This window comes from Netta rufina (genome assembly GCF_964035555.1).
Source record: "Netta rufina genome assembly, chromosome: 3".
Classification (NCBI taxonomy): Eukaryota; Metazoa; Chordata; class Aves; order Anseriformes; family Anatidae; genus Netta; species Netta rufina.
The window spans coordinates 31,589,042-31,659,895 of record NC_140125.1 but is presented as its reverse complement, the minus strand read 5'-3'; the positions used below and the strand labels follow the sequence as shown (position 1 = coordinate 31,659,895).

The following is a 70,854-nucleotide window of genomic DNA, read 5'->3' as shown; positions in this document are numbered from 1 at the left end:
GCCCAAAGAGTCGTGGTGAATGGAGCCAAGTCCAGTTGGAGGCCAGTCACTAGTGGCGTCCCCCAGGGCTCGGTGCTGGGGCCGGTCCTCTTTAATATCTTTATCAATGATCTGGACGAGGGCATCGAGTGCACCCTCAGTAAGTTTGCAGATGACACCAAGTTAGGTGCGTGTGTCGATCTGCTCGAGGGTAGGAAAGCTCTGCAGGAGGATCTGGATAGGCTGCACCGATGGGCTGAGGTCAACTGCATGAAGTTCAACAAGGCCAAGTGCCGGGTCCTGCACCTGGGATGCAATAACCCCAAGCAGAGCTACAGGCTGGGAGATGAGTGATTGGAAAGCTGCCTGGCGGAGAAGGACCTGGGAGTGATGGTTGATAGTCGGCTGAATATGAGCCAGCAGTGTGCTCAGGTGGCCAAGAAGGCCAACAGCATCCTGGCTGAACTTCTGAAGGAAGAACTTCTTTACCGAAAGGGTTGTTAGACATTGGAACAGGCTGCCCAGGGAAGTGGTGGAGTAACCATTCCTGGAGGCCTTTAAAAGACGTTTAGATGTAGAGCTTAGGGATATGGTTTAGTGGAGGACTGTTAGTGTTAGGTCAGAGGTTGGACTTGATGATCTTGAGGTCTCTTCCAACCTAGAAATTCTGTGATTCTGTGTTCATCCTAATCCACAACTTAGCACCCTACCAGCTCCTAGGAGGAAAATTAACTCTATCCTAGCTGAAACCAGGACAGCTGTTTACTGGCAGGTCACGGGGAGAAGATTGGCTGGCTTGGGGGAGCTTCCGTACACATGGCTTTTAGGCTGCAGCCAGCGTGTTCCTCTAGATCTGGAAGTTTGAAGATGGCTGAGTGGTTGGAAAGCTGCCTGGCAGAGAAGGACCTGGGAGTATTGGTGGATAGTCGGCTGAATATGAGCCAGCCCACTCAGGTTCTCAGGTGGCCAAGAAGGCCAACGGCATCCTGGCTCGCATAAGAAGCAGTGTGGCCAGCAGGGCTAGGGAGGTGATTGTCCCCCTGTACTCGGCTCTGGTGAGGCCGCACCTCGAGTAATGTGTTCAGTTTTGGGCCCCTCGCTACAAGAAGGACATCGTGTTGCTTGAGCGGGTCCAGAGAAGGGCGACAAAGCTGGTGAGGGGCCTGGAGAACAAGTCCTACGAGGAGCGGCTGAGGGAGCTGGGCTTGTTCAGCCTGGAGAAGAGGAGGCTCAGGGGCGACCTTATCGCTCTCTATAGGTACCTTAAAGGAAGCTGTAGCGAGGTGGGGGTTGGTCTATTTTCCCATGTGCCTGGTGACCGGATGAGGAGAAATGGCCTAAAGTTGTGCCAGGGGAGGTTTAGGTTGGATATTAGTGTTATATATGGAGTGGTAATTCATGTCGAGAAAATGGTTGATATTAATAAAGAAGGGGGAGATTTGGGAATGGGGCTATGGGGGTTGGAGAGCCCCGTGGCTGAGATAACATTAGACTCTTAACGACGAGGCCATCAGGAATATAAAAGAGTTTAGAGGGAACAAAGAAGGGTGATTCAGGAGACTCCATGCAGTCTCCGGTTTCTTGTTCTCCAGCTGGTTCTCTTGTTTTCCAGCCGTTAAGGCATGGATGTTTCTGGGTGTTTGCTGTTGTTGTTACATTCCAAGTTGTTTGAGCAATGAAAAGTTGTTTTGAAAAGAACTGCTGTGGAGAGAAGGATATAAGAGCGGAGCCTGCCCTCAAGATTAAAAAAAGGCAACACGATGAAGTTACATCAATAAAGAAGCAGGAAAAGGAAGTGAAGAGGAACAGGCTGGCAGAATGGAGACCAGGACGGGAACAGGCATTTTGATTGCCTTATGAAGATAGGTTCGGCCAGACTCAGCAAACTGCTCAGAGAAGCTCGTACAGAAAGTCGCTGGGAATAGGTGCACTGGAGCTGGAGAGAAGCTCGAGCTGAGAGAAGCGGACCTGTGCACACAACTGCCTCTTGCTGGTAAGCAGTTGCACATTATGGGGAATCATACGTCCTTAGGAACAAAGGCTGTCCTGGTAACCTTACAGCTCATTCTCCTTATTAACAATCGGACAGTATATTAGCCTGAAATATGGGACCAAACTGAGGTCAAGGTGTGGGACTCTGCAACTAAAAATGGCAAGGTTGCAGTGGGATTGCTCGGCACCTGGTGAGCAATCTCTGAGGCATTAAAGAGCCCTCTGTAGCCACAGTCAGAAACGTGTGGTTTGCCAGACAGTGAGGGAGCTGCGGGCTCCTTTACTGATCCGACTGCTACGCCATGGGCCCCTCTGCTGCTACAGCCATCGAAGGCTTTTGCTGTTCCGCCCCCTGGTGACCTGAACGTGCCTTTTGACCCAGGCCTATTGGCCTTCACAAGGAGATGGATATGCTTTTCTTCGGTCTGGGAAGAACGGGATACATAAGGCCTGAAGACCAAGTTGCTTGACAACTTAAAGCGAGACATGTTGTTCAAAGGGAATGGAAAATGGAGACTTGTATGTAATCAAGAAAACGAGTCGAAAATGGAGACTGTTGAGTCGTGGAACTTGGAGGATTGTTTGTTACCTTTCCTGATTGTATGTGTGTATAGGCATACTAGCGTTTAGTATGTAAAGCAGCGTTCTGTATGTTTAGAATGTTTGATGTTCGTGTGTGCGTGTTGGTGGAGCATAGACTGCCTGCATATCCAGCACTGTTTACTTGCCTTTTATACCTTTTATAGCTTTTATACCTTTTATAAATATTTGTTTTATAAATATTACAAAATTCAGATTGAGTTGAGACCTCATTTATAACATTAGGAAGAACTTCTTTACTGAGAGGGCTGCTAGGCATTGGAAGGGGCTGCCCAGGGAAGTGGTGGAGTCACCATCCCTGGAGGTCTTTAAAAGACGTTTAGATGTAGAGCTGCGTGATACGGTTTAGTGGGGACTGGTTAGTGTTAGGTCAGAGGTTGGACTGGGTGATCTTGGAGGTCTCTTCCAACCAGGTGATTCCGTGATTCATCACCATGAAGCACCATTAGATCGTGAGTGACCGCGCGCGCGTGGCTCCCCTCATTGCCGGTGCCCGTTAGGGTCAGCGGGCAGCTCCCTCACGGGGGGGCTGTGAGGGGAGCAGACCCCGCCCAAGGCCACGCCCCTCGCAGCGCCCGCTGGGGGTGGGCGGGGCTGAGCCTTGCGCATGCGCGCGGCGGTGGCGGCGCGGCGGTTTCCGTGAGGCCGAAAGGAGCCGAGGCGGGCGGGGACCGGGCCCGGCGGTGCGGGCGGGCGGGACGGGGCCGTGCTGGGTTGGGGCGGCCGCGGCTCCGTGTGAGCCCCCTGGCCGCGTGTGCTGCCTCCCGGGGTGCCCGCGCTTCGAGCAGCGCCCGCGTTTGCAGCCATGGAGGCGGAGCAGATGATGGAGGGGCAGCCGCAGGTATTGCGCGGGGAGGGGAGGGGCGGGGCGGGTGGGGCCGGCCCGTGCGCCCCGCGCGCCCCGCTGAGCCCCGCCGTGTCTTACAGGTGCCGGAAAACCCCCACGCCGAGTACGGCCTGACCGAAAACGTGGAGGTAAGGGGGGAGCGGGAGGCGGAATCCTGATCGCCAGTGAGGCTGCTGGAGCTCAACTTAAAGCGTCATGGCCCTCAGGGGGAGGTGGAAGCTGCGCCAGGAGGCGGCAGGTTCCTTCGTGGTAAATGCTGCCGAGGTAGTGCCTGAGCCTTTCCGTGAGGTTTCTGTAGGAGCTCTCCTGTGATGGTTGTCTGTTCCATAAACATGTGATGCCACAAAAAGCCAGACAGGCTTTTACGACAGGGAGGGGAGCAGGGGGAGTTGATGGCATTTCTAAGAAATTATCAAAGGGAGGAGTTCCTTTAGTCCTGCTGTAAATAAGGATGTTGGATCTGAATAGTTCAGGCTAGCTTTAATTACTTACCCTGAGAGTAGGCCCAATCCAGTGTGGCTGCTCCTGGTAGCCGCGTGGGTTAGGTGTTTATTTACTCTGTGATGTTTGTTTCTTGCTCACTAGGGAAATGCCTCCTGTCTTTCTCCATTATAACCTCATACCGTATGCTAAGATCATGCAGAAACTTTTTACACATCCTTTTTACTGATCTCCCTGAGAACTGTTTGCCTTGATACCTCAGTTTCCATTACCGAATTGTAACCTTATCCATTGGTTGCACTGGTTGTTGTGTTGAAAACATTTGGTTCACTGGCAGTGGTAGGGTGTCCTTTCTTGAGCTACAGTTACCAGTTTCAAGATAATTCAGTGGCTTTTGACCAAAAGACTTGGAAGCATTTTGTGTATCTTAAAGTATCCATCTGTGCTTCAATAGAGTGGGGTCTCTTCCATCAGACTACACCTACATTTCTGATGCTTTTAGCATTTGTGTTGGAAGTGCGTGTGTGCAGGAAATACTCGACTGGGACTGCTTATAGGAAACTTAGGACTTCCTAACACTTTCTCAAAATGTAAGAATTAAGCAGAAGGCTCCTCTGGTTTAGGTTTGTCCAAGGAAAACTGCACACTTAAAATCATTTCTTTACATCTTTTTTAAAACTTAAGTGAACTTGCTGAGAAATGTGTATTATTTGCACTTGTGCTTCAAAGTAGATCTTGCCACTGTTACCAATGTTCATTTACTTCTTACTCCTCCAGAGGATAGTAGAAAATGAAAAAATAAACGCAGAAAAAACATCAAAGCAGAAGGTGGATCTCCAGTCGTTACCCACGCGTGCCTACTTGGATCAGACGGTTGTACCGATCTTGCTACAGGGACTTGCTGTTCTTGCAAAAGAGAGGTAAGATTCTGAAGTCTTCCGTCTGTTCTTAGGAAGAAGGTAGGTCTCAGACTTATGCAGTATGTAACTTTTTCTGATCTCATACACCAGATATGGTCTTGTTAGCATCATGGTTGTAAGAGATGATTTACAACAGGTTCATAAATACTGTGGGTGAACACAGCAGGATGTGCTTCTCACTTAACAGAAGAGTTGTTCAGTGAATTTCTCATCTTCCAATGAGGTGTGCTACTGCAAAGTTTTTGGAGGGAGAAGAGTATTTCTCATTTATCTTGTCATGTAATTCACCTTATAAGGGAAGAAGTTGTTCTAGTTGTGAACGAGATTTCAATAGTGTTTGATGGAAAAAGAGTTCAATTTGCCATTCAAAAGAAAGAAACAAAGACGAATGTGGCCTGACGTGCATCTTAGTAAGATTTAAAACACTTTTTAATGGATGAGGTTGACCCTACTGTGTCTGTAACACAATAAGAAGCAAACTGATGATTAATCTTTTCAGTAAAGGCTCTTCTGTGAGGTGCCCCATATTTCTCATCAGTCAGTGGAGAGGTGAATTCTTCAAATGTAACAAACAGGTGTTCACCTTATCCAAATGAACTTGTCTGAACTATTGGTAAGTCCCATGGCATATGAACCATTTCTCCATTTTGCTGAAATACCATCAAAACCTGGTGCGATGACCACAACCACCTCACTGTACCTATAGCCAGAAGAACAACCAGTAGTGTCTTACCCTCAGAAGGAGTTGTGAATTTGAACTAATTGTGCAGGCTGCAAAATAGGCAAAAGAGCATTTAGGAAGGTACACCCTGCCCCAGAGGCAGAATGCCCATCTTCAGTTGCCAGCTGTGGGAGTTGTCCTGCAGACTGAAAGCCATTTGGGAGGTATCAGCACCACTTATATGAGTCTCTTGGTGTTCACTAAAGGAGTGAAAAGGCACCTGTAAGCAGGAGTCCAAATGACAGTCTATGTAAATTTCCAAAAGTCTTCTGGCACAGTCTGTCACGAAAGGCTTTTAAAGAGAGTAAATTGTTGTGGGACTAAAGAAAAAGCCTTTATATGGATGAGGAACTCGCTGTGCTATACAAGACCTAGGGTAGAAGTAAACGATGCATTTCCATGGTGAACAAAGCTCAGCACTACAGTCATGGAAAGGATCATTTGTAAAAATTTGAAAAAGTGGCTGATGCCAAAACTTGCTAATGATGCTGGTGGAGTTTTTACAGAACGTGCTGTTCTGTTCTTCTTCGGAGTTGATCAATTTGTAAATAATTGTCTGTGAACTTTATAAAGTGACCACTATGCTTGTGAAAAATATCTTTAAATTGTTATTTATGTCAGTGCATTGCTTAGTCAAAGCAAATTCTGAATGCTATGATTTAGAAATCGAACGGGTACAAACAAGCATGTTGCTATTTAAATACATATTTTTCTTAATTTTGAATATTAAGTGTAATTGCAAGTCTCCTGTATTCTAGTACAGTGTGAAAAAGTAAGAGAAAGGAGTGACAAGGTGGTGAGAAGTATGGAATGCCAGCTGTGTACAGAGTGGCTGGACAGACAGTGCTGGAACCTGGCAAAGAGACTTCTGAGTGACAATATATTAGGAATCTGTTAAATCATGAATAGCATGGAGGCAATGGATTGCAGTGGATTATTACTGTTATGTAATCTCTTCTATACGGTAATCAGATTAAGCTACCAGGTAGCAAATCCAAAATGAACAAAAGGAGGTGATTCTTCACAGATCACATAATTAAGCTACATAACTTTTTGCTTCAGGTTGAGGACTTACAGAATTTCATAAGGAACCAGCAGTTCTTTCTTAAAAACCTACTGACCAGATGTAAACTGGAAACTTACTGGGTTTGTCTAGGTAGTTGGCCATCCCTGAGTCAGTGCTTCCAAGTGTTGGAGAGGAGTTAACGTTGCTTTTCACAGAAGGTAATTAGTTCTTCAGCTACCTAGTTTCATATAACAAAAAAAAATAATTACTTCTTTACTTTTCTTTACAGACCGCCAAATCCTATTGAATTTCTAGCAGCGTATCTTTTAAAAAACAAGTCACAATTTGAGGACCGAAATTAACTCCACTAAAGTGAGGACAATGTGGCTGCTAGACTGAAATGCTTATTGGTCGCAATTTGTTTTCTGCTGTAAAAATCCTTTAGAAACATGATGTCTTTTTTAATCGCACAATTTGCTTTACCTTCTGAGTTATTTAATAAAGAACACTTTACATTTCATTTGTTCACTTGTTTTAAACTAGCTGGTAAAAGACTTTGAAAATAAAGTATTGAAACTGCACTATTGGATGAATGTCTGAATAATTCCCGGGGCATACATCACCCGAATGCATGAAACAGAAAGCAACAATTGGTTATGGGAATCATGCTGGTGATCTTGTCTATAACTTAATTTGGTTTTATTTAGCACCCTTCCTGTGCAAGGTACCTAAACAGAATGCAAACTAATTAAAAATAGAAGTGATTTTGAGGATGGATTGATTAAGTAGAGAGGAGGGAACTTGCAGATCACTTGCCGTGTCCATCATTTTAGATGCTTCTATTAATGAGGTTTGCTGTACAGCATTTGTCACAGATCTCCCATGCGTGGTGTGCTGGATTTAACCGTTTAATATAGAAAAAAGTCTGAAGGGACTTAAGATTCTGTAATTTGGTTCTGTAATTCAATTATCTGTACTGCTGATCCGAGTTGGTGCATTCTTTCTTTGTCAAATATAATCCTGATCTAACCCAGTAAAATACTGAATCTCCTGGGTTGTTTTTTTTTCTTTAGGTTTACTAATGTGATTTTCTTTGTTTCCCATTCTTAACTTATCTTCTGAGATAGAAGTAGAGATCTTAAGAGATTGAAAAAAAAAAAAATGGGACAAATACCCTGAAAGCTATGGAAATAGGAATATTGTAGCTGGCAAACAGGCTCACAAGGTTGTTGGCAATGTGTGCAGGGACTAGACAGCCCTCAGAATTCCTAGTTCTCTTTTCTGAAATATGTAACAAGGAGCATATGTTCATTAGTATTTGGTATTAGACTCCAGAAATAGATTAGTATAGGCCAGCTTTTCATAGACCACAATGCCCATAATTTGTCTGACGGTCATCAGAATGGTACTTGGTTTCTGTGAGTTGTTTATTTAATCAAAATCCTGATTTTTATTCAAATAAACTTCAACATTGACATTTTACCATTCATTGTTTCTTACTTAATTGATTTAATGTAGCAAACATAAAACCTTGTAAATTAAATTACTGCTGCAACAGTTAGAGGTTTTCCTGTGTAAGATTAAAGACTGCATAATTTGTTTAGTAATCTATGCATAAATTGACAAAAGAGAAGCTTAGAACTCACATTGGGCCTGTGACAAGTTACAGATATGTACTGTATTTGCAGCACTAGTTGCAGAATTAGTGTAGTCCAAGAGGAGTAAAATTGGGAAACAAAAAAAATGGAAAGAACTGTAAACCCAAACCCATTCCTATTTTGGAAAACACATAAAAACTCTGGAACGAGGTTACTAATTCTATCGTGTTATGGTGAACATAGTCTCTGTCAAACACTGACACTTAAAGACACTGAAAGAAAGGATTTTAACAGTGTTTTGACTTACTGGAATAAATACTACCATTTAAGTGAAGACGAGGAGACACCATAAAGGCTTGATACTGCTATTTTTATTGCTAAAGCAGCATTCCAGAGTTTGATCTGTTGGTAACAACTTCTCAAGACTGTAAGACTTGTCAAATCTGGAAAAAAAAATCTATGCTGATAGCAAATTTCTATGTTGAGAATTTATGCAAGGCCTTACAAAAAGAAGGAGCTCAATCATTAGTTTTCCGCACACAGAGCAATTTGCTTAGAACATCCAGCCTTGCCTGAATTCAGAACACAAATAGATTTCTCAGCTTGCGTTAATATCCTCTAGGAGTTGCACAAAAGCTTGAAAACACTCTGGCTTGCTGTACAGCTCTGGGATGGACCTAAAATCCCTAAGCATTAGTGCAAGTCTTCAGGTGAGCTGTTCCTGACAGCAGTGCACCAGCTATTCAGCTGTCACCAGCACTGTTGAGTACACTGCTGTTGTCACCTGCTGTTGGTGTACCTGTTGTCTGGTGCACTGGTTGTCACCTGCTGTTGTTTTCCCATCTAGGCTAGCTCAAGAGAATCAGAAAGCCAGGCTCGCAAGGTGATGACGTTAAAAGATTTACTGATCGCAGGGTTCTGTTCTCGAATCCTGAAACATGTTGTCACTGGAAAATGCAATTTGACTTGCCAAATACTTTTTCATCTCCAAAATCAGTACAGCTTTTAGAGCTATCTATTTAGTTTTCTGAAGTTGTGTAGCTATTGCGAATGCAGTTTGATCAAAAGACTATCCAAGGCTCTCTCCCCATCAGACTTTCTAGAAATAAAGAACTGCTTTCAAACAAATGAAAAATCGGAAAAATTCTGACAGTTGCAAGCAACTGAAAATGGTAGGTTGGAAAAGAAACACGAGAACAATCCCTACGTGTAACAAACTTGATAGAATACAGGTTCTGATTTACTCATGTCATTGTGCTAATTATGTAACAAATAATTCCTAGCCAAGCCTTAGCTTGTGTTCCCCGTTCAATTTAATGTAGTCAAGATTCATCTGAAGAGTGACTACGTAGCCTAGATCACAGGAGTACAGAATGCCAGACGTTATAGCAAGAGGCATTTTACTATGATGAAAAGAGCATCAGCACAGTGTCTGCTACTCTTTGCTATTCAATTAAAGTTTTAAGTGAGGACTTAAAATATAAATGGTGCGTGAGTAGCTAGAGGGAAGCTTACAGCAGTACCACTGTGACGTTGACCTGGAATGTGCCAAACCCCTCTTCCCAATGTGCTTTTGTCTCTCTTCCTGGAGCTGGCTTTGCAATTGAGTGTGATAAACCAGTCTCTGTGAGGAACCTAAAATGTTCAAAGTCTATTGGATCGTTGTGAAGTTTCTGCTGGAGAGCATGTGGCCTTCCTTTTTCTCTGGTGTACATAGAGGCATCTGTAAGATGGATATTATCCTCTTACACGAGCTGAGATGCTATTGCTTACATGGGAAATGGTAATGTTTCCCTTGTAAGGGGTATGAAGTTTGGGGGGCCTGCTTTTAACACCTGAAGGAAGGATTGCTAGGAACAGCAGGTTCCTTGGGTGGAGAATGACAGCTGGAAATGACAGTTTGGAAAGAGGAAAAATAAAATAGAGTAGCAATGACAGGTTCCTGAGAAGGGAGACAGGAAGTAAACGTTGTGAAAAGCATGACAGGAAAGAACACAAAATGAAGCATGTGCAATGGGACAATGAGAGCAAGGAACACGACAGCAACAGACACAGAAAGCTGGGCCAGTTGAAACCCTGTTGTGCCTGCCACCCGCGCTGAGCACAGGATGCTACTCCAGGAAACCCTGCATGCTAAGGGCACTCTAAATGGTAAGCTGTTCTTGCAGCAACTGCCTTCAGGCTTTTCTTCCAGGTAAGGAAAAAGTTGCCAACAGAAATACATGTGAGGCGGTTGTCTGTGCTCAAAGGGTGTGCTGACCTGAGGGATCTTCCTGTGCACTGCGTCTGCTCTGCCCTGCACATCAGAGAAAAATGATTGAAACTGATCTAACAGGCAAGTGCTTCTGTTACCTCTCCTACAAATGGCGCTCAAAATAATTGCAGACAAAGCAGGAGTATCTCTCAACCTAACTCGTGCTCCAACAGCATTCCCTGAAAGCTGAGTTTTCAGTTTCTCAGCCTGTGGCTAGAACATTTTCCATACCTCTGAGTACTGAGCAGGTGGAAGCCGAGCGCTGCCTTCTTCTTTTTACCTGAAGAGCTGCCTGCTTGTCTGTTTCTGCCTCTTTACGAGCTGTTAAACAAACAGTTCATGATCAGGACGTGATCGTTAAAAGCTTATGAAGAAACAACAAATCGGAACACTAACCACTGAATGCTGCTTATGCCCACCTGTGATAGGGAATGATGGAAAAAATAATCCTCCTTTCAGCCTTGCCAGTGGAAACTGGAATTTCCTCCTGTGGTACTACAGATGACAAGCTTTGGCAGGCAAAAGTACAAATTGAGGAGGATGTCCTCCAGTTTCACTGGGCTTTGAATGGACAGCCCCAGTTGGTAATAGAGGACAAATATTCACCAGAAAACAGGCTACTGTAGTGTTTGTGGCATGTGCCACAAGCAAAGTATTAGTAAAGTAGCCTTTGTTTTCTATGACCTGCTAACACTGAGCTGCACTTATTCCTCTGCATCCACAATGATATTATGTTCATGTTATGTAAAGATTTCATCCTAGTCTACACCTCATCTACACTGAAGGAAGTAAAGGTTTATGAGAAAAGCAAGGGAGAAGGAAACTTAAAAAGAAAGCATAAAGAGGAATCCATCCCAAGGTGATGGACAACAATAAAACCAAGAATTATTTAAAAAGGCAAGCTGAAGAAGAAAATAGACAAAACAAAACAACAACAAAAAAAAAAACACTACATAAAGAAATGCAGTAAAAACAGAAAAAAGTCACTTAGAAAAACTAGTATGCTTGTAACCCAAAACAAACTCAGAAGGCTGTGAGAAGGGTGTTTACTTACCAAAATTGTAATATGACTGTAAAAATGGCACAGAAAAAGGCAGCAGAGCTCTGATAGATGATCCATGACCTACAGTAAAGAAAAGGCAAATAATTTGCTTACTGTGATTACATTAATGGTGTCTCTCAAGAGTGCATGTGGGTGTATTTGAATGTCTAGAAATACACAAGGCGCTTGATTATGTGGCATTGGTGCTTGCCTCTTCTTATACAGAAATTGTAATCTGATAGCAATGTTTTTACTCATTACGCGCTCTAGATTACCACTTGGAAATTCTTATCTTTTAATTTTAAAGGAGAGGAATTGCTTAGGGAGGTGGAAGCTCTTCCTCTAAATGGTAGAAAGAAATACCAGATAATTAAAAAAATAATAACCTCTAATTCCTCTGAAATAGAATTCCTCCTAGCAGCCTCCTCAAGCTGTTCTTGGGGGACTGTGGGACAACAGTGCATCGAAAACTTGAATTATACCCCGGCACGGCCTTTTGGTAGGTATATAATCACAACTCTTACTTTTCCCCCACAGAGTAAAGATTATACTTTAGTTTATTGAGGTTTTAGTAGTCTGGTCAGGAAATACTGTCGGTGCTGAAGTTTGTGTAAAAGATTTGAGAATTAACTCCCGTTTATAAAAATGGGAATGGTAACTGCCAAAATAGTTTTATGTTACATCAGTAAGGCAGGATAATGCTGCTGGTCTTGGCAGCGGTTATAATTCGCATTAACCTCTCTCAAAGCACTATTTCTAAAATAACAGCCGAGTAATGAAAGGACAGGCAGAGCAGTGAAGGCCACTGCAACCGTTCAGCGTTTGCTGGGCTGTTCAGTCCCCGTTTCCTCGCGACACCCCGTCACGCACGCTGCTCGTGGGACACCGGTTGTTATCGCCCCCCCGTTGCGCTGCGAGGCCCGTGTCACGGCTGGATCCTCCCTCACCAGGCGCTGCCCTGCAGCACCAGCCGTTCTGCTGTCAGGACGGTGCCTTTGTCCCCGCATTTCCTTTGTTCCGCTTTCTGAAAGACAGCAGCAGCTCTGCGTTTCGCACGCGTGTATGGCCTCGGCTGGAAGGCTTTCCGAGGCCATGCGGCGGCACATGGGATGGCAGAGGGGGAGGACGCGTTGCCTAAAATCGCCTTTCCCCTTCCCCCTGTGGAGCCGGCCACGCTGCCCTCTCCAATTCCGCCTTGTTAGCTATTTGGGGCTGAGCTTGGCGTCTCCATGGCAGCGCTCCATTCACCGGGCTAACGCAACATGGAGGGGCTGGGGCAGGAAGGATGAAGCAGGGGACAGTCAGAGGCGCAGATCTCCACAGATGCACCCCCGCAGCCCGCCGCAGCAGCTCGGGCACGGGGAGCTCCGGGGCGCCGAACAAAGGCAGGGGGCTGGCTCCAGCTGCGGTGATGGGAAACACAGGGGAGTGAAGGGGACGGGGGGGCAGGGGCGGGGCACTGCGATAACGGTGACGGTAACGGTAACGGTAACGGTGACGGTAACGGTAACGGTAACGGTCGGCGCGCGTGCACAGCGCGGGGTGGGGTGTGTGGGGGGGGGGGGGCAGGGGGCGGGGCTTCCCCTCAGCCCCCGCCCGGCCTCCCCTCAGCTGACCCCCGCCCGGAATCTTCCCCTGCCGCTCGGAGACACGGCCCGGCCAATCAGCGCGGCAGAAGCGGCAAGCACGGCCAGGGGCCCAGCCAATCCGAGCGCGGCTCTCCCTTCCGGACCCCGCCTCCTTCCCCCGCCCCCCCCCTCTCCCCCGCGCGTCGCCGCCGCTCCATCCCGGCTCCGTCACGGCGCTGGGCGGGCCCTCCGCGGCGCGGCGAGCCAATGGGGGCGCTCCTTGAGCTGCGGCGCCCAATGGGGGCGCGGCGGCCGCGCGGCCCCTAGCGCACGGCAGCCGAGCGGGGCCAAACCCAGCGGCGGCCGCGGCCTCCTTCGCTGCGCGTCCCCCACCCGCCCGGCGCGGAGTTGGCGGCGGCGGCGGCGGCCCCGGGCTTCGTCCCCGCGCCCCCCCCCCCCGGGCCCGCGCGGGCCCCGCTCCGCCCCTCCCTCCCCTCCCTCCCCTCCCCTCGCCCTCCGCCCGCCGCCCCCGGGCGCCTCCTCCTCCGCCCGCCGGGCCCGGGCCGCTCCGGGGGAGGACGGGGAGCAGCAGCGCCGCCGCCGCCGCTGCCGCCGCCGCCGCGGCCGGGCCCGTCCCCCTGCGCCTCCCCCGAGCACCATAGGCGGCTCCGGCAGCAAGATGTCCAACCGCGTGCTCTGCCGGGAGGCCAGCCACGCCGGCAGCTGGTACACAGCCTCAGGTAACGGGGACGGGGGGGGTTGGGGTGTCGGGGCAGGGGCAGGGCTGTGGCCGTGGAGCTGAGCGCTGCCGGGGCCCGAAGGGACGCCTCGGGGTGAGGAGTCGCTACCCGGCTGCAGGAGTCGCAGCGATGAACGAGGTGCGGAGGAAGATAAAACAACGGGAAATAAATGGTAAAGGCCAGCAAAGGAACCCGCAGGGAGTGCTCGTCCTGCCGCGGGGGGATGCGGGCCGCGAGGTGAGCGCCTGGGGAGCCGGGGGAGGCTCTGCAGGCTCTGAGACAACAATGGAGGGGGCCTGCGGGGCCTGGCGGGGGGAGCGGAGCTGCGCTGCTCCCCGCACAGCCGGCGCCGGGGCCCCGTCGCTACAGGGCTTGCAGCCGTCCAGAAAGGTAGGCAGTGCTCCGTACGGCAAGCAGACAAAGCCGTGTCAAAGGTGTGTTTAAACGTATGCAAGGGTATGTCAAAACGTGAAGGCTTTGTGGTAGAACTTCCAAGCTCCTTTGTGCTGTTTGTATCTTCGTTTATTCATATGGCAGACAAATGCCGTGCACAGTGGAACAGCTGAATGACCTTACATACACTTTTGTGTTTTTTTTGCTACTGGACTTCATACCAAGATACTGCAAATGAAACAAGATCTTTAGTTTCTTCATAATTCATTTACAAAGCATAGGCACTGTGCTTTCTTCTTTTTTTTCTTTTTTTTTTCTTTTTTTTTTTTCTCCCCCATACCAATTCAGTGCACAGCTCCGTGAGGCTGCCCCATGGTAGAGTGTGCGTGACCTGTTTGGCCAGTACGACCTGTCTGTGATGGGGCAGCCAGAAGCACGTTGCTCTGGTTGCTTTTGGGCTGCCTTCTGGTTACTGCTCGTCAAGGAGGTGTGAGGTGGCTGCCCAGGCACCTCCAATGCAGGAAAACAGGAAAAAAAAACAAAACAAAACAAAACACAATATTAAACTGAATCATGTTGTAACAAGTTCTGGTGACTGTACTTGTAACAAGGTAAATGGTAACTGTAGGGTGTGTGTGGTTGGGGTGGGTGGTTAACGTTGCATAGGCTGGAGCTTTGGGAGGTGTTATTTTCCTGTGTAGGGCTTTCCTTAAACAAGAAAACAGCTCTACAGGAAGAGACATCATAAAGCTATCACGTGCCATCTACACAGGGTATGTGAGAGCAGGAGCCCTCCCTGCTCGGCGAGGGGACTGCCCGGTGTGTGCTGCTGGTGGACTCGTTTTTCAGTGCCATTTAGGGAGGGTCCATAAAAACTGAAGAGGGAACGAATGAGGACCAAGAGGGTATGTGTTCACCATGGACGTGATGTAGCATCCTGTGTTTTAGCCCAACATGGGCTTGTTTCCTCAACTCTGCTGCCTGGGGAAAGTCTGCATTCTGCCATGTGGTTTCAACCTACGTAGCTCCAGGGATGCAGCTGAGGCGGGGATTCGAGTTGGAGCTGTAATAGTTCTTGGGTGCATTCCTGTGATTCTTCAGGGACTATCTTGTCAAGTCTTCCTACCTACTCTCTTTGTGCTTACCATCTAGGCCCAGAAGTGATTTATGGGTTTTATATATAAACCAGTTAGCATTTAAGCTTCCCGTTTGCAGCAAACTGTTCTATTTCTATAGAGCTGAGCTTGCTTACACAGGGCAAGCAGATGCTCTGGAAACCCTCATCCTGCTGCATAGCTAAGATGACTGTATTAGTGTTCTCTGCCTGCCCAGAAGGGCAATGAGAAATGTGATTCCTGAAGCACGTGTTCAAAATCATTACATCTGAAAGCATTTTGAAGAGGCTGTGTGAGGATGACCTCAGTTACATGGCAGCTCATCCGGAGGTGCCTGGTACCTGAGGGTGGAACTTCAAGCATCACCCTGGACGTTTTGTTGGAGTCCTGGAGTGTTTTTTTTCTTGTTGTTTCCTTGTAGAAGGGTTTACAAGAAATACCGTCCCTTGTCTTTAGAGACTGATCGTTTTTGTGGGGCAGCAATTGCTTCTGCTGAAAGGAGGCTCTCGTTCCCCTTTCTATTTTCTCCAGCTATGGGATAGGCACTGCCGAGCTGTTCTGCACTGGAAAACATAAAGATGCGCTGTGCTCTAGTGAGAATACATCACCTAATTACATGATGCTAATAAACTTCTCGGAGCCAGTGAGACTGGCTGCGTAATTATGCACACCCAGGCACATCTGCATGTTAGCATGTCATGACTTACTGCAAGTAAACAACTTTTGTTACGTGAGGGAAAGTGATGGCCCAGGTAGAAAGCACTCCCGACTTGTGTTCGTTGCTGGAGTTGCTTTGCAGCGGTGGTATCACTTGGCTTCCTGCGTGTTCTTCATCCAGAACGCCTTGTTGTAAAGGAGAACTTGCTTTGGAAGGTTCTGCAGTTGAGGATGTTGGCAGTCTTGGCTGAATTTTTCAGACCTTCTCTTGTAGAAAGAATTCTTGGTGTGGGCAAGTGCGTGTTGATGCCACAGCAGTCTGTGTAGCGTGTCAGTGGGCTTCAGATGTGGCCCTGCGGAGGTCAGCTCGGTCAGACAGGTAGAGGTGCTGCTCCTCCTCCTCCTCCGCAGCAGCAGCGGTGAGAATGGGAAGCTCTACAGGTAAGCTTCCAGACTGAAATAGTGATATGACTGTTGCCGATAGTAGGCCACTGGTCTAAATAACCTATTTTCTCACTTGCAGGCTTTGAGCCATGTGTCTGCTTTTAAAAAAAAGGTTTAAAATGGTATGTGGCAGGCCACTGCTTCTCTGGCACAGCAACCTGGTGTATGGCAGCTGCTGAAAACACTTGCAGAAATGAGAGAGAGGCATACTCTGGAAATGATCAACCTGTTGCACTGATCTCACGTAGACTTTTTTCTGAAAATATCATCGCTCTGTGGTGAAAAATATTACACTGATTTATTTTTGGAAGAGAATCCTGCTGGGGTAATTCAACCACCTATCATCCAGACCTCTTGAGAAATTGATTTTGACCAGCAGGGGGAAGGAGAAGATTAAGGACAACACGAAACAAAAATGGTATAATTTCCCATGGCTTCAAATTCGGGACAGATGCATTCCTAGATACAAAAGGAGCAGCTAAAGTGTAACAGGCATGGCACGCTGTCCTGAATATGGGCTATTTGCAGGATGGTGTGGATGCTCTCTCTCAACTTACTCCTTCCTGCGAGTAGGTGCTGTAAGCATTGAGCCAGTTCTGTGTGGAACCGATCCACGCATTGAAGAAACAACAACAAATATTAGCGTGTGTGTATCCACCTAGCTTTTCTCCTTACTCCGTGCACAGCATGCCATTACAAGTGAGGTATCACAGTTAGGGCACTTAACGTGCTCGGTTAAGTGCTCAAGGCAGCTGGCTTGCCTTGCCTGCCTCCTGGAGGCGCTGACCAAGCACTGTAGCGCTGCTTAATGGTGTTTGGGAAGCCCTGTCTCAGCCTTTCCCCTGTCAGTGGCGTGCTGATACAGACAAACACCAAGGGTTTTAGCAAGCATTTGCAAATCACACAAGCAAAATCCAACTGAGTGTGTGAATAGCAATACTGCACGAGCTGAAATTGGTCCTGGAAAACGAGTTTGTCATTGCGTTAGGTATGGTTTATTTCTCCGATCTCCGTGACTAAGCCTTAGTGGTCAGAAGTGTGCTTTCTGGTAGCCTTTGACCTCAGAGAAAGTCAATTTCCATATGCTTATCAATGCAAACGTCAGTTGTCAGAGTAATTGCTGTACTGGCTTGAAAGGCCATTGCATTTACTGTCTTCCAGAGTGTTTGGTGTGATGAGCCAAGCCAATATTCTGCCTCCACACAGATCATGTTTGAAGAGAGGTTAAACCTCACGGTAGTCATTACTGCTGCCTTGGCATATGTGCCCCAGAGGAAGCTGAATGCACAATATACAGTAGGTGTATAACACCTCCTGCTCTGGTACAGTCGCTGTCCTCTCACCAGGCTTGCTGCCCACAATTTCAGGGGGAATGCTGCTGCTGGGATGTCTTCTGCTGACCCTCAGAGTTGCGGCATCCTACCTCAGCTCAGCACAGAGGCGCTCCTTTGTAGCGTGTTGGGTCTGAGTCTACACAGATGTAGGAAGGGCGTTGAGGAAGATGGACACTATTTCATGCAAGTTTTTTGGAAGTCCTTACCTCTGGTGTGCCAGGAGCCCTGGCACATTCCCACAAATTGGAATAACTCATCAAGGCTCATTCATAAACATAATGTAGGAGTAATTCATCACCGTGGTGTTTGTGAATGGTCTCGAAAGATTGGATCCAGAAAAATAAATACAAAATGCACGTGAGGGTCACTGAAATGAGAGGGAGCAGTGACCTGTTGTGAGAACTAGTGAAAGGAGCTTTGTGCAGGAGCAAGGCTGTTAATTCACTGATCACAAAATTGTAATGTTGTGATACTAGCTGGAGCGTTTCAAATGCAGCCAAGCACAAGTGTTCTTACCTTGCAACAACTAACTGCACTGTCTTGCAAATATATAAATTATTTGCTTTGCAAGGTTAAGTAATAAGCATTATGGCTCCATATAGGCTCCACTTGTCCTTCTGTTTTTTTTTTTTTTTTTTTTTTTGAAATCCTGTGGAAAGTGCGTCATTGCTTTATCTTTCACAAATTGATCAAGAAACACAACGTTAATATGCAGACTGTATTATTCAACATTGTATACTGCGAAAGTATACCAAAATAATTTAAAATACAATTTCCGGGCTATTGTTTCTGGATGAGTCACTTAAATACACTTGGAAGCAAGACACTCCAAGTAAAGAATGTGGATTCAATTTTTGCAGTACAGCTGAAAGTGAAAAAGAGCTTCACGTTTGGCGTGCTCCCAATGGTGTTAAACTAGGCCTGCAAGTATCACCTAGCGAATGCTTTGACAAATCCAGATTACATTTAGCACCTAAGCATTTTCTCATTAGAGCCCAAATTGCTTTGATGGAGCTACAAAGCAGAAGGGCATTGGTTTGGATCTCGGAATGGCCTAACTGGGAAGGAAGGAAGGTATTTCATAAAGCTGTGGAGGTGCGTGTTGGCCGATGCTCATAGCAGATGGGAGGTAGTGTTGGACTTTATTTCCCAATAGCTTTCAGCAAAGGCAATTGAAGAGCTGGTGGAATACAGGAAAACTGGGACAGGCTAGTGGGAACTGCCACCAAAGCAGGTTTCAGTGCTTTGTTACAGCTTCAGCTTTATTTTCCCTCATTCAAGCATTACCTGCTGTTTTATGTTCTTCTTGCAGTGTGTGTAATAGGAGTTTGTGTAGCCTGAGTATAATCTTCGCTTGTATCTTAATGTTTTCTTTTTCAGTTCTGTAGTTTGCGTAAGTAAGCTTCTGCTTTGCTTTTAGCCTGATAGCACTGTTTCATCAGCATTCAGTATTGGAAGAGCCTATATGGTAGCAGCAGAGAATGTGCTCATCAACAGGAATCTTTGAAAATCATTTTCTATTCCTGACAAATCCTAGTCTTTGTACATACAAAGCTTGCTCTTTATTCAAGGATTTGGCCTTTGTTGCAGTTTAGAAACTGCAACAGTTTTTTTTTTTCTTAAAAAGTGCTTTTTTTTCAAGTGGGGCCTTTGTTTTCTAAAACTACCATTGTATTTTCTTCAGTTTTAACTATGATGATAAACTTGTTAGCCTTCTGTCATGTTTCAGATTGCAGTTTGCCTGCCAAGTCGATCAAATGTTATGTATTCCTCTTCAAAGTTGAGGAGCCAGCAGTTACCTTAATTCCAGTGATGAAAGTAATGTGTGCTCGCCCCGCAAGGTTTTGCTATTACTTACCTTGCTTTTTCTAACACCCCACAATTCTGAAGACTTAACAAGTGTATCTGCTGTGATATTTATTATAAATACTTCTAAGCTGTAGACTTCCTCATCTATGGGTAAAGGTAAAGCAAAGATATAAGGACTAAGGTGCAGAAAAAACTGTTGGTTCCTGTACAGTAGCAGCTAATTAGATGAGGAACAGCTGGAAGTGTGTAAGCTGGGGACAGGCTCTGCGTTTTGGTTATTCGCCATTTTCTGAAAACAAAACACAGAACACTTTAAAAAAAAAAAAGTCATTACTATCGTCGTGTTCCACCACTGCTTGCCTTGCTGCAAGTGCTGTGTACGTGCAACTGAGAGACTCTGAGCAGGTTTCCCAGGTGCTGCTCAGAATTTTGGTTGAGCTTTATGCTCGTCCAACAAAAGCAGCGTTCACTGAGAACGATGGTTCAGAGCAAGCACCGCATCTGGCCCAGCAGCCTGGACAGGTTTTGCATTGCTCTGGCCACAGCAGCCACCGTTACCGAGCTTCCAGCGTCCTGCATTGCCACGTGGCACAGGAGCGCTTCGGTCTCATCCCACAAGGTGAGCTTGGCTGTGGGGAAGATGTGCTAGGTTGGCTTAGCCACAAAGCCTGTACTCTGACAGCTGTAAATTGAGGTGATGAACCGAAGTGCCTGACTGCCAGGTGTCTCTGATTCATCGGATAACATTGGCGTGTATTTAACATGGAAGGATTCCTTCTTGCTTACTGTAGTGGATGATGCTGATTGTAAAAACAACGTCTTTTTGCCAGGAGATTTGTACAGAATCTGTCTGTAGCTGTCTCCATAAATCTGTCTGGTGAAAACTTGGTCTGTACTTGCAATAATTCTTGATTTGGCATAACTTCTGCTAGCTTCCTAAACAAAACAGGATGTGAAATATCCGCAGATAACTCAGCATTCTATAGTTTACAAGCCTGTATTTATAGCTGATGTCATAGGATTGAAATCAGGTCACAATGTTATGTTTCAGTGAAGCTTGTGTTTTGTTGCCTCATCTATCGTACATCAATGGAACATCTTCTATTACTGCATTAATGCTGAAGCTGTAGCATAAATGCCAGTGCCTAAAAGTTGACTGAGCATGGAAGTTGCATCCATTTAAAGCTTTCTGTCCTACTAGCCTTTAAAACAAACAAACAACAAAAAAAAAGTGGTGCTCAGTCTGCTGGTTTCCTCAAGCTGGGCTTTCCACCTGCTGCTGAAGAGGCAGGGACCTCTCCTGTGTCCCACCGCTGCCATAGCTTCAGTAGGCAGCACTATTCCCCCTCCCTGCTCCTCAGCTTAGGAGCTAACTTACTTCACTTGTCTCAAGGACTATTTGTCAAGGCTTTATTCTAGTTCAACCTAAATCTGCACATGAACAAAACTTAGTGCTCTTCTTGAAGAAGCTCTTCATCTCCTTTAATGTAATTCCATATGGCAGAGCATACCTACTGTGGTGATGTGGGTTTGTTTATATTGTATACATTTAATTAAAATATTTTGACTTATGCCTTAAGCACTGTCATGTTTGATAAATTAGAAGAAGAGCCTCTCCAAACACTTGAAGTTGATGCTACCAGTTGCTTTTTGTCCTTAGGTAACTTGGTAACAAGAAAATGCCAGTGTTAGGCTGTCCCTCATGAAGTATTTGCAAGAACAGGAAGCTGCAGGTAGGCTGGGGGGCTGGGAGCTCTTGGGTTGGGTTTAGCTAAAAAGTCACACAGATGTGTTGTACTCTCTGCTCTGCCTCTGGGTTACTCTTTTGGAGAAAGTAATCAAATCTCTTATTTCTGCTAACTGAAAAATGAACTAATAAAAAAACACTGAACAAAAAAAGTGTATCTGCTCATATGGAAACTTGCATTAGGGATCTGAAAAGGCACCACAAAGTTGCAGCGAAGGGGAAGAAATCTGAAAGCAGATTTATCTGGTCTTTAAGGAAATCCTGACAGAAGTTTCATCCCTTGGGTTATACAGATCGGTTAGGTATTTTATTGCCTCTAGGAAAAAAATGTTAATTTGTCAGTCTGTCTGTGCTCACAGACTAAGCAAGCCCGGGCATCATGCTCTCCTACATGGCCTTACTCCGCTGCAACATCACAAGCTTGGAACACTCATGTGCAATTTTAGAAAATTACAGGAATTCTGCACTCGGTCTTTAAACTATTCACAGAGTTACCTGATTCGTCCTAAAGATAAATCGCCTTAACAGCTTTCTTAATCAAAAATAGCTGCTCGAGAAGGAGCAGAGGAAGCCACGTACCCTGCCTGGCTCAGGGAGTGTCCTGGGGCGCTCTGGGGCTGTCCCAAAGGTTCTGGCATTTCTGCTCTTGGGCTGCCACTGGGCCTCTTTCAGGGAGAAGGGGGAAGATGGGGCAGTTGAAGTTTCTGGTTAATGGATATTTGGAAAAGTTGTCTCCCAAAGAGCTTTTTTCAGAAAGTACTAGTGTGTATTTTGGGAGAATTAGAAAGTCATACTTTTTGCAAAGTCATTAGTGTCTTCCCTGTTAGATGTATAACAACAGTGCTGACTGGAGTAGAGTACTGCATTGTTAGTCTCCTAGTAGCTTGGAAAGAAGATGGAAATACATCTATTTATTTTTCATTAGCTTCCCCAACAGCTTCCATTTTCTAAGTTGTCTCTGTCCTTATCTCCATTGCGTGTCTTTGCTGCTTGTAATTTCCCCAGGCAACAGGAGCAGTAGAACAAAATTGAATTTTTTTTTTTTTTTTATTTCCACTGTTTCACAAAGTTACTGCATCACAGCAGTGACAATGGCTACTCCATGCTGTTTTTTTTTTTTTGACCTGTGTATTGGGTTTATATGGTAAAGTTTTGGTAGCAGAGGGCTGTAGGGGTGGCCTCTGTGAGAAGAGTCCAGCAGGTGCCCCCTGTTAGATAAGGGCCAGCTCCAAAAGGGACCTGCCGCTGGCCAGGGCCAAGCCAATAAATGATGTTCATCATTCTACATCAAACCCTCATTCTTTGCAACCAGAAAGGAGGGTCCCACCCTTCCCCATGAAATGGGGAAAACTTGATAGAAAAAACAAATTGGTGGCTTTGATTTCTTCCTCCCCTCCATCCCTCAGCTTCATCCCTGAGGAGTGACTGGCTGGCTCCTGCAGAAGCTGCCATCTCTGCTAAGTTCTGTGCAGCTATGGGCAGCTGTTTAGACAGCTGTCAACTGGAGATCTGGTCAGTTTGGAACATGGCTGCAAAATAGTTTCAGGAATTTAATTTGATTTTTTTTTTTTTCCTGGCAGTTGGTGGCCTAACACCTGCGTGGGGAAGATGCATGTGGTGCACAGTGGAGGAAAAGCAGCTTACTGTGTCATAAATTACACACAAGCTCTGCTGACATCCAGTTCTGCCAAAAGCACAGAGTGAACTGAAAAAAGTGTATTTTTCTTCCCTCCTTGCTAATAATAGCCTGTAACAATAGTAGGTTAATGATTTTTACTTGGAGATTTTTGTATTCTTCATATTAAAGAAAGTTGTGCTGTACTTACCAGACTTGCTTCTTCAGAAGTAGTTTATGTCAAAGCTTTCTTTGTAATGAAAAATACTAAAAATGTGCCTTGTAATGTATTTCTAGAAGGCCTTTTTATTCTCTGTTCAGTTAGCTGACAAATGATACTGCCGTTTGTTGAGGGACAGAATTTAGGAAACGAAATGTTGAATGCTGGGTTGACTGATTACCCAAGCTAATGTTGCCAGGAATATAGGTACTTGTAGTATATGTTGAGTGATCAGAAGTGGTTAGGGAATTAGTATTAGCATGGTGTTTCCTCACTTTAACTGTCTGCTGTGCATTTACAGTTTTCCAGGTGACAGTATGTAAGTATGCCATCTTGCCATATTGGCTTCTCTTGGCAAATGTTGTTTCGACTTTTTACTTCTACTTCGACTACCAGAAGAATAAATCATCTCTTAGCCTCCCTTTTGAGATCAGTAGGCAACCTTTCTAGATGTGCATCTATCCAGACAGCATGAAACAATGAGGATTTGTTATGGATGTGCAATAAATGATCTTCAAGGCCTAGGAGGTTGAAGCTTTTCTAGTATGAACTTAAGCATTATGTGCATGTTGGTTTTTACCCTTTTTTTTGTTCATTTTTAAGGTTGAAATACGGGGTTTGAAGTTTAAGATGACTTTAAATCAGTTGGACTGTATTTGTTAATTTTGGAGGTATTCTAGTTTTTTTTATGGCTTCAGTATTTCCTTGTGTCTTCACAGGACCCCAGCTGAATGCACAACTAGAAGGCTGGCTTTCTCAAGTACAGTCCACAAAGAGACCTGCTAGAGCCATTATTGCACCGTAAGTTTGAACTTTATTTTTGGTGTATATGTATGAGTTGAGTTGTTAAACAGTTGCTTATTCAGAGTGTTGGTTGAGAATGGGTGAAGACTTGCCTGTAACTGAAAAGAATGTTGTGTGGTTCCTAAATATTTCAAATTTGCAGTGGAAGTGGCATAAATCTATGCATGTTTTGGTATATGATTAATTTCCTCTTACAGGTGCTTGGAAGACATACTATTTCCCTAGTGACCCACTAAGACAGGTGGAATGGCAGCCTTAGATGACAGCTCTTTCAATGCACTTGTAGTACAGAACTGCTATGCGTGTTAAAAAATAAAAAAAAACAAAAAGAAGACAACTTTGCAAAGCTTATCAGCTGTAGTGAAACATTTTTCAGCAATCCAAAATGGCTTGCTTTTGTGTTGGAGTTTTTTTTAAGTTTTTGTTTATTTTGGTCCACAGGAGAAACAGGGCCAGTCTGAATTATTTAGATGTCATTAAATTTAATTCTAGTAGTAGAGATGTATAGGAAAAGTACGTTGGTTATTCCAGTTCATTATGAGTAGGAAGGAAATGCTGGAAAAAGTACCTTAATTAACTTCCTGTTTTTCCTGTCGTAACACAGTGTTAACATAATGGCAGAACTATTCCATACTAGTATTAAATCTGTGGAAGGCATTGTCCCAAGTCTGCCTTAGTCTGTCATAGGAATATCTGTAAAGAGCCCTTTCAGCTGTGGGTTAGGTAACTTGGGTTCTTTTTCTAGAACTGCTGGATGTCTTTCTATGGTCTTGCCACAGTGCTTCATTCACCCATGCCTTTCTTGTGAAGTGGGATAGAGCTAATAATGTTTTGTGAAAGACTTAAAAATTTTGCAACAGAGGGAGCCTTTCAGAAGACTCTGTTGGCATTGTCAAATAATTTACCTCGCTGATTCACTTGATCTCAGTTGCTGGTTTTGTACCTAGTGTGTACAATAGTACTGTTCTGGAGTAAAATCCAGGAGTAATTTTGAGGATGATTTGCTCCAGGTATCATCCGTGTATGTGAATGTGCACATGCATACAAATACAAAATCCTCCAGCAATGCCAATGGGGAGTGTGCATCTTCAAACATCCTGCATGTTCCAGGACTTGTGGTACACATCACTTTCAGTGTCATTCTCTAAAAACATTGTTTGGAAAGCTCAAGTTGAGCTGTTGCAAGGTGCTGCTGAGCGATAATTAGCTGTTTTCTACCACCTGGTCTGGGACCTTGGACAGTGGATGTTCTCTGGAATTAATGCTTTTAGCAGCTCAGCTGGATTTTTTTTTTTTCTTCCTGTTTTTAACAGCCTTAAGAAAGATCTTAAGTTTTGGATGTTGAGTTTGAAACAAGTAGTCAGAATAATTACAGGTGTTTCTGGAGCAGAGTTGTAACATGAGGCAAAATCTGTAGGTGAGAACGATAGGAAATAAGAGCATGTCCTGTTCTCTGCTGTAGAAGCTGCAGTGCTGCATTCCACTCCTTCCCATGTGCCCGTTTATTCTGTTGCTGAGGTGCTCTTCGTTGACAAAACCGTTTCTGTACTCCATTTGCCTGTTGTAACATGTGGTTTGTTTTTGCCAGACTCTTCTGTCCTTATTCAGTCAACAGAGCGTGGTCAGGAGAGCTTTCTCCAACAGCTTGCTGTTACCATGTCTTATGGTTGTGCTTTTAGGGTTCCCATGAGTTTCTGGTAGTATGCGGTTGGATAGTCTGCCCGCTAGTATCTTTTACAATTAAGGACGGGTACTTCGATCAGGAAGCTGACATACCAATCACTGCCAGTTATTTGACGAATATATCCCATGTAGAAGACTGTACCAGTGCTTTCCAGCTCTTCCATGAATTGCTTTTTCGATCATTCTTGTTATTTTTAGTTGTTTGGGCATAAAGATATTAACATTTAACAATAGTTAAAACATCATATATGTTGTACAAAATGTTAACGCATTAAATATTGATTTGCAGCCATGCAGGATATACCTATTGTGGATCTTGTGCAGCCCATGCTTACAAACAAGTGGATCCTAATATTACGTAAGTATTGAATTCTTTCTTTAGACAGCTTGAGATGATTCTTAATGCAATTCTTCTTGTTCTTTGTTTTTATACCTTGAAGTACTGATTTTTTTTATTCTTTTTAGTCTTTTATACATCTATTACTCCTTTTCCACCTTGTAAATGCTCAGTTTGATTGGATCTTACAAAAGAAAAAAATGTGCAGTATTTTTGAAGAAGAAAATGTAAAGCGATATTTTCAAAAATTCTTCAGAATTGTTGACAACTACTTTGGAAGGGAGGGGCCAAAGGTGTTCTTCTAGCAAATAACACACAATTTACTTTGATGTTCCAATGCTTTTATAAAAGCCTGAGCCTTGTTTATTTAACTGGTTGCAGGGTGTCTTTGTTTCAATTTTGTGGTTTGTTTGTTTGTTTTTGTGGGAGGTTTGTTTGTTTTTAAGTATAACAATATTTGATCACAATTCTGCATTGGTTTTTCAGTGCAGGATTATGGGCTGAATGCTACCAGGATTCTCTTCTGCTGTGGAGAAAAAGTGACCATTGTGTGTATATAATATTTGAAGTCAGTGAAAGTTATTTGTTGTAATAATTTTAAATGGACTTCTGTTACTAATAGCACCACAGTTTAAAAATCTCCAAATTAAAACAAAACAAAACCCCTCTGTAGTCTGTGCCTGCCTCTGAAAATACCAAGTCATTTATTCTAGAAAGAATTAAAATTCTTACATATTTGGACTGCAACATTTCTTTAAAAACGTCTCCAGTATTTACTTGGAGCGTGTGTTTGGCAGTGCTATCATAAAAGCTGTGTTTATCAGTTGTTTATGAGAAAACGTAGTACTCCCCAAAGACAGTGTTTTGTATACATTCTAAGCTATTGTAAACAAAGTGAAGATAACTTACACTGTGACAGAGAACTGGTTTCTCTAAAGCTTTCAGACCGAGTTGCATTCCCCAGGTTCAGTGACACAGTGAGTTGACTGAACTTTCTGGATCGTTTGCTGGTTTACTGCTTTGAATGTTTAGAATTTGGCAGAGTATAATTAATCTTTCAGCCAAAGTTTTGAACACTTGAATTTTTTGTTTGTGTGAGCACTGTCAACAGCTTTAGTATTTTAATATTGATTGCTATAACATTCCACATGCAAGGGGAAAAAAAAATATCTTTCCATGCATCCCATTGCTTTAGCTGAGTGCAGAAATATCTTAGGATCTTGATTTGGAAGAAGTTCAATTTCCTATAGATCTTCTCAAGTCTTGTGGCAGGAGAACTCTAACATCTAATCAAGAGCCTTGAACTGATGACTTGATGAAATGATACGATGATGGTGATGGGTGAATGCTTCCAGTATCAGCTAATGCTATGAAAGTGTGGGTCCAAATCCCTGTCGTTAAGGCAACAGCTGGGTAAATACAGCCTTTGGGAATAGCCTTACTTCAAGTTTTACCAAATTCCGATTTAAGCCAATCAAATAAGTGAAAGGCTCTATAAAGATGCTAAATCGATAATCCTCAGTTTGGGGGTACATGCCTGTAGTTGTTGACAGTGATGTGTAACTGCAGGTTGAGATGGTCCATGGCAAGAAACCAAAAATCTATTGTAAGGGGCTACAATTCAGCCTGCAAATGAGTCTTCTCAGTGGCTAATGGATTAGTGCCCTCTGATATGTAACCTGTGTAAGAGGCTTAAGGCTACGTGACACATTATTGAACTGATTGAATCATTTCTCAGATACTGAGCAAGGCTGGGTCATTGATTGATCCGTGGTCTCATGCACAGTAGAGACAAACACTACCATTAACCACCGGGTAACTGCTGAAAGTATCACTTTGTACGTCAGCGTTTTTCTGAAATTTGTTGCTCTGAACCAGGTCTCTGTGCAATTGCTGTTGTCTAAATTCTGGGCTTTTTTGTTAATCGTTGTAGCCGAAAAATTTTCATTCTTGGGCCTTCCCATCACGTGCCCCTTTCCCGATGTGCACTTTCCAGTGTGGACATTTATAGAACACCTCTGTATGATCTCCGAATTGACCAAAAGAGTAAGTGCCTAATAAAGCTTACGTGTTGTAGACTGCTGAGGCTTTAGTACTAACCGTGGCAGTGCAGTGCTGAGGACCCTCGCATTGTTGGGCACGTCATGGCTTTTTTGTGGCATACAAATGTAAAACTTTTTACTCCAATGAAAGCTAACTTCTGGAAGATCCTGGTGGTTGCAGGCATCGCTATATTAAAATCTGAATGTGTCTTTTGCTCCTGCATGTAAAGAACTCTCAGTCTCTGCTTATCTTTCCCGTTACGAGTGTGCGCCTGATGGCAAATGATCTTTAAAAGGGATCTCAATTAAAAAGTGTTACATTTGAGTAATAGCCCCCTACACGCCTCTTCAACCGTTCTGTACAGTATTCTGTCTGCAAAGAAGATAGCACTTGAGTTGGTTCGAGTTTATTTCTAATGATGGAACAACAAGCTAGCTGTGCTTGGATGCACTATTGCACGTGACTCTTTCAAAGTAGTGAAGTACTTAGAGAACTAAAACCTTTAGTCCATGAAACACCAATCTTTCAGACTAAGCTTAAAACTGCAGTGAAGATGATCTTGATGTTTTAATATTCATGTATTTCAAGGCATACTTAAATAATACACTAGCGTTTTCAGAAGAGCTAATTAGCCAAATTTGTGTTGCTATTTCATTATGGCTGTGACGAATCAAGCTAGTTCAGGCTTTCTGCACAGTGCCTGCAGACATTACCGTAGGTAACAAATGTTTCAGTTTTTGTAGAACTTCTTCATGGAATGGAGAACAAAGCAGAGCCCTACATCAAACTGTTCAGCAAGCGGACTGTTCTCCAATGCAGAGATCACTCTGTTTGCATTTCACCAAGTGTACTTCAGAGGAGGAAAGATAACCTATAGGTGTGGATTACTTAGTCAGTTTTTGCTGTCTCTAGACCTCATAGTTCAGTTAATGGTAAATTCGATTAAAGAGCAATATGTCCAGCAATGACTCAGCTAATCAACTCTTTTTGAAACATTATGATGTAGTTTGGGAAAATAAGAATTCAATGATTAGACCCATGCATGCGTATCTTCAAATGTTTTATTCTGCTGGTTAGATTTTGTATCATAACTGAAAATCTTTCTGTATACTAACTAGGCCACTGATTTAACACACTTATTTGTGAATTGAGTAAGCTATGTTTGTGTCTCTGACTTTAATGTAATTTTAATCCAAAACTGAATTAAAAAAACACAAGTGGTTTATGTTGACAACTCTTGGAGGCAGGTAACTTGATTTAATGGACTTGGTTTTGATAATGATGCACTGTATTTTGCTTTTATGTTTGGGGGTAAAAATAACTATTTTGATTCATTTCAGTTTATGGAGAATTGTGGAAGACTGGAATGTTTGAGCGTATGTCTCTACAGACAGATGAAGATGAACACAGTATTGAAATGCATTTGCCTTATACTGCTAAAGCCATGGAAAGGTACTAGGGCTAATTACTACTTGTCCAAGAGTGAGCACTAGGCGCATTAAACTGCAGTTGAAACATTGAAGGTACAGTAGGAAGAACTAATGCCCTTTATAGGGATTTTCTTACTGCAGTCCCTCATCTCCCAGTAAAAAAATTGGGGAGGAAGGCTCGGAGATGAAGATTTCGTGCAGTAATAGAAACTGTGAGTGGAACAAACTCCTGAATAATGAAATTGGAACACCCGTTATTAAAGGGTTTATACATTTATATTGATTTAATAGAGTTAGTATTTGACTTTCTTACAGGACTTTTCCTGAATAGCTGATTTTTTTTGCCTTTTTGCAAGGCGTTTCTGAAAATTTTAAATACTTATGGGTGTTCCCTGTGCAAGTTTAAATTTGTTTGGATCGTTGACATCAGGGGTCTGTCTACAACTGCTATTTCAGATGAGTACTTCAGAAAAAAAAATATGATTATTAAAAGTAGAGTTCTTTTGTCAATCTTTTCGTTTCCTGTCTTATTTTACTTTTCCTCTATGGCATTTTAAATTTCTGCTGGAGTATCAATATATATCTGGCTGCCATCTTGAGCATTTTCATAGCTCTTGGAAAAGTACCCAACATTTGTTCAGCGCTTACAGAGAGAATTTCATTCCTTATTAATTAGTTCCACTGCGTCTTTTCTTTTTTTGTTGCCCTGGTGTTTTCACCTTGCAGCAAAAATAGATGCTGTTTTGGGGAGGGAGTTGTTTTGTGAAATTGAAGTAGTTTGAGGCTTTAAAACAACTTCATAGTCTGATTTTATCAAATTAACTCTATTTTTAGTTCAGTAGTGTCCTTGTAAGTCATTCTGCCATTTGTTAACAAGCCCTAAAAAACCTTAAGATGCCAGTTAAATTACAACCTTTTTTTCTTTTGCTTGTAAGCCATAAGGATGAGTTTACTATTATTCCTGTGTTGGTCGGAGCACTGAGTGAGACAAAAGAGCAGGAATTTGGAAAACTCTTCAGTAAATACCTAGCTGATCCTAGTAACCTCTTTGTGGTTTCTTCTGACTTTTGCCATTGGGGTAAGTTTCGCATCTTTTCATTATAGTAGTACGATAAATATTTTGTATTTCTTTTTAAAGAATGTCTTTTGTAAAAAGTGTTTTAATTCCTTGTAAATGTAGCTTTGAAACTTAAGCACCTTGGTAAAGCTTAAAAAAAAAAAGTCTTTTTAGATTTGGAACAACAGATTAAATAATAATGTAACATCTTTTCAGTAGAGTGGAGGAAAGAAGTGGTGAAGGTGTATGGTTTATAAGCATCTCTTCACTGTTGGAATAAAATGTATCTGAAGTTTCTTGCTTTTTTTTTTTTTTTTTTTTTTTTTTACCCTTAAGCATCTCAATGGAATTTGCAAAGCTAACTAGGTAAAAAGTCACTGGACATGGCAACATCCCCCTTTGCTGGAAATAAGTTTTGTATGTTTTATTGCTGGGTAAGATAGCAAATGGAGTATTTCTGCCAGTTCACCAGAGTTACCCCAGTTCATCTTGGTGGCAGAACTTCCAAAAGCCTTGACTTCTGTCCTTCTGCTTTAATGCTTTGTTTTCCTTATAAGTGTGACAATAACTGGAAAAGGAACTGCTTCAGAAACATATGTTTGATATTACACAACAGACCTTCTTCTCTTTTTTTCATGGTCATCTTTGGTCATCTTACGTAATTAAGTTCATATTTTACTCATCTTTGAACTGTGGAATAGCTGGAGCTATATAAGAATGACCTGTGCTCTGTTGTGGCTAACGAACCATCTAGAACTGTTAATTGAATTATCATGAACTTCTTCCTTTAACCTTTATTTACAGTGGGTATTCTTGTGCAAACACAAGTAGCTTGACTCCAGAGTTTTCTTTTGCCTAAAGAGGGATAGTTTAAAAAACAAATAAAATGCTGCTTTACTTGTTAATTTATAGAATTGGAGTCCAAGGCATTAACAGGCAATTAATAAGTGGTACTGCAGTGTCGTTTCTACATAGCAGGTTTTTCTTTTCAAGTACAGCTGCCCTTCCCATGTAGTTTTTTTTTTACTCCAGTTCTGGGCTGCTACTTGGATGATTGCCCTAGAATTTCCTCAGTGGAGCTAAAAAGTATGAAATAAATGAGGATTACTACTTACAGATGTTATAGTTTCAATTACTTTGTAAGTACTAGGGAGTGTTTTAGCTACAATTTTTCCCTTTTTTATTTTATACATGATTTTTGTTTCAAGGTCAGAGGTTCCGTTACAGTTACTATGATGAATCCCAAGGAGAAATTTATAGATCCATTGAGCACCTAGATAAAATGGTAAGTTTTCAGATTTGGTGGAACTAACTAACAAATTTCTCCTGTACTTGACATTACTTTGAACACTTTAGAAATTTCTCTAAGAAAGTATTGCAGATTAGTGATTTCCATGAAATGTATACTTTTCCTTTGCTTACCAGAGAAAGAACATAGCTGTTGTTTTTAGCTAATATCTTCTGTTTTACTGAGTGTGCACAGTCTATTGTGGGTACAATCTAGTAAACGTCACTTGAGAATAAATGCATGTTCACCTACTTGAAATCCGCTAGTGTAACTGAATTTCTGTCCATACACCTTCTTATGTTTATGGGAAGCAATGAAAATTATTGAGTATTGTAGTAGTTCAGACTCGATAGCTGTCATAACTGCATATTGAAAGAGCACTGTCATTATGTCAATGGTTTCAGCATCGCTCATTTTGAAGAGGGCAGTCTGTAGTGGATTGTGCTCGTTAGGAAAATGGAAGTCCCTGTTTCCTTGGGAGTAGTCTTACCTCCCCCCTTCTACTCTGTAGTAGGTGGTGGGGAAAAGTACTAGGCCGTACTTTGTTCCAGGTTTGGCAGAGGGCTGGAGGGAATGCTGAGTGCACAAAAGAGCATGATGCCAATTTTGTTGCGTTTTCTTCGCAATCAATCACAGGAGCCATTTTAAATGAAAAAACAGTTGTTAATTTTCAAAACTATATTTAAGCTACGGAAGAGAAGCAATTTTCCTGGAAACAAATGGCTTTAAAATTCAACTAAAAATATCAGATAATTTCTGTAACTTTTGTGAATCTCTTGGAAGAGACAGCTGTTGTTATTTAGGGCATGTTTTTTATTATCTCCTCCTCTTCGTGCCCCCCTCTCCCCTCCACTTGTCTTGAAGGAGTAAAATAATAAGTCTGTTGGAAAAATCTCTGGATTTTTTTTGCTTTCTGTATCCGTATTAAGATCTTTGGTTTTTACCACTCATTGCTGGAATGGAAATAGAATAAAATTTGCCTTTGTTCTACTTCCGCCAATTCTAATAATTCCCGTTCTCAGTTGAGAGGTTTCTCTCTGTTATGAGGACGAGTGTTTTTGTGGAGTCCCAGAATTTGCAGCTCTGTTTGTTTTGTAGGAGAGCAGATTAAGGTGCATTAGCAAACATTGGTTTTCTCTTGCTAATTTCTGCACTGAAAGCTTGTAAGAGGACTGGACTTCGGCATTTAATTACTCTTGGTGAATACATTGCTTTGTGCTAAATCTTACCTTTTGTAGTTACTCAGCCAACAGGAAATGACACTTTTTGTAACACTGCTGAAAATGATGCATAGTGTACGTGGTTTACTAACTCTAAAAGTACTTTTTTTTTTCAGTCTCAAGTTTAATTTGAAAACTAAACATGCTGCATGGCAATACGCTGTTTTTTCCCCTGTGGTCTAATACCATGCATATGTGCATATATGATTCCACATCCAAACTCTGTGCAGAGCAGGTTAGGCTTGTGAGTTTTGGAAATTTCTTTCTAGCAGTATTATGTGATCATTGGGACATCGGGCACAATGCCACGAAGATCTCCCTGTAATGCTCTGCCAGAGGAGTTCATTCAATTTTATGCGTTTTGCTCAGCTACCTCCTCTTTCCTTAGATGAATGTTAAATTTTTCTGATGTGATTTGGCGTGCTAAAGAGACTCATTGTTATAACCACCAGGCTTCTCCAAAGAGAAAGTAATGTAAATCCCCTTATTAGGGGACAACAGTCTCTTACTTACTTAGACCAGACCTTAAGTGTGTGTGAGATTTTCCTAGCTAGTGCATGAGCAACGTGAAATGTTCTGGGCACTGAAGATTTAGTAATCTATTACCACCGTGAGGAATTTCATTTACTTTATTTTATTTAGAGCCCTTAGACTCAAGCATAAAATATGCGGAGTAGTAAATACTGCTGGGGAAGCATCAGCTTCTCCGTGGCAACTCCTACTGCGAGCACGCCGTTGCCCTGGAGGTGCCTCAGTGCACCCTGCAGCGTGACCACAGCCAGGGTACGCGTCCTCCTGATTAACGGGGGGGCCTTGGGGAGCAATCCTCAAATGGAGAGCTGCAATGAGGCAGCTGGTGCACAACACTCTTTGTAAATCACAGCCTGATACTGCCAACTTCTTACAGAAGAGCTGGGGAGTACTCCCTAATAGATCACTGAAGAGTAATTATGCGTTGATTATGGCTAGCCAGAAAATGCAGACTGTGTGCTTCAATCCGCTCTGCCAGGTTGCTCATTTTCTATCTAGTTGTGAAACCTTCCACCTTGATCAATTCAATGGGAGGCTTTTCTTTCCCTGAGTACTGAGAGGGGAAGGGACATGGGGGAGGATAAGGCAAAGAGATGTGCAGAAGCATTGCGCAGCCTTGCTGGCTTTTGAGGTGGCTCCAACGAAATGCTGAACTCGGGAGGTTTCTGCAGTGCTGCTCCCGTGTGTTAGCACCTCCCACGGTGCTTCAGCCCAGGAGGAAATTTTAGCTTGGGCATAATCCAAGACGGTGAGTTTGTGCCTTCCGTTCTTTATTGTGTCCAGCCAGTGAGCTTCCTTTTGCTTTTTCATCTCCTGGTCCCAGTGATTCATACATGCAAGGAGGAGTTGGACTACCTGGTGCTGAACCTAAGTTTGTTCCCAGTTCCATAGGTGTGCTACTACTAGTTTTTTGGTATTTAAGTATGAAGAAGCAGCTGAGGTATCTGGTTGCAAACTTGAACTGCTACCAACCTTTGACTGGTTTATGGGGTAAGCCTGCGGGGGGTGTCTCTAGAGTTTTTGTGAACTGGTAGATACTTGGTCCTGGAGGGATCATTTTGTAGACTGTAAGTGCTTTTAATGATATGACATGCAGTACGCTAGGGTATTGCAGATGCCATTTATAATGTCTGGGTAACTGAGCTGTGCTATTGCTGTGGGGTGCCATAATAACCATATGATAAGCTACAGAGCTGTGCGATAGTTTGCATCTTTATCGTGTGATTTTTTTGTCATGTATTTTAATACAGCTGGACGTGATTCAGAACAGTTACATTGAATGCTGGTAATTTCTGACTAGCTTCATACTTCTTTCCAGAATAAACAAAACACAACCGGACAGAAGTATTCCCTTCGTTCCATTCTCAAAATCATTTTAAACTGAGAAACAACCTGGGGAGTCTTTACTTCTTTACCAGAATTCAAAAATTTTAAATATATGTTAGTTCAGTACAGCTGAATGCTGACAGGGTAATACCACTTTGCTATGGCTTTTCTTAAATCCGTGGTGCATGGAGTTCGGATGATATTTGCTGGGATGAACTGTGTTGTAGCTCTAAATGTTTTGCAGTGCTGATCTGTGCACTGAAATAAGCTTACAAGGCATTCTGACAAATCCATGTCCATTCACTTGAGGCAAATGCTCAAATGCATATGCACGGTGTGTTCCGATGACTTATGGCTATAATATACGCCCCTCAATTGAGCAGCCATTCTTCTTTGTTTAAAAAGTCACAGGAGTGTTTACTAATGGATAAAATACGTCCTTACGTGCTGTTCAATATCTGACAAAGTGCCTTATGCATGTTTGCTCCCACTTGAGACTACAGATAAGATTTTGGGTCTGCTTTCTCTAGCTGTGTATTGCCATGTGCTGTTTACAAGTAAGTGGATGGTTCAAAGACGTGTTTCTTAAACGTCTTACAAATGCGATGATGTCTGTGTAATCACTGCTGGTCAGAGAATAGCTACCTGTGTTTTTTGGCAATCGTTCAGGTTCTTTAGGTCTGGAGTGAGTAACAGCTGTAGTTACCAGCCGGGGGCCCAAACACCCTGTCCACGACCCTGGAAGAACTGAACTCTTGCCAGCAGTTGGTCAGCATAGCTCGGTTTTATTTTTTTTTGATAAAATCAATCTCTGTATGCAATCATCTGATGTCTGTTTTTATTTAAAGCTACACAGAGGTGGTGGTTATGGTTGCTGTTACCTACTCCTCCCTGACTCTCTGGGGAAGCTCTAGCTCCTCCGTGCTAAGCTGTGATCCAGCCTGAATAATTGGCGTCTCTGCCAGATCAGCCGACGCCCTTGCAGAGTATTTGAGAGGTTTCACTCGTGAGGTGGAGACTTCAGACAGACTGACTGCTTCAGGATTGCTCCTTTTCTCACCTACGCTTTCCTAAAAGCGGGGAAGGGGTTGGGACAATAAGAGAAAGAGAAGCCTTTGGAGAAATTCCCTCTGATCTTGCTTTCTAATATTAGACTTCCTATTGTTCCCATGCAAAGTGTATTTTTTATGGTCTCTGAGGAAAACCTCTGTTTCTTAACTACATGCAAGAGGCATAGCTGTCTGTTGTACAGAATTAGTAAGTGTCTGGGGCTCATTTACCTGGTGAAGGGGATTAATCATCTTCAGAGGGAGGAAAAACAGCAGAGAATGGAGGCTAATAAAGCTAAAATAGCAAAGCCATGATGAAACCCAGACAATAATTAAGTTAGGCCTGCTTTAAACTACTTTAATCGTATTTGCTTTGCTAGATGGGGATAGAGCAAGAATAGTCTGTATCTGCCAGTTGCAGGTTTCTTTTTGCCTTTTGAGAATGCAAATGTTTGTCTGCGTGGAAAGCTTTATTTGTATCAAAGTGTTGGCTTCGACAGTATAACTAACTGTGGGATCATGGGTCTCACTAAGATGGAAAAAGAAGCCCGTCTAAGTGTGACGGCCTCATGGAACGTGGGGGCATCGTCTCCTGGCTCGTAGGGTTCTGTTGTGCACCATTGTGGTTAGAGATGTTCTGCATCTGCTTTTTATGCTCAGAGCAGACGACCAGCCTGTGCGCAGGTCAACTGCCTTGAATGCTTGATGTGCCCAGGGTACGTGTGTATTGATGGTTTGTCAAGGGCGTTTGGATATCTGTAAGTCTGAGGCAAGTGCTCTGTAATGATCCCTGTTAACAGGGAGAAGAGATGGAGGAAAGCTTCCTTCTGCTTTGCTCTTCTTGTAAACTTGTTATTGGAGTGCAAAATCCTATGAAAGCAGGGCATCTGTGGAGGTGGGGGTCATCTAGTCTGCGGGAGGAGCTTTTTTAACATCAGCTTCATTGATGTCTACAAGGATAGCTTCACAGATCCTTGGATCATTGACAGCTTTGGAAGAGCTCCTGCACTTTTTGCTTGTTAGGAGATGGCAACAAGAAGACTACAAGCTAGACTCTCACATACTGAGATTCCCTTGATACCCTTGTTAGAACATAGAGGGTTTTTACTTCTCAAGTGCTCTATGTTGTCATAAGTAGGTGATGCATGAACACCTGCTTATGTGTGAAGTAATCACGGCTGTCAATTCTTTTTCAGGGTATGAACATTATAGAGCAACTAGATCCTGTATCTTTTAGCAATTACTTGAAGAAATACCATAATACAATATGTGGAAGACATCCTATTGGCGTATTATTAAATGTAAGTAATTTTTGATCTGTTCCAAAGTACAACTTATGGCAAAATATTTGCATTTGTTTTAAATGTAATATTGCTGGAGTATTCCTTAGCCCTAAAGTGGCAAGCATTGAATTAATTTATTTTTCCCAAGTGTTCTCAGTTTGGTTTCTGATTTCCTCGTCTTGCACATAGGCAAACGCTCTTACAAGGGCAAAGGTTTTCAGTTGCCTGAGGGAGATAAGGTGCCGCGTTCGTTTTGAATTTCAGTGCAATAGTCATTCACTTTCTCTTGGCACTTAAAAACAAGATCCATCTCCATGAAGTAGTACATACTGCTCTGAACCAATACTTACAAACAGACTTGATGTATATACTTGTCCAATATTGCTGTTAGCTAGCTATCATGAGTGCCTTGTGATGTCTGACAGTGTTTTTGAGTTTCTACAAATATGATGAGAAATTGCCTCTGAGTGCAGTGCACTGTTAATCTGAACTAATTGCCATAAATATATGAGTGAAGTGGTACTTTCTAGCTACCATATTTTGCTCTGGTGATGCAGTGCAGGCATAAACCTGGCTTAACTTAGTTGTTTAAATTGGGTCACAGTTGCTTTGCTTATGGAGTGCTGCAGATTCATCATATCGCTTGAGTGAATCTCCACTATATTTTTAATGTCATTTAAGTCTAAAACATGAGGCATGTTAACCTTTTTATGGGGGAAAACTTAATTCACTGGAAATGTATGAACATCATCAAGAGGAATCTTTTAAAGTGAGCCCTATAAAAGTTTATATGAGCAATACCAATATTGGGGATGCATGTACCAAAATTCAGTACTATGGTTTAACTCTACATAAATATCCAATTCTTAACCTCAAATAATGATTAGTTATGCAATTAATCTCAGCTAAACTGTTGGTTTCTTTCAGTTTTCACATTTAATATACTTGATAAATACTTGATACATTCTTTTTCCTTAACGGAAAAAATGCTGTCGAAGAAGTGTTGATAGTGGTGTTTTTTTTCTGGTTATGCCTGTTTCTGTGTAAATTCCCCATAGATCCTCTGGAAACCATGCTTTTAGTTCTGTTTTGAACAATTGTTTGGTATTGCTTAATATAGCTGCATGGATATACCTAGTGTGGTGTGGGGAGCATCGGTGGATGAAACAGCACAGAAATGGTTTAGTTCCACAAGTTACTCAGAAGTTCTTGTTTTATTAAGGGAGTGTGAAGGAATTCCCAGGGGGGTAGTGGGAGGACTGAGATCTAGAAAATGTCATGAAATATTTCACTGATCCTTTTTTTTTTTTTTTTTTTTTAACTCTCCTCAGGCTATCAACGAGCTCCAGAAGAATGGAATGAATATGAGCTTTTCATTTTTGAATTATGCTCAGTCAAGCCAGTGTCGAAACTGGCAAGACAGCTCAGTGAGTTATGCAGCTGGAGCACTTATGGTCCACTGAACCTCTGAATGCTCAGGGATGGCACCTGCACACACTCTGTATACGGGGTCCCAGCCTAGCCCTTACAAAGATACAGTCCCTGGTCTTTGGGTATACTGAAACCTCAAACTAATAGAACTTTCTTCTTTTCTAGTAGGTGTAGTCCTTCCTTAGTTTCAACTCATTTAAAAATGCTTTCTTGTTTAGGACAATGGAAGGAAGGCTGGTATCAAAACATTGTGGGTGGTTCTTTTTTTTTTTTTTTTTTTTTTTTAAAAAAAAAAAAGGTAATGGCTCTGAAGGTATGGCGGCAGACAGTCCTTAAAAATGCAACATGTAAAGCATTTACCATATCCTAAATTTGCACTCTTTGCAGACCTGTGCACATGTACTCAGCTTTCAGAATAGTTTTGCAAGTTGTAAATGGAAAAAGGGGTGGAAGCTTTTTAATAAAAGAAAAAAGGAAAACAATGCATTTATAAATGATCCTGTATTAGAATATAATAAAACTCCAGTATAGTCAGTTACTACCCGTGATGTACAACAGATATCTTCTATTTTAGTTGCTAATAAAGGGCTACACAAACCAAAATAGTCTGATTTAAACTTATTGCTTTGTGTTCTGTATGTGGCTGCTTGTCATTAACATCCTTTATCCTCAGTTCTTAGGCTTGATAACTCAGCCATTCCGTAAAGTGCTTTAGAATGTATTTGATATTCAACATGTGGTACGACTACTTCATTTAAAGATTTCTTATCTTAAACCTGCACTATGAGTTCAGCTGTGCAAAAGGTTTTTAAAATTCTTTTGTATATTTTAATTTTGGTTTACAGTATTATCTATAAAATATTATCTTTTAGTATGTGATACACTTCTGTATCAGAAATACTCTCAATGATTCTTATGCTCAGTTTGGCTATTGAAGGGGAATGGATGCAGTATTTTTGTTCAAAGTGACTTAAAACGGAAAACAAACAGCTTGAAGTGATGATTCTTAAGAGTATCTGTGATGCATCTGTAGCCCACAGAAGCCATACAGTGCTATGCTCAAGCAATTAGTCCTTAAAGATTTAATTGAGAGGGGAAGGTAAGGCTTCTCTCCTGTGTCCTGTCCCTGTCCCCCAATCTCCCCTCCCCACGCTTTTTTGTTTTTATAATTCTTTGGCTGGTGGTATGAATAGTTTCATGTTCTTCAAACGTCATCTCATCTTCGGAGTTCTTGAACTTTCTGCCTGCCAAAATAGTGGTGTGGTTGTCTGAGCTATTATCATTCCCAAAACGTCCTTTCATTCTAATAAGGAATGCTAAATAGGATGGCAGTACTGGCTCATTATCTAAATGGAGATTTCATTCCCTGATATTTGACCTGTTGTCAAGCAACCTCCTGTTACATTCAGCTTTTCTGGGTAGCAGAGGGGAATTTCAGATTCCAATTTAGATTATCTTTGAAAACTGTGGGAATTGCTGCATGCAATGTCTTCACCTGAAAGCATACCCAACACCTTTTTTATTTCCTGTTTAAAAACAAAAACAATCCTTTCAGGAGCTTTTGTTACAAACAGGCACTGCTTACACCACTTCTGTCTTCCCTATCCCAGTTGGCCACCATGTTAATAATGAGAGGTGAACACCACTTACAGAATGAACTCCTCTGCAGATGTTCAGAATCTGTCACGAATGCCAAACCTCCTTGCATGGTCGTTCTTTTACTTGCCTCATTGCTCGGTCTTGTTCTTGAAAATTCCCAGGAGCAGACAGGAAAAACAACTTTGAGATTGTTTTTGACAGACCAGCAGGAAGGCTGTGCAAGTAGAGCTGAGTTGGTAGTCAGTCTTTATTAGTACTCGTCTGACTGTGCCTTATTAACAATGATTTGGTGATGAGAGTTATTTTTTTAATCTGTGGTGGATACAAGCTTAATTAGGACTCAGATTTCTTTCAGTCTTAATGCTGAATGCTTAACCTTGTTACTGAAGCACGCAGTTAATTGGAAGAGTTAAATATATGCTTTCTCCCTAAGGTAAACGCAGTAATAGCTTCTGAATACAAATATCTAAGGTGCATCTTAGTTCTCTAAGAGCCTGTTAATAAGAGCAAAACATAACTGCAAGAGCTTCAAGGAAAACAGTCAGCCATTTCACTCAGTGCCATGTTATGAAATACCTTACAGTGAAAGCACTTCACATGTAAACGGTGTAATGTATTTCTAAATAAAGTTTCTAATTAAAATGGGAATTTCTGTGCCTACTAATAATACCAGTAATGGCAGTTCAGAAGCCCACTCGAAAGTTTGCGTTGTGACGTCTGCTCAAACTTCAGGGTTTTATTTTATTTTTTTGTAAAAACTCAGAGCAGAATACACCTGGTTTTAAAGAACTCAGTGGTGGGGATCTTAATTCTTTGGTGGGGTTGGAGGGAGTTGACTTCACCACTGTTTCCTGGTGTCTCAGTTTAAAATGCCAGAAGGAAAAGCAACAAAGAATAAGGAGCTCCTGAAAAGATCTTCACTGAAGACTCCAGTTTCCACTATTGTCTTTACTACAGATTTTGTTTTCACTCAAATCCACATTTGAATGCAGCTTTTTGGGACAAACAGTATCTGCCTTACACATCAGCGATCCTTCACCGTCCTGTTCACTGCTGTGGAGGCTTTTTCTGTTCATAGGATTACTGGGATTTAACCCTCCTGCTGTGGTGTGATGAACCCATCCAGGAGGGTGATTATTTTCAAATTCTAACATTTTAGAAAAATCTCCAGTATGTGAAGATGATCAAAACATTTTTTTTTCCTGTGTTCATGTTATTTACAAAAGGGCTTCCTCGAGTGTGGTTTTTTTAATTTTGTTTTTATAAAAGGTGTTTTTAAAAATTCTTCAGCTTCCTGTTGTTGCAGTTAAATGGAGCAGTATTTTTTCCTTGGCCTAGGTTTTAGTTCAGCAGAAGCACAAGGAAGTCTCAGCATAAGCACGGTGGGCAGCAAAGGCATTGGGGACTCATTTGATGTTTGCACATGCAGCCCCATGGTACTTCGGCACTTGGTTTCAGCAGTTGGTGCCAGGTTGGTTGTCCTCCCCTGTTTCTCCCCCCCCCCCCCCCCCCCATTTAATGGACTTGTTCCCTCGCCCTGAAAGAATTAAAATCCTCCCCTGCGTGAAAGGAAGCTGTGCTTTCAAATGGCATCCCATTATAATTTGCAGGTGTTAGTTGCCTGGGCTGAATTCAGTGTGCTAACTAGCATCTGATCTGCTTTCAAAAAATTGCCTAAACTAATATGTTCATGGTGAAATAGCTGAAGTTGCTTGTCTAGTGACCTTTTGCCTTCCTTCCTCTGTGAGAAACTTTTTGAAGTTGAACCTGAATCTAGCTGATGAGATCTCCTTTGTGATGAAACACTGAATTTCAGTGACCAGTTCAGTGCACCTCAAAGAGGGGAGGTCTTTTGGGTTTGGGTGTGCAGTGCAGCCAGATAGTCACATGTCTAGGTTGGAAGAGACCTCCAAGATCACTGAGTCTAACCTCTGACCTAACGCTAGCAGTCCCCACTAAACCATATCCCTAAGCTCTACATCTGAACATCTTTTAAAGACTTCCAGGGATGGTGACTCCACCACTTCCCTGGGCAGCCCATCCCAATGCCTCACAACCCTTTCAGTGAAGAAGTTCTTCCTAAGATCCAACCTAAAACTCCCCTGGTGCAACTGTAGCCCATTCTCCCTCATCCTGTCACCAGGCACGTGGGAGAACAGACCAACCCCCACCTCACTACAGCCTCCCTTGAGGTACCTATAGAGAGCGATGAGGTCGCCCCTGAGCCTCCTCTTCTCCAGGCTGAACAAGCCCAGCTCCCTCAGCCGCTCCTTGTAGGACTTGTTCTCCAGGCCCCTCACCAGCTTCGTCACCCTTCTCTGCACCCGCTCAAGTACCTCGATGTCCTTCTTGTAGCGAGGGGCCCAAAACCGAACACAGTACTCGAGGTGCGGCCTCACCAGAGCTGAGTACAGGGGGACGATCACCTCCCTAGCCCTGCTGGTCACGCTGTTCCTGATACAAGCCAGGATGCCGTTGGCCTTCTTGGCCACCTGAGCACACTGCTGGCTCATATTCAGCCGACTATCCACCATCACTCCCAGGTCCTTCTCTGCCTGGCAGCTCTCCAACCATTCCTCTCCCAGCCTATAGCTCTGCTTGGGGTTGTTGTGCCCCAGGTGCAGGACCCGGCACTGGTCAATAGATGGTTGCAAAACCTTGTGGCTTTGAATTGGCCTGCAGTGATGAGCTGGCTGTAGTCTTTTTGTACTGCAAAGTGTCATGCAAAATCTGTTACCTCTATTCTAACTCTTTAGAACTTTTTTCTTTCAAGGTTGTGGGGTTTTGGTGTCTTTTTTATTTTTATTTTTTTTTCCTTATTTGATTTTATCCAATTCTGGGAACAATTTGTCTGTGCATACTGCAGACAGCTTCCAGATGCCTGGTGCCATTTGGGGTTATCTTCTTCAAGCATGAGCTGTGAACTTAGTATTTGCTTCTTCCTGTCATTTCTGGGTGCCTGTTCAGTCTGAGTGCTCCCTGATGCAAGGTTTGAGATCCCTCTCCTGTTAGTTCTACCTCAGGAATGAAAATGATACGGTGGTGATATTGCTAAATTTAGATGCAATTATCAGCTAGCTTGCTTGCTTTTTTTAGAGACTTTGATCTTTTTGAGGAGAGCCGAGAAAGATGAGGAGAACAGGCTTTGGTGGGAAGAAAATGGTTGCAGCTTGTTATTAATGTCAGCTGGTTCACTGTCCTGTGCAGCAGCTGGCGTGCTGCAACATTGCCCCCCCTGCTGCAGTGGTGGGCAGTCTGTCACTGCTGCTTCGAAGACAGGCAGCATTGGATTCAACAAATTGAAGCTTGAAGGTGAGAATCCTACATGGATACCTTCAAATTACAGGTAGGTAAAGGTGCCTGGGCCTTTGTGCAAAGGTGACTGATGGGCATCACCCCGCAACACCCAAGTTTCTAAGTTGATGGTGGCTATGTGTGGTAGATTTGAGATGAAAATAACCATTTCAGCCATTGCCATTGGTGGTAAATACGTACTCCCAACAAACAGTTCCATATATGCTTTCCAAAGCTTGTGAAAGCAAAATTGCATAATTACTCTTTTCAAACAAATTAATATCCCAATCTCACTTTCTGTATTTAAGTCCCCCTGCAAAAACAACCCAGGGTCACAAATCCGTCAGCAATGCCAGCACTGCAACTTCAGACTTTGCTGGTACAGTATCTGCTCTGCATATGGCAAAGACCCAAATGAAAAGAGAAATATAACAGTGTTAATATTAAGGGTGGGAGAGTTCCTATTTTAACTTTTCAGATCTTCTCTGTGGCAAATTGTAAAGCAATGACAAAACAGTGCTCTTGCATCAAGTCTCTGCTTGGGTAAAAAGTTCAGATTTTTTTTTTTTTCCTGCTGATCTGTGGGGCACATCCCTGGGGGCAGGCCCTGGGATGTGTTGGCTGATGCTCAACTGCTGACTCAATTACTTTCCATTTATCTCCAGAAATTGTTACAAAGGTTTGGACAGTGAGCCTCTAAGCTCAGCTGGGGTGAATTGCTGAGTTCCTGTGTCCTTTTTAAAGCTACACTTATTTTTTTTTTTTCCCTTCATGATCATGATGGAAGGAGACAATCCTGTCAGTAAGGATTGGATGGCTGGGGAATGGATGACTGGGAAATGCCAGCTGGTATCACGATACATTCAAGGAGAAATGATGTTTTCTGCACTGGAAAAAAAACTTGGTTTGTGGGGCTGAGAGCTGACAGTACTGCTTTCATCCCGTCCTGGAATAAATGACCCTGGTTATTGCATATGAGCACCTAGTGCTGGCAGTGTTTAACATTTGTCCATCAGGAAAGTTACAGCGGGGACAGAGCAACACACCACACCACCTGTGTGTGTCTCATGCATTGCCAAGCCGCTGTCCAAAACGCTGGGGTTGTATGGAAAAATTATTCCAGTAAAGTGGATAACATGGATTGCAGCAGACACAAATGTACTTTATGTAAACTTAAAGGGTATTTTTGTGTTCACTTAGAGAATGTGTGTATGTATACATGTAAATCAAAAAGACACGTAAGCAGTTTTCTGCTGTGGGTAGGCATGACTCCAACCGTGCTCGCCTCCTGAGGAGGGCCTAGACAAGGCTGGGGGGGAGGCCGTGCCCCAGGAGCATGGGACGTGGGTGGGTGCTCCACTGGCCAGGCCCAGGCCTTCTCTGCTAAGTGAAGGTGTCAGCAAGGCTTTCAAAATCCTGCCTTTGCTCGCTGTGTGACCTTCAGCACAAGTCTTAACCAAAGCCTGTTCTGCAGGCAGCGTCTTGTTAAAGGCCTACGGGGCCCAGGGCTGCTCCCATCACAGCACAGCCCTTGGGCACAACATGGGAGGTTGCTGCTGCCATGGCCTCTCCTGGCCCCCACCGCCCCTCTGGCCTGTGGGCTGCCTGCCCCCATGCCTCCTGGTGGGCTGTGCCCGAGGCACTGCCCTGTGCCTGCGGTGGCTCAGCGTAAGGAAATGCTCATGGCACCATTTCTGCCTCTGAGGAGTGTTATAGGAATTGGCAGTTCCAGGTGCATGCAAGAAATTGCCCCGCCATCACCTCGCAGAGACCCAGCTGGAAGGAAGCAGTCCGTTTTGACAAGCAGAGTAACAGCCTTACTTCTGCTGTTTGTTTAATGCAAGAGTGTGGGAGAAATCTCAAAAAAATAATAGCAAAAAAATAATAGCTCTTGGCCTATGCTTGAGCACTTCAGTGATCTAACTGATGCTGACCACAAAGGGAAGGTTGAGTGCCCTGCACCTTTCTTGGAAGACAGTTAACAAATACTAAATTACATTAAATTTTACTTGGGGGAGGGGGCCCTGGCTAACACTAGGTGTCAGTGTCGTGCTTCTCTGGGCTTCCATCTGTCTGGGGAAGAGTAGAGGCTTTTGGTGGAGAAATGTGCAATATATGTCCTGACAGAAGTTTGCAGTATTTTTTGTCCTTGCTAGTCAGTAGCAGTTTATTATTTGTAAAATATCAGTGTTTCATTTTCTAGTTTATCCTGAACTTTCTGGCTACATCTAAAAGCCCATCTTCAAGCTGTCCTTTTACAATACTGTATTGAAAAAAAATAAAAAAATAAGAGGGAATAAAATGCCATTTGAGATCTTTACCTACTGAGTTACCTCTGTCCCAATCCACACTAAACATATGGCAGCTGCATCCATGACATACAAATATTTTAATTGACAAAGCTCATAAATAATCGTACAAAGTGTAGCGATGGTGCACCTCTGGCTGGGTGTCTGGCCATGGCCCCTCGTGTGTTTAGGGAGTCATGCACAACTGCTGTGGTTTGTCTGGTGTTTCAGAAGACTGCTCTTCAGTTAGGGGCCAGGTGGGAGTTTGCTAAAGGTTGGAGCTGCCCTCACCCTATGGGTTTGATGAGGAAACACAGAGGCTTCCTGTGAGCTCCAGCGCAAGAGGCAGTATGGGCAAGTGGTTAGGGAAGCCATCTTGTCACCGCACGAGGCAGTGGCAGAGGTGTGATGGGTTTCATCAGTCTGAGCCCAAGCCCTGAACTGTGCCAGTTGCAGATCGTGTGGGTGGGCTGCTGACAGCTCCCCCCAGCTGCACAGAGCTGGGGACAGGGATGAGGTGCTCTGATTGTGGCTGGAGACAAATGTCCATGCCATCTGACCCCAGGCAGGAGTTTCATTTATCCCATCTGCCAGTAGATTTTACAAGATTATTATTTTTTTGTTGTTGCCTTTTTTTTTTTTTTAATCACATTGCTAGGTTCCATTTTCTTGACAGATAAGCTTTGAGCTTTTCCATTACTAGAGGTTCTTTTAGCTGCTGAACTCATCTTATCTGAGAGAGAGATCTCAGGCTGGATCCAGCTCATTTTATAACCAAGCAGTGCTCCAAAATGAAGTCAGAAGGTGAGGGACTAAAAACTAGGCCTGGAAGAGAAGAAAGAAAGACCGTGTCCGCGTTTTTTCCAGCTGACTTCAGCTGGAGCAGCATTGGGTCAGTGAAGACGTTTCGAAATCCCTGTTCTTCCCTTTCCGTGGCCGAGTTGCTCTTTTTGCTGGTGAGAGGCCGCCCCCCTCAGACCTGGTGCCTTGTGCCCTCCCTGGCCCTTTCCACACGCACACCGCTGCCGTCTGGCCCCAGGCGCCGCCCTGCCTCTAGCCGGAGGGAGGCTCGGGCCCTGTTGGTGCTATCACACGGCTGCATCTCTGTAGGAGCAGAGGTGACATGGGGCAACAGCCAGCCTGGCAAAGGTCTCCAGCAAATTGGGATTGTGCTGAGAAAAGCAAAATCTGGGGCAAAGCCCAGGCTGGTCAGGGCGAGAGAGAGCAGCTGGGTCAGCGTGTCCTGGCAGCGGGGCTGGACGCTTGGCCATCCGAGACCTCGTCACACCACACCTGGCAGATTTCCACCAAGGGAAATTCTGCTGTGTGTTTGGGCAACATATCCCAATCTTTGGTTGGTGTCACGGTGGAGAACTTTTTCTTCTAGCCAGTAACAAAATCTGGGCTGACACAACCTCACCCGTCCCACTGTGAAGGAAGTGCCATCTTCATCTCCACCAACACATTTCAAATACCGAAAGACTGGCCTGACCCTGGTTCCTTCAGCCTTTCTTCACATGACAAGGTCTCCAACCCCATCACCATCTTGGTGTGCCCCAGTTTTTTAGTGTCCCTCTTGAATGTGGGGGATAAAAAGGGGACACAGGGCCCAGGTGAGATGAGGAATAACTGCAGCCCTTCATCTGCTGGCTGCACCACTGCTGGTACAGCACAGCTGGGTAGTTACGTAGTCACTGCTCTGGGGTATTTTTCACCAAGGGATTTCGCAATGCTTTGTAAGGATGGTTTAGGAACAGCTCTCAGCCCTTGCCCTCCTGGGATTTTTCAAAAGAGGTTGAAGCTTCTTCAGCTCTCCCATCAGATCAGAAGGATTAAGTCTATTGTTTCAACTGCCCTTTTCCTTTCGGCCTAACAGACAAATACATCACCTCCTGCAGCGTGTGACTCTAAAAAGAAATTTACAGGGGAGAAAGGACCCCCTCGGAGATGGGGGGATGTGCATGGATTTAACAGATAAATGAAGTGTAATGAAACCTTCAGGTTTCTCTTACACATATGGTTCACAGAAGGGATTAAAATTCTTCTAAACTGTGATATAAATGAAACACAATGTTTTTCCTAATGATTTCCCTGAGCAACATAACATAGATACAAATCCGAGACTAATCTTGATTTCATCAAAAAGCAGATTCCAGCTGGGCGTCTGCTCCCCCAGATCCCTGTTGGTGGGGGTGCACAGTCTGGAGGAGAGCACACCGGCCTTCTTGCCCACTTCTGTGCTTGGTCGAACACCAAGCTTTCACCCAAGCAGGGATGCGTGCCTCAGTTTCCTCATTAAAAGCAGTGGTACTCGACTTCCCTTAGAAGTCGAGCAACACAGAAACATCAGTGAGCTACACCACAGCTACCAAGGTCTTTTTTTTTTTGGCTTGCAGGCATTTGGAGAGATGGCAGTGTCACACAGTGTGACAGTCAGGACGTCCTCCATGCCACCTCTGGTTCAGAGTGCGCACACTTGAATTACCCTTGGCAGACCTTTCTCTCATGTGTCCACAGAAAGCCTCTGGCACGGTGATTTGCAGTCCCTGGCATGGTCCTGTCGGGGCTTTTCTGCCCTTCCTGGAAGGGAACTGAGTTGGGATCTCCACTCTGCAACTTAATCCCGTGTATTGTCTTCCTGACCCAGCAGGCTGGTTCAAGACGCTTACCTCCTTTGCACTGACCCTTTTTTAATACAAAACCCTTTATTGTACCTCTACTCAGTTTCCTTTTCCTTCCAGGAGCAGCCCTAATTCTCTCCCTCCTTTCCTGCACCGTGACTTGTTGCGCTTGCTGCGTTCCTCCAGGCTGCCAGTGCTTCCCTGAAGCGCAGCATCCCCAGTGGCGTGGTATTTCTGCTGAGGCCAGACTGGTGCGAAAGGGGGGAGCATCACCTTGTGGTCTCGCACATCTCACCGCTGTGTGGTGCCACCCCACGTGATGCTTGCCCTCCCCACAGTATCGAGGTGCTGTGGCACAGGTTAACACCCGTGTTCAGCAGAAAAGCTGTGCAGCCAGGTGTTGCCTTGTCAAGTGTCTGTTCATCCAGAAGCCCTTGACAGACTTGCACTTTCTCCTGTCCTTGTCAAACCACCTGCTGTTTTTAGATAGTTTCTCCAGTTTGGTAAGGTTGTTTTGAATGCCTCAGCTGTCCCCTGGGACAGCTAGTCCTTCCACCCTAGTCATCACCTGCAAAATTAATAATCGTACCCCAGTGTCGACTCTCAGTGTCGAAAGCATTAATGAAGACAGTGAGATCTGTGCTTGATGCACACTGCCAGTCTGACCACAGGTTTCCTGGCTATTTAGACTAGCTTTCTGACTGGCTCTGAACGCACCTTACAGCAGTGTCCCCTCGGTTCAGTCACTTCCCCTTGCAGGCACGCCATGTGAGGAAATACCAGAGCTTTCCTGCAGTCAGAGCACGTCTGTTGCTCATGTCGAATGACAGCTTCCACTTTTATCCTCTGGCAGGAGGAACCTGAAATGGGTTTCATTTTGTTCCTCATTAATCTGTGTTTGCCATCACTCATCAGCTTGGCATCTTTCTTGTCATCAGGTTTGTTCTTCCAGTGTTTTTCTGTGCGCTGAAGCTAAGCCAACTGATCTCTGGTTGTCTTGCTCATCTGTCCCCCCTTCATAAAGCCAGGCACTACATCTGCCCTGCTCAGTGCTGCGCGACCTTGGTCGCCCTTCCCAAATTCTCAGCCTCAGCCTGCTCTGAGCTGGCCTCTGTCAGTGGTGGAAATACCTACAGTGACCTGTGCTTAGCACAACCGGTTTGAAAACTTTTGGTTTACATAGATGGTCCCTTCAGGTAAACTGAGATAACTTCCTCTTCTTTCTAGCACCCTAACATCTTTTGGCGGCAGTCCTGTCACCTGTCTGGCCACACCTGACTCTTCCAGTGGAAACAGAAAAGAATCTATTAAGCACTGTCCTTGGTGGCATCTTTAAGTGATTTAAGTGACAGAAACACAGGAAGGCGAAGGGCCCCCTGGCCCAGCAAGCCCCGTCTCCAGTGGCTGTCAGGTACAACCTGAGCCTTGAAACTGCACGAATCTCTGCGCCTCACGCCCCAGCGAGCTCCTGCTGTGAGGCTCCCACCCTGTGCTGCCGGTACCCAAAGGGCAGGCGGAGCCTCTGGAGAGCTGGGAGCTTACGTTTTGTATTCCTGTGCTATTGGGGGTTTCTTGTGTGCTGATGGCTCTGGGGGGAGCCTGCAGGTAAGCAGGCTGAGCAATCAGCTGAGCAATGCCATTGCTGACCCTATACAGGGCTGTCTTCTGAAGTCAGAGGGAAAGGCACTTTATGCAGGGCTTAACCCTTTCCTGCAACAATCCCAATTTGCCTGTCACTTGCCATGGATGCGTGCCAGCTGTGCTGTCTCTCACTCTCCACATTTAGTGCAGCATTTGCAGCGTCATCCCAGACGAGCGGCCCTCAGAAATGTCCCCGAGCGGTAAAAATGGGTTAATCATGCAACCACCCCTTGTTTCGAGAGCAGCAAAGCATTATACAAGCAGTCATAAATGCTGATCTTTGAAAACAAGAGCAGTTTCCCATGCAATTGTTTAGTTCAGCCCATGTACAAAGCAAAAATTTTCTTGGAATTCTACAGAACTGTTATTTCGTTTTAATACTAAGTGGTCCTTTAATGACTGTTAATCTCTGACAGATGACTCTGTCCATCTGGCACTACTGAAGAGTTCAAGAGTCTAATTTATGTGGAAAACTTATTTAAAATTCTATATTAATTAGAAACAACTAAAACAACTAATCTTTTCAGCCTGGGAGTGCACGATGGTGCCAGAGCACCACCAATAAATTCCTCTGCCAAGAAGTGGGAGAGAGCTTGCAGACAGAGCTGCCGGCCTGAGCCATTTTCCTCCATCCATAGTTGTGAAATATTTCTATGGGAAACAAATAAAAAAAAAAAAAAGAGGGAAAAAATGAAAAAAAAAATGAACAAAGCACAGAATCCCTCACGGGCAGATGGCAGAGGCTGGGCTCGTGCTGACGGAGGGCATCAGCCTCGGTGGCGGGCAGGAGGACGGGCATCCCTGGTGGGAGGGCTCCTAGCACAACACCTGAGGGGTCAGCGGGGACCTCCACCACTGATACCTGCCCAGACACACAGTTTTACGTTCATCCAGCCTGATGTAAGGGGCTGAAGCTCTTGCCAGCCCCCCAGCAGCTTGGGGTGCCAAGGGCATCACCTGGGGTAGCAGTGAGGGAAGCTGAGCTAGGCACCAGCATGAGGATCCCAGTCCCACGCTGGCTTGTGGGATGATGTGATGAATCCCCTCGGATTTTGGGGTACTTGGCTGGGCTGCTGCATCGCTTTGGGGACCTGAAGTCTCGTTTGGAAGTGATCTCATGTCTAGAAAATTAAGGACAGCTCTAAGCAACTCCTTGTCTATGACAAAATAAATGTTTATCTGTTATTTTTTCCTCTTTCGGCATGATAAAACACTCACCCTGAAAAGGAATATGGTTTTTAAATTTGTACTGGAATAAGAAAACATTGTTCTATGTCAGTTCAGAAAAAGCTTTTTCTGTCTGCAGTGGGCCAGACTGTCTTATCTGGAACCACAAAGGGGATGAAGATTGAGCACTGTTTCGTGCTGAAGTAAAAATATTATTTTGTCCTGAAGATCAGAACAGGCTATTCGGTATTCCTGCAGCATGCAGATCTATATTTAGAGTGACAATGCACAAGGTTTTCTCAGCAATGGTAAATCTTCTTCTACAAAAACACGGGGCTAAAATTAAATTCTTGGACAAGACAGCTTCACATAAAAAGTGTTTTCTTTTTGGACACTTCCAAGTTGGGTTAGCCTCTTAAATCCATATGGAGAAGTCTTAGGTACTTTATTAAAAAGGAAACTAATCAGGCTCTTGCTATGTGATAGGATTATTTTAAAGGGGATAATTTCATTAAGTGTGTTTTCTGGTGGCACTTTAATCACGGAGCACCTGACAGCAGAAGCACAGTCTCTGTTGAAATTCACAGGGCTGTTTTAAAGTCTGGAGAACACATTTTATTTCATTTTAAGCGCTCTAAGTCTATTTTCTACCAGACTGAGGTAATAGCTGGGGGCTACCACACTCAGCATGAAGCCTCCCTGTGCGGCGGGCATTGAGGGAAAGCCGTCAGGTCACTGTCCCACCAGTCCCTGCCTGCACGATTTTCTCTGAAGCCCTTGGTGAGTTGCAGGGCCACGAGGCTGCTGCTCAGCTTGCAGTCGCAAGGCTACTGAGGTGGAGTTTGGGACCCGCAGCTGGGTGCTGTATGCTTGGCACAGCAGAGTTAGGCTGCCATCGGGGTTAATGGCTCAATTTTAAGTTAGTGGTTCGAACATGTGCTCAGGAAATGAGACACAAGGGTTTTAAGCCTTTCTCAGCTGGAGGATGTTCAAACCCACATCAGAGAGAATCAGCAAGAAAGAGCCTGGCTGTGTGGCTGAGGGATGAGCGGCTGTCCTTGGGGCACGGAGGGCAGGTCTGCTTATGCATCGCACTCGAGTCTTTGGCTAAAAAGTGAAAATAAATTCGGGAACACAGACCAGAACCTCAACGGCCTTCTGAGTCTCGCATCCTCCTACCTGGCCTTTTTGTGCTTTGCAGAGCTGCACTTGGCCTCTGCCCCAGGGAGGTGCCTCCTGGCCCTGCGGCACATGCTGTGAGCCGCTGCCGTGGAATAAAACTTCCCTGGTAGAAACCAGGTGCAGACAAGGCCCCGTGGCTTCAGGAGTGAGCATGAAGGCTGGCCACGTGTATTTATGTATCACAGCCTTTATTGTGCCTTCATCTGCCGCCTTTATGGTAAAAACTACAGGCACTTCGCCTCACCGAGGCAGCTGTGCTGAGCTCAGCATCTCCATGTAAATACGCAGCTGGTTGTGTTTGATCACCACACACTGATATAGAAGCTGGCTTACAGTTCTTACCGCTGGAAATATCAGCTCTAAAGGGCTGCAAAGAGAAGACAAGCTCATCCCATAGCTACTGAGAATGAAATCCATACACAGAGCTGCTATTCTGGTGCCGCAGGTGTGCTCTGTGGACACGAGGAGCTTCTCTGCAGCTATCATGGTACCAGAGGGCTCCGAGAGCCCCGGCGCCCACAGCCTAGGGAGCACAGGGCAACCCCAGGCTTGATTAAAAGCAATAATTCAATTTCTAGCTGTCAGGAGCTAGCGAGAAGTTGGAAATTGTAACTTGATTTTGATTAAAGGGTTCAAGCAATGCAAAAGGTCACTGTTATTTTCTTTCTTAATCCCGTTACTATAAAACCAGTCCCTTTGTATAAAGGGAGAGCCTGATTTGTGATTTTTGGACATGTGCAGTTGGCAATGCTGTGAACAGGACTGCTCTGGAACAAGATCTGTGCGTGCTATCAGTTAGTGTGTGCCTCACCATATGAACATTTTAGAAATTAAGACCCTGAGGTCCATTTTGCATTGAACCCCCCAGGTGTGGCTCCATTGGACCTGCTGTGGAGATGCTGCCACACATTAGTATTTGTGCTGCAGCACCTGGCGTTCCCTGTGGTGTCCCTATGGAAAGAGATGCTTTCCCAGGGGCAGCAAGCTCTGCCAGGCTGGCAACACAGGGCTTGATGCTCAATTCATGACAAAGAATGAGAGAACAACCAATTCTCTGGTAAGCAAAGCTCATTCTACCACGAGGAGTGCTTTAAACAGGAAGGTAGGTCTTGTACCTTGCTGTTTGCTGCTACATCTGTGTGAAATTGAACTGGAAGTGTCTTACGCTGTGACTAACAGCATAAAGCTCAAGCTTTCAGCCACAGAAACCAACTCTGAGGCTTGAACACAAGCGCAGCCGTTGTCAGCACAAAGTCACATTTAATATCTAAAGTGTTACGGAGGAGTTTGTCTGAGCAACAAATGTCTGAGAAGATGTGCCCCCCCAATGCAATAGGTCTGGTTTAACTCCCTGTAAAGGGAAGTTTTGCCCTCTGAGCGTGGGGCAGGGATCCATGTCCTCCTTTGAAGTTGTTTTCAAGTTCTTTTGGCAAAGCCGGTAAGTGTGATGTTTTCTATCTTTGCAATAAAATTACCAGCTGCAGAGACCAAAGCCTTTCTCCGGGAACTGCAGAAGTGTGCAAGAGGCTGCTCCCCGCCGGGTGCCGAGCCCCGTCCCCACAAACCTGCCCTGCCTTGCTGCGAGCTGGTCACGGGCACAAGTGGCAGGCCGAAGGACGTGGCACCCGCTAGGCCGGGAACCCCAACTGGGGCCGAGCCCCGGTCCTGGTTTTAAAGTCTTGTTGTCAGCAGCACTCCCAGCCCCAGCTGGGCCCAAAAGGGAGCTGGGCCAGGGCCTCGGGTGTCTGGGGCCCTCCTGGAGCCAACAGCCTCAGCTGGCGGGTGGCTGGGCCAGCGTCACACAGCACGGCACGGGCGCTGCTCCGCGTCATGCTGTGCCCCCTCTCCAGAGGCGGCCCAGACCATCTCCCCTGGCTGGTATGATATCAAGCAGTAAAAGAAGCAAGCAAGACAGGCAAAAGGCCACAGCAACTAAGTTAGCAGTCAATTTTCCGTGTGCACTGTGTTGTCCTTTCTTTAGGGCAAGGAGCTTCCTACAGCTCGAGTGAATAAATGAGACTTCAGCACAGCTGATAATACGGATCACGGCTAGTTGGCAGGGCCAGGAGGTATTCACACAGACAGGAGTTCTGAATATAGCTGGAACCCAGATATAACGTCTTCAAACTACTGCTGTGATACCTAATCCATCCATACGTAGCACCTCAGCTGTGGTGCCACAGGAATGGAAGATGACAGATGCGGTACTCATTTTTAAACCAGGAAACAGATCAGCGATCCCGACTTCCACTCGGGGACACGGCACAGAATAGACGCAGTCACAGACAAACGTGGTGTGGTGGTAAAGGGCCCGTACTGTGCAGAGCAAAGCCATGCTGTTTCTTGGAAGTGTTTGAAAAAGAATGAAATTGAAAGGGGGGTAGAAGGAGGATCATTTTATGTGTTAATAACTGGTTGAATAATAGAAAACAAGGTTTTCTCAACAGAGAGGGGGCATCTGGGGAGACCTTGTAGTGGCCTTTCAATATGCAAAAGGGGCCTACAGGAAAGCTAGGGAGGAACTCTTTGTCACTGAGCAGAGTGATTAGGACCAGAGGTAATGGCTTCAAGCTAAAATAGGTAGGTTTAGATTAAATGTAAGGAAGAAATTCTTTACTCCAAGGGTGGCGAGGCACTGGCACAGGTTGCCCAGAGAACCTGTGGATGCCACATCCCTCAAGTGCTCAAGTGCTCAAGGCCAGGCTGGATGGGGCTTTGGGCAACCTGGTCTGGTGGGAGCTGTCCCTGCCCATGGCAGGGGGGTGGAACCAGGTGGTTTTTAAGGTTTCTTCCAACCCAAACCGTTCTGTAGTTTGATGGTTGTAAGACCAGGAATTTCTTGGCAATCAGTGCTGGGGCCCAGGCTCTTCAGCATGTACGTGTACGATCAGATGTGAACAGTGGGGCAACAAAATCCATTGACTACAAAGCTGTTCAGACAGACTGTGCCCATCTGATTTCAGTCAAGGCTTTCAAGACACATGGCGATTTATAAGTAGATCGCTAACAGTGAAAATGCACAAAGTCATAAAAAGTTCAAGATACAACTGAAATAAAACCCAGGTGCAAAACAAATAGCAGCTACAACCTGGATTCATAAATAGTCCCATCTATGTCATTTTCAAGTAAAATAATATATAAACCTGCTTGTAGTACTATAAAGCAGTACTATAAAAAACTGCCTATTGTAAATTATTCTGCCTTTTAAGCTGCAAAGAGCTGGCCACATTGGCTGGCTGAAATCCACCACCAGCAATCATTTTCTTAGCATTTAATTTGGACAACTTCACAGATTCCTAGAAATAGAGGCTGTAAAGGGGTGGGTGTCTGAGACCAGCCCATCACCCTAAGGCTGCATCAAGTGCATTTGCACCTTTCTTCCCAGATGCAAGATCCTTCTTCAAAGACCTGCAGCACTGGGGAGCCCTCAGACTCCACTTTAATAACTTAATCCTATTATTTATTATAATTTTCATTGTGAATATAGGAAACAGCTTATTCCTTTCCTTACAGCAACCTTAAATGTATGTAAGGACACAAAAGTTCTTCCTTACTTCTTTGGTCTTCTTTTCCTTTGGCCAGAGAACCCAGTTCGTTCAATCTTTCTTCATAATCTGTATTTTCTATATCACTAGTATTTTGTGTTGCTCTTCCTTGGACTTCTCTGTCTGCAGGGACATAAACTAGAGCAGCTCAGGCAGTATTCCAGCTGAGCTGTTAGCAAGCACTGAGTAGAATTGGGTGGTCTTTTCTTATGTCTTACAATCAAGACAAAAAGTCTTGCTTTTACAAGAACAGTATTTGCCCTCTCGCCACCAAAACAGTACTGTTGATAGAGTTCAGCTTATTAAGTTATTTAATTAATCCTCTCACACTGTTTTCTGGAGAAAGCTTCATACCTTCCTATTGCTAGCTGTGATCTGTGGCTCTAGAGACCCATGCACTTTTTATTCATTAGCTAGTAACAGAGCAAACCTAGAAAAGATTCCAAAGAAATCCTGTCTATATATTTTGGATTTTAACAGTGGACACCAGTGGCTACTTGTTGGCACATATGTGTAACCAGTTTTTTATTGGCCCTGTGGTAGTTTTGTGTAAACCAGTGATTTTGAAATTTTTGTCTTTAGGCTTTGGTAGGGGCTACATTTAGGTGGTTTCTGAAATGTAACAAAGAGAAGTAGGAATATTTTCAGCAGTTGCAGCTTACTATGGAGCACTCTGAGCTTCCTCATGGATCTATGTTAGAAAAGAGTGAAAACATCTCATTCAAGTCATGCTTCTTTAATTTATAATGAGAATATCAAATGAAATAGAGACAAGAAAGGTCTGGCTAGAATCATGGTATGTAGAAACTCCTGCTTTTGTCCTTCCACAAGGCCTATTATCCCTGTTGCAGTGGGAAATAAAACTGGTTTAATATTATTTATGCTTGGCAAATCCATCTTGGCTGATACTCATCTTCTTTGTCTTGCAGATAGCTGCAGTTTGTTCAACTATTTCCATCAAGAGTTTTTTTTCAGGGACATTTTCCTTTGGCCACTCTGTGATTCTTTGATTTGATAATTTCCCATCTTCATTCTACACTTTTTAAAGTAAGCCATCACATTTTCCATCTTCTTATCTTCAGGCTACCTTGTTTGCCCTTTGAGTGTTTGCAGTGATTGCATTGTTCAGAGGTTATTTCTTCCGGGTCTTCAGGATCAAAACTTGAAGTCTCTCAGTCCCAGCCACTGCGAAAACTTCTAAATATCTGATTAATTTCTACCTCGTTCTTTGCCTGTTTTAGAATGAAAACTTTCTCCTCTGCAGCTGATATTGATTTATTTGGGTACTTGCTTATACTTAACATTTTGTAGTTAGTTTTAAAAGGCCTTTAATATTGTGACTTTCTTCATGTTGTCTCACAACGGCTTTCTGCCTCCTTTAGCAGACTGATGCTTTGCTTGGTCTTTATCTATTAATACATTTCTGCTATCTTTGATGCCTCCTGCTAGTTGCATCTCAATTTTACCTTTCACCTTTCTAATTTTATCAATACAAGTAGTGCTACTGGTTTATACTCACCCTCAGTAATCTGACCCACTGTCCACTTTCTACGTGCTTCTTTCATACGTTTAAGGATTGGAAACTCTTTCAAAGTGCTCTCATAAAATCAACTTAAACCTCAGCCCTAGAAACAAAGTTTCTGGCCAAGTCCTCTACATAACAAGGAAAAGCACACAAAAATGTAGGTGACAAGAAATGCTAAGCTAGGGAAGGCGGGACAGGGAAGAAGCCAAGCAATCACCAACATATTCTCCTTCCAGGATGAGATTCATGCTGGAAAAGGCTGCTCAGCAGAGCATTGCAAGCAGGGGAGATGGAGACAGCACACTCACGAGAAACAATCCTGTTTGCATGTTCTACAAAATGAAGCTTTTGCTTACTCACATGCAGCCTAAAATAAGCAAAATGAAAAGGTCAGAAAGACAATTTTTCCTAAACAAGATTCAGTTAAAAGAGGCTGTAATAACGAGTTATGGGGATTGATAAGACAAACGACCTGTCTCATTTCCTAAGCATTATGCAATAACTGAACACAGGAGATAAATGCAGCCTTTACTCCAAAACCACCTGGAACAGAGACCAAGGGCCCTCAATCCACAATCAAAATACATCCCCCATCAACAGACGTTGACCTGGTGGAAGAGCCACATGTGTTTTAGGCAAAAGTTGCATATTTCAGAGAGTAAATCCAACTGAGATCAAAGGAGGAATGATGAGTGTTTCCAGCCAAACCACATGCAGCTTGCAGTCTATTTGCCACACTTTTTACCTAACAACGACATCCAGAGAAAGGACAAAACTCTTCATTGCTTCATCCCCCAGGGGTTCTTCTTTTTCTTCATAGCCCTCAGGATAAAGGCCTGGTGATAGCTGAGTGGCAAAACTTTTCCCCAAGTCTCTCTCAGGTGGCCTGAAAAAGGCACTAACAGATCTTGTGAAACTCGTGACAAAACACGAGTGCCGGGTGTCATCCTGGGAACGCGGCTACTAGGGTCAGGGGGCAGCGTGGAGAGAATCAAATCCCTCCCAGTCCTTGCAGGTCCAAAGCTGAGATGCTGTGAAGATCTTGGTAAGATCTGGTGAGTCACCAGTGGATATGTTCTGCAAAATGGAGGTCCATTTTGTCCCCCAGCAGCCTTGACACTGCCATTTGCCTTCTTCTTCCCACACTTAAGCCCAGAGTGAGACAGAAGAGAGCTGGAGCAGACATTTGGGGGTGTCAGTAGCTGAGCACAGACCTCTTACCCCAGACTTTGTCATCTCACAGCTCCTATTCTCCTCCCCTATGAAGACAGTCAGAGAGGTGGGGTTGTTCAGCCTGCAGAAGACAAGGTGCTGGGGAGACCCTACAGTGGCCTTCCAGCACCTGCAGGAAAGCTGTGGAGGGACTCTGTCAGGGAGTGGCATGGCAGAACAAGGAGGAATTACTTTAAGCTAAAAGAGGGTAGATTTTGATTAGGTATTAGGAAGAATTTATTTACTTTGAGGGTGGTGAGGTGCTGGCACAGGCTGCCCAGAGAAGCTATGGGTGCCCCATCCCTGGAGGTGCTCAAGGCCAGGCTGGATGGGGCTTTGGGCAGCCTGGTGTGGTGGGAGGTGTCCCTGCCCATGGCAGGGGGGTGGAACCAGCTGGTCTTTAAGGTCCCTTCCAACCCAAACCATTCTGTGAATCTATGAGTGTATGATGCTTTGATTCTGTGATTCTATCAGATTGTTTTTTGCTATTTTGTACTTTTGGTAGTGCTTAAGGTTACACCTCAAAATTTTTTTGTTGGCTCTACAGATCCCAGAACTTCACGTTTTGTGGCAAAGACCCAGGGCTGTCTGCTCTCTGTGTTGCTTACAGGAAATGAATATTCACTTCCCTACTTTCCAGCAATGCTTAAACAGAGGAAAAGCCATCCCTCAAAGCAAACCCATCTCTTTAGGAGGAATCCCAACAGTACCACAACTACATGTTTCATTTAAGTTGAGTCTTAGAAAGCTAAGGGAGGAAAGGGTTTGAAAGAAAAGACAAGCTATCAAGTACTAGTTCCAACTCTTATCTACAGCTGCATTACAAACAATAAAGATAGAAAATCAATAATCTACCACGGCATTAAAGCCCGCCCAATGGACCACAAAAAGAGTGGCACTAAACCTCAGTGAGTTATACTGTCTTTCCTCAGGGTGGAAATGTCACCAAACATGAGCCAAGAGTAAATCACTTAGCAGAAAGGATGCCGTTCCAAATGTTTCCTGTGTAACCTCTAGTTAAGAGCGTCTCAAGTCACTCCCCCAGAAAAAAATAATAAAATAAAATAAAAAATCAGTCATTAAACAATCTGCCAAGAGAACAAATTATCTGTATGGAAGAAGCATAAACATTCATTAAAGGAACTATTATGTTGCTCAGAAGAGGAACTCAAAACACCAATAAACAACCTGGAACATCTTCCTGAACAGTAATCAAATCAAGCCATAGCTGCATGCTCTACACCACATTGAAGAAAAACATCTATTCCCTACTCAATAAAACATCAGTTCAACTGTCTTTACTCAAGTGCACCTCTGGCACAAAACATAAATCTATCGCCTCTTGAAACACGCGCTATAAAAAGAAGAGTCTCTCTGAGGAGCCGCGCACTTTGAATTGCTCACAAAGTGACACTTTTTACAGAAAATAAAGAGGAGCCAAGTGCCAACCCCCAGGAAAACTACTGAGAACCAAGCTGCCCACAGCCACTAGCCCTGGCATTGTCACAGGCCCAACACGTGCAGCGGCTGTCATTATCTTCAGTCTGTACCACTTCCAGTTGTCAGGCTATTGGTAGAGACTTGTCCCAAGATAAATGGATCGGACAACTAAAACAAAATAAAATCCAGAAAGATATATCAACTCTATCTTGTTTTCAGATTAATCCAAACGCCCAGCTGAGCATACCCTCCTCTGGTCATGGTGCAACCAAACACATCCCTGTTCCCAGGCTTGCTGCTGTAACCCCCTGCCAAGCCAGATGTCACTCAGACCCACAACTCACAGCTCATACAGAAGTTAGACACTGAGGGGACACACGTGTGCAGAGTATTTTCATTAACATTAATCACATGAGAAGTTTCTAAAGCAGCGCCCTTTGGCCTTCCCATTAAAATCAGATGTCTCACATCTCATGTGTCAGGACAAGCCCTGGTTAGGTGTGCCAGCTGTTACAGGGTTTCTCTGATTCACACAGCACCAGCTGCTGTTGAAGGCCAGCAGACTCCGGATCTTCTTTCACGTGGCAATTCCTTCACTCCCAAATAACATGCTGGAAATTTGCCTTGGAGATCTAGGTAAGACATGACAGCAGTTGTTGGCTAAAATGATGCTGCTGACATGTTGGTAAAAGAACTTGCTTTAGCAAATTCATTTTTAACCTTCTCATTGCAGCAACAGGTAAATGTCTAGCTCTTAAACCCATGCTCAGAGTAGCTGGCCTCCTGGTTTAAGGCTGAGAATAACCACGTGCTTCAAAGTAGAAACTCAGAAACGCTGAGGTGGGTTGGAAAGAGAAATGCAAATGGCACCACCAAATACCATTCTTTGTGCCAGCCATGACCTCTACTTGTTGTTTGGATGATGGCACATAGCAGATAAGCCGTGATATAGAAAAGTGTGATCCTGTGCAGGTGAGTATCTGATCTGGCACCAGGAGGCAGTTGTCACTGGTGGAGGGCTCATGCTGTGGAAACGTGAGGGACGGCATGAGGCTGGAGTTCATTGTTGCTCCTCCTCTGGGCACAGGTGGATCTCCCAGACCCCTGCCTGACTCCTGGCCGCACACGGATCTGTTTGCATTAGTGTTTATGGCAGCTGCATCAAATCTTTTCCCGAGGCTGCAGCCATCAGGAAAGCTAATGAGGTGCCTCTGACAGGATTGCTTTCACGAGACTTTACAAGGTGCTGGTAGAATCGTTTCCTGCTGCAAAGGACAGAGTTCAAGCAGGACGTGAACTCTCCTGTGGAAACTCATGATAAACTATTGAGACACCGTGATGCCAATAGAAAAGAGACGCAGGATGCAGTCAGACCCTGGGGGTCTGAACAGTCCTTGCAGAGCTGTGTTTGCTTCACAGTGAGCTTGTGTGTCCCCACAGGGCGCGTCAGTGGGGCTTCACAGCACAGCCAGGGCTCCAGCACGGCTCTTGCAGCCCAGGCCCACAGCTCCTGCCAGAGCAGGCAGCTCTGCTCTTGCCATCGCACAGGGTGTCCGTGGTGGGTGAGCACTTGATCAAGACATCTGTGCATGGCTGACAAGAGGAGAGGAAACCAAGCCTCGGATGTTTGTCTTGAAGGTTCGTTAACCCCATTGCCTCCACACTCCCAAGGGTCAAACCAGAAGATCCATAACCCATGAAATCCTTAGCCCTGGGCAGTAAGTGCTGCTTCTTTGAGATTTTTTAGGTATGAGATCCTGAAAGCACTGAGCGAAAGCCATACACAGCATCTGGTAAAGTTAGGGTTTCCCCTAAGGAAAAGCTTGTCTCTTTTTGAATGATTCCACAACCTCCTTTGACAAAGAACATCCCCAGAACATGCAGATAACCTAGGCCATCAAGGAATGAGTCTAAAATGAGTGATTTTTGCACAAAGACAAAAGCCCTCCCAAGAGAAACAGATAAATCTGTGTAGCGCTGGTATGATGCATACTTCACATTTCTGAATTTTAAAAAGGGCAAAACACTTTCTGTTAGAAAAAGTCATAAATCAGAAATGTAATTTTTAATAGAGTTATTTTGTTTTGCTCATTTCTAAAGCAGCCAACCTATTCTTTCCCCTCATGAAGTATATGTATTTTAAAGCTGGATACGTTTCCAAAAAGAGAAGCTTATCTGATATTCTTTATCATGATAAGGTTTTAAAATATAAGAGGTTTGGAACATAAAGGCCAGACAACATGTAGCAAAAGCAGGTTGAGAGTAAAATAAAATCTGTCTGCTTCTCCAATAGTAATAGCAAACGATCCAAAGTAGACATCAAATGTTATCAGCCCTATCTAGCCTAGTAAAATGAGCTCATGTGACCAATACCCTAAGCACTACCATGCTTTCCAGAAAAGATAAAAGAAAAAATAAATGTTAATTGATATGGGAAGGACAGCAGATGTTTGGACTTACGACGAGAGGAGGCAAAAAGTCTTACAAAGGAAAGGTGATTATTTCCAGGCTGTGCTCAAGGTCAGCAGGGTGAAGATTTGAGATTAGGAAGTTACGTAAAAATTGGGCCTTTAAATCACATGTATCGGTCTTACACCCATGGAAGTTGCCGTGGAAAAGTTTAGAAAGGTTACTCAGTAATGCAAAAGCTAGCTGGCTAGATGGTGAATTTCTCAAAGAATTTGCCTGGCTTCCCCCAGCAAGGACACCTGAGAAAACAAGTAGTTGTGCTGGAGGTAGCAGGGCTGGATGGAGGGAGAGCAGTGTGCATGGGTCACAAAGTCTGTGCCTGGCCAGTCCCTGAGCCAAACCTCTATCCGAGCAGCATCCCCACATCACACCCAAGTATGAAATCCATGTTGCAGTAGGTGCCTCCATTTTTAGGACCCTTCTATCCTGAACCAAGTTTTCAACTTAGTCAGACCAAAGATATTGAAAGGAATTCCAGAAGAAGTCTTGCTCAGACAAAATTGACTTGATATGTGCTGAAGGGCCATCATGAGGCGCCCAGCCTGGAGCTATCTGCTTCAGCTGACCTTAAAGCCCAGCCTGCAGTGATGTGGAACAGGGAGGTTTTGCAGAATCTCCCTGGCGACAAACAAAGACTGGATATTTCCAGCTGGCTGGGTAGGAAATGGGTATACAAGAGTCAGGAAAACATGTTGCTCTGAGCAGGTGCCCCAGGAGGGCTGCAGCAAAGGAGAGGTGGAGAAGCTCTACCTAGCCTAAAAAATCTCAGACTTACAGGCATGGATGGGACTTCCTGTGGAGACATTGCAGCTCAGGATAATTTGTGCGTAAGTTTTTAGGATCTTTAGGAGTCAAAGGTGCCCTTTGTTGCACCTGCCTTGTGTCCCTTTTTACCCTGTTATCCTGGAAGAAATAAGTGATGAACTGTAAGTTCCCATGCATTGTTGGATCCCCGAGGAATGCAGATATGCAAGGAAGGGCATTGCATGACCCATGCCATTAGCTTCAGTACCTGAAAGCATGTGGGAGCTGAAATCAGTGATGTTTTTGAGCCACATCGGCCCTCACTGAAAGCTCTTCAGTACAGAGGTGTGTCCTTGCCCAGGTTCAGAGAACCTGAGATGGAGGCAGTGCATCTCTCTGGAGATGGAGATGAACGGTGGCCAGTTCTCTGGAATCCAGTGTATGATGCGAGACCTATCAATGAGATGATTCAGCCAGTTTTGTGATCAAATTCAGAACTGCTAGAGGAAGAAATTTCTACTCCAAGGTGAATTCTTACATTTTGAAGCTTGTTTTCATTCCAACTTATGATGAAAAGTCAAAATCTAAACAAACAAACAAAACCTAGAATAAAAACTCTAGGTTTCCGACTAGGTTTGTCTTTGGGTATGTCAAAGACATAGAAACAACCTTTTAAGAGCATTTCTGACATGAAAAAAAATGTAATGTAACAATAAAAGGGAAATGAGACAGCTAAAAAGAGAGTTGTTCAGCAATCTCCTGTTTTCCTGCTAAGCAATTCCAATTTTATTTATTTTTTTAAATTTTGCATCAGAACTGATACATTCCCATTAAACAATGAGATTCCAGGGAAATAAATTTTCCACTTGTTTTGAAAACAGTGGAGGAATTCATAGTCTTTAGTGAAAAATAAGTGATAACTGAGAGTTCTTACCAATCTGGTCTTCAAACTTGTATTTAAAAATATTGCACAGATGAAGCGAACTGTTTGGAAGCAATTGATTTGCACTGAGCAAACCCCTGTTCCTGACAGCTGAAGCCATAATTTGGATCAGATGTCTGGGCCATTCGCAGCTAGGGGATAGATGGAGAATTGTTGAGATTTGCTTTGAAACACATGATGGGGAGCATTTCAATTGTCAAGATTCTTGTAAAGTTGAAGCAGGGTAGGTTCCTGCTGGCTAGATATTCATGAAAAATAGCTCACTGCAGAGGAATGGAGAAAAATGAGTGGCAAAATGCAAACCAGGGAATATAGCAAAAGCTTGAACAGGAAGCCCAGTCCTTGAGAGGCATTTTGACACCCAAACTATAAACCTATCTTTAGTGGGATCTGTTGTCCCCACATCGCCGGCCACGGGCGCCTTCAGAGCAGCAAGGGTCTTATTTTGTAATGCACCAGGAACGCGGCGTTGTTCCCTGAAGCAGCACTGTTCCCGTGCTAAAAAGAGAGGCACAAACAGTTAGAGACAGTCTGGAGCCTGCAAATGAGAGACATACAGCCTTTGCTGGAATGTGCGCTGACAGCTGAGCATCGCTTGATTTCATAATGGTCTGGGATTTTCCATGGCACCTCGAAGGGTTAGGTGCCTGCACCCTGCTGGCACCAAGTGGGGCTATGGCTCCTTCCTTTCCTGGTCTCCTTTGGCCATCTTCAATGGCAATGAGTGAAAACAGGCAAACATACAGACAATTCTTTTCTCTGTTTTTTCTTTTTTTTTGGTGAGGTAGTGCTATTTTCTTCTGACATGGGCATGAATGTCACCTCCAAAAAATCCTCATCCAAGCAGGGTAAAAACATCCAAAGAGGAGTCTGGGGCAGCTCAGCTGCCAGGTGTCCGAAATCCAGGGGCTCCCAGTGTCCCTTGGCTGGCGTGGCGGGTTGTGGTCACTGCGCCGTCCTACAGCTGTCCCCAGCCCCAGGCCTAGCTGCTCTGTCACTCCACAGCCTCCTGGCAAAGCCACTCACTGAGGGTCTGGCAGGGAGGCAGCCAATGGGTTTCTGCAGGAAAACATCCTATATTTAAAATCTGCAAGAGGTAGGAAGTCTTCCTCAAAGCTTCCTTCAGCATCCTACCACACGCATCACGGAAACCACTGCAATTAGGAAAATTAAAGTTCTCTGTGGAGGAGGAAGTCCTTCAGCATTTGATTTGTAACAGTGACAGATGCCAGTCACTCAAGAAGTGGCAATTTATTTGATGCTTTTAAAATAATACAGGATCATGGAAATCACAAAAGAAAGTCCTATTCAGTCCATACTACTAGTGCTATATTAAGGAAAAAATGTGTTCACAAACCCAAAGTAAATCTAAGTTTAGTTTTACAAAGTAAACTCACTACTGCTAGCCCCTGTTACATTAAGCAAAAAAATTGTGGTCTTGAATTTCAATTAAATTAGAAATAAATTTGAAATAACTTTTTAAATTTAAATGGCTTTTTTTTGCACAATGACAATTCTGGTTTTCAGCCAACTCTAATTATCTTGTGAACTTTTCCTGCTAGAGCTTTACTTTACTGCTAACCCTGCTTTTCTTTCCCCCATGAAGCAAAAATTGTTTGTCTTACTGACAGAAATAGAAATTTGGTGATACCGCGGCTGGATGTGCGTAAAACTTGGTTTTTAGTAAGTTAAGACAAAACCTGAAACATAAGTATGCTAGCAAACAGAACACAGCAGGTGCTTAGATCTACAGTGAGATGATCTTATTAAATTTTGCACCAAGAAAGATAAAAGGATCATTTGCCATTGGATCCATGTTTTGAAATTAATGGACCCATGATAATACGTTTATATATATATATATATATATATATATATATTAGCAGAAATATGTGAAATATGCATTTTTGTGACCTTTTAAAAGACTATGACGCAAAATCAACAACCCACACTAGCTGAAGCTATTCAATACAATAACATATTCTAGAATAGACTGCTGCGTCTTTTAATCCTGTTTTTGGTAGTGTATAATTAATTTTCAGTGACTATGCTTATGCTGCTTTTATACAGAAATCTGGGTCAAGAATTGTTATTGAAGAACATAGCTGAGAAGGTTAAAAAGGAAAGAAAAACACACCTATACAATATATCTTCTGAACATCTTTCACTGTTAGATTCAAAGCAAGTAGAAAAACCTGCATGTATATATGTATAAATCTAAAAGGAAAAGCAGGATAAAAAGGAGATAAGATGAGGTGTTTGAAAGAAAGTTGTTAAAATTGAAACAAAGGGAAAAGAAAATGTCAAACAACAGCCAACCTCAGACAGAGCTATACAAGTAATTGATTAGTGGCTTTTTCTTTTTCAACAAGACAAAAACTAGGCAAAATAGGAGGGTTTTGTTTTCCTTTCTTTTTTTAAATGATATATTAGCTTATGCTCTGTAGTTTTTAAGCTCCTTTACTACTACTATTTGTCCATTTTTTAAATGAAAACATTCTTTTGAAATGCATGATTGACTACCGTGGGCTAATCTTTTCTTTTCATTTACTTCTTTTTTTGAAGTGTTGAACTGAACCTGAAAAAAAGCTTCCATATTGCTTTCCCTGAACTGCTTTAAGCTAAATGATTTACAAAGTATTGGCATAGTGTCTGATGCCAAGATGTTTCCAAACTCTAGTTCGGTTATATAAATAAGTATCGCATCCCTCTACTTTCCACAACCCCACATTGTTGACGTTAAATGCTCTCTTAATAGTGCTATTATTTTAAGAAATCTGATTTTAGCAGCTCTCAGGGTGATAGACCTTTCAATAAGTGGCAGTCTAAGAAAAAAATATCTTCTGAGCTACAGTATCAATGTTTGAAGAATGACCACGAATTCTGGAAGAGGGAAAGAAAAATGGAAACGTCAGGATGTCGCTTGAAGCATGTGAGACATTTCTGCTTTGTGTTACCAATGCATATTGTGTTTTAGAAGTTTCTAAAGGCAAATGCCTACTCGGTGGGTGGCAGAATCACAGAGAACTCTTCCCAGCAGAGTACAGAAGGAGAGAAGGAGAGGTGTCTGCTCAGCGCCTGTGTCAGTCGGGCAAGTGTATGGAGCCATACGTACTTTTATCTTCAAAAGCAGGGTGCGGGGGCATTTCGCGTGCCCCAGTACTTTGTCATGCATCGATTCACAAAAAGCCTCCAACCCTTTTTGTGAACTTTAGTAGATTGTTATGGCACATTATCAATTTTGAAGCTGCTGTACATGTGTTGTTAATACGCTATGGTATTTGTAATTGAATACGACCTCCTATGACATTAAAAATTCGACTGTCCGTCCCAGAAGACATCCACATGTTTTCTGAGGGATGAGTGTGCTTCAATAAACCTTTTAACCAAGAACATATGCCCAATAAACAAAAAGCTTTTATTGATTTCATAAATAGCAAGACAATGTCAACTCTGAGCCAAGCAAACTATTGCATAGCGTATGTGTGCGATGGAGAGCGGTAGGTATATGTCACGGAGCCCAATGCCAGTCTCCTGGTCTTGGAGCTGGGACCAGCAAGACAACTGCTTCACCCCTCAGCTCTGTGCAGGGCTGCAAGGGAGCAGCAGCAAGGGAGGAACAGGCAAAAGGTTGCTGCGATCGCGTCCTCCATCTTTCCTTCATGTCCCTTTCCCTGCACAGTCATTGCATAGATATTCCCTTGACAGATTTTCAGTCATCCTGCAGTCCTTCTGGTTCTTGTCCTGTTGCATGTATCTTGTCTTCAAGTCTTTTAGTCATGTTTGGCATCTCCTGGGAGCGATTCATGAGACCAAGAAGCATTTCTACAGAGGCCATGCCCAGGCAGGGGTTACCAGAACAGAGAAACCACACAGTTACATGGCATAACAATGTTAGCCAACTGCCAGCATAGATAAAATGTTATTTTCCCTTATTTTTTTTTTTCAGTTTTGGAATCTAATTTCTTTTTGCTCTTTTCATTGTGGGGAGTGCCTGAAAATGGAAAGGCTTTTTTCCAGCTAAATCTCCTGGCAAAGCTTCTTGTACCATTGTGTTATGTGCCCTAATTTAATGCTCCTTTGTCAGATGAGCTTTACTGGAGATGTTCTGATGGTGATGATTAGATGACATTATCCTTATACTATTGTACAAATCTACTGCAGTTCACTGGCTTTGTCACAACACCTGATGCATTTCAGGTGTGGTTTTTTTTCCTACCTCTTTTTTCTCTGCTCCTGATACATTTTTACAGTCTGGCTGGGAAGAAGCCAACAGGGATGCTCTTCCCTGTGCAAAGACCCTCAACAAGTTGTTACAGTAGAGCCTGATCCTCTGTTAAGTTTGTGCATGAGCTCTTTGGCATATGCCAACAACATGCCAAGAAAAACTGGTCAAGCCAGAGCAGTGTGATGAGGCAGGCCAGTCCAAGTACAAGCTACAACCTCGTGGGATGGCTGAGGCAGGGCTAATTGCAGCAGGTGTTCAAGTTTACATGTACATCAGCAAGACATCATTCACACATATTTTACTTTCAATTCTTAACAAAATACCAGAGTTCTTTCCACTTATTTTGAGACAAAATATGAGCTAAACTGAAAAAAAAAAAAAAATGGGAAGGGGGAATGGACAATATCACTAAAGTCTTTATACAAGGAAAGGAAGGAAGGAAGGAAGGAAGGAAGGAAGGAAGGAAGGAAGGAAGGAAGGAAGGAAGGAAGGAAGGAAGGAAGGAAGGAAGGAAGGAAGGAAGGAAAGAAAGAAAGAAAGAAAGAAAGAAAGAAAGAAAGAAAGAAAGAAAGAAAGAAAGAAAGAAAGAAAGAAAGAAAGAAATGCTGCTAGTGTGTTTCTTTTAAGTTGCCTATAAGGTTTCTTCTTCCCTATTCAAATATTCTTGTTCTTACATAGTTGAACATAGTTGAAGAAAAAAAGTAATTTGCATAAATAAAACAAAATAAGCACAGTGGAGAAGGCCCATCTTGTTTCTGTTATTCCAGAAGCTGCTATAAGCAGTGCCAGCAATAATGCCTCTGCTTAATGTTGCTAACGCTTCCCTGTTTTATTCCTTTCTCTATTTTCCATACCTGTTATCAGCCTAAGACTGATTAAAAGAAAGGTGAAATGTTTGGCAGTTTTGAGGACATCACATTTATGGGAAACACAATAAATTCCGCCCCCCCCCACCCCCCCTTGGTTTTAGGAAAATCAAAATATTTTGGTTAAAATGCAGTCAATCATAGCAAAATAATTCAAAAATTAATTCAAAGAAAGATACCAGTCTTTCTGAAAACAAGATGCAAGGAAAAGTAATGTATTTTCCCTGACAGAAATTTCTCACATCTTGTTAAAGTGAGAAAAAGCCTCCGTGTTTTAGATCTACGAGTTTGCACTTGGCAGCAATTTATCCTGGTGACAATCCCCACTGAAACACACTGAAACATGTCCAAATTTCAAGATGACTTGTAGACTCTTTAGAAACTTCTTGAAATTTGCCAGCTAATTCTCCAGACACCTGTCTGCAATGAGCATAGCCCAGGCCCTCCTGGCAGGCTGAACACACGCGATCTCCCTCAGCTGGGTGAACAGCCCCCATCCCACGCCTGGAAACTCAGTAGGATCGTTCTCACCATTCTCATGGGTTTTCCCAAACATCTTTGTGAGGGCTGTCTCCATCCCTCCCCAGCAGGCAGCAGGTCAACACGGAAAACAACCTGCTACTTGCAACACTGCTTCATTAGCTGAGCAACAAAGGCACCTTCACTTGGTGTGGCTCTGCAGATCCTAGCTGTGCCAGCTGCTGTCACTGCACCACTGTTGGCTTCAGATGCACACGCTCGTCTTTTTCTGCATTCACGTTAGCAAGGGATGTTTAAATCAGATATTCCCCCCTTCCCCTCCCAAAGGCTTCCAGTTACAGTGTTTTAATTCCAGAGTAATGAATTGGTTCCAGATCCTATCTATCCCATGTGCAGATCAGTTCTCACTTACTTCCCAGTGCAACCAGAAGCTAGCTATCTGGTAGCTATGTGTAGTAACCGAACTACAGCTGACGTACGTAGTCAGACATCTGGCTGGGGACTGAACAGCCACTCTGTGTCTATGGCTGTCCAAGAAAAGTAGACATTTCTCTATCCAGCTCTGTCTTACAGCAAGGAAAAGACACGGCTCATGCTGAGTCAGTGCAGCAAGCCTGCAGGTCAGTCAGCTGCCCACTCGGTAACAGTTAACAGTTGCATTCGGTGGGACTGATAGAAGTTATATTAAAATCATGTAGAAATCATGAAGATTTATAACTTCATATATGTTGAAATCCCTGTGTATTTGTAAAAGCACATGATACTTTGATATTTAATGTACAAATTCAGAATGTTTTGGTCAGAAACTATTTTTTTTTCCCAAATCTTTCCTGCGTATGCACTTGTTTAAGTGTAGGTTCTAGTTCCAGAAATTTAATTTTAGTCCACTGGCATACACATCACAGTTCTTATTACAATTAGACATTTTTAGAGTTTCCCTGAAGCTGTAAGGAGGCATTTGCTAAGTTTTCAAAGGGCATGAGTCCTGTATGCTTGCCAATATGTAGAACTTCTAAGTTACTGGACTTGGCACATGGCTTGGTGCAGGCAAGGTTGCTTCTCTCTTTTCACTGACACCAAGTGAAA

The 70,854-nt window shown here is 43.7% G+C and overlaps 2 protein-coding genes across 2 annotated transcripts; both read left to right on the top strand.

Moving 5' to 3' along the window:
• The first annotated feature begins 3,203 nt into the window (after positions 1-3,203).
• DPY30 (dpy-30 histone methyltransferase complex regulatory subunit) lies at positions 3,204-7,087 on the top strand. The gene is made up of 4 exons (XM_084284141.1): positions 3,204-3,412; positions 3,499-3,546; positions 4,637-4,779; positions 6,796-7,087. The coding sequence occupies exons 1-4, from the start codon at positions 3,377-3,379 to the stop codon at positions 6,866-6,868; spliced, it is 300 nt and encodes a 99-aa protein (XP_084140267.1). The 5' UTR covers positions 3,204-3,376; the 3' UTR covers positions 6,869-7,087.
• A 6,408-nt stretch (positions 7,088-13,495) lies between these two features.
• Positions 13,496-38,805, top strand: MEMO1 (mediator of cell motility 1). Its single transcript, XM_084285227.1, has 9 exons — positions 13,496-13,708; positions 23,762-23,843; positions 25,819-25,887; positions 27,800-27,912; positions 29,250-29,361; positions 30,275-30,417; positions 31,605-31,681; positions 37,007-37,111; positions 38,425-38,805. The coding sequence occupies exons 1-9, from the start codon at positions 13,648-13,650 to the stop codon at positions 38,554-38,556; spliced, it is 894 nt and encodes a 297-aa protein (XP_084141353.1). The 5' UTR covers positions 13,496-13,647; the 3' UTR covers positions 38,557-38,805.
• The last annotated feature ends 32,049 nt before the right edge of the window (positions 38,806-70,854 follow it).

What these genes read in the sequence shown, in the direction of transcription:
- DPY30 (XM_084284141.1), top strand. Translation starts at nt 3,377, where the DNA reads ATGGAGGCGGAGCAGATGATGGAGGGGCAGCCGCAG. An exon ending in TGATGGAGGGGCAGCCGCAG is followed by an intron (nt 3,413 to 3,498) that starts GTATTGCGCGGG and finishes CGTGTCTTACAG; the next exon opens with GTGCCGGAAAACCCCCACGC. An exon ending in GCCTGACCGAAAACGTGGAG is followed by an intron (nt 3,547 to 4,636) that starts GTAAGGGGGGAG and finishes TTACTCCTCCAG; the next exon opens with AGGATAGTAGAAAATGAAAA.
- MEMO1 (XM_084285227.1), top strand. Translation starts at nt 13,648, where the DNA reads ATGTCCAACCGCGTGCTCTGCCGGGAGGCCAGCCACGCCGGCAGCTGG. An exon ending in CAGCTGGTACACAGCCTCAG is followed by an intron (nt 13,709 to 23,761) that starts GTAACGGGGACG and finishes GTGTCTTCACAG; the next exon opens with GACCCCAGCTGAATGCACAA. An exon ending in GCTAGAGCCATTATTGCACC is followed by an intron (nt 23,844 to 25,818) that starts GTAAGTTTGAAC and finishes ATTGATTTGCAG; the next exon opens with CCATGCAGGATATACCTATT.